Source organism: Astatotilapia calliptera, chromosome 13, assembly GCF_900246225.1.
Source record: "Astatotilapia calliptera chromosome 13, fAstCal1.2, whole genome shotgun sequence".
NCBI lineage: Eukaryota > Metazoa > Chordata > Actinopteri > Cichliformes > Cichlidae > Astatotilapia > Astatotilapia calliptera.
This window is the reverse complement of record NC_039314.1, coordinates 25250710-25322798: the sequence shown is the minus strand read 5'-3', so window position 1 is coordinate 25322798 and position 72089 is coordinate 25250710. Positions and strand designations below refer to the sequence as shown.

The following is a 72089-nucleotide window of genomic DNA, read 5'->3' as shown; positions in this document are numbered from 1 at the left end:
CTAAGAAAGCCAAAGTGAAATGTGTCAAGCATATTGCAGGCTTACTGCACCTGTGCTTCAAGTTTAGATTTGAGAGACAGACACTTTGGCTGCTCAGAGGCTTCTCAGATACTCTTGGTCATTCTCCTCTTTCAATCCCAGTATGTTTATACACCACGACTGTATTTAATCATTAGTGCCACTGTCACCCAGTACTTGCTCATAACGAGTCCTGTGATTTCTGGGGTTTCTTTCAAATATTGTAGTGATTGTTTGTGTGAATTGGTGCTATATACATAAAATGGAATTGGATTTAATAGTCTAGAAAATTTAAAGTTTTGTTGTAATTTTAACCACAGAGAAACAATTCAGGTTCACATCAATGATTCATACTTGCAACCATACATGTAGCTAATTCTGAATCACCCCTTAACCTAAAATGCTTGTCTTTGGTTAGGGACATTTCTTTTTCAAAACTGATGTGAATTCAGATCAAAGAAAAACACACTGCACAGTCACTAAAAACATATCAATTTGAAGATATTCTTTTTTCTTTTTCCTTTTTTGAAGGAATATCTAAGGAGAAAAACAAACTGTCCTTCTCTTGCATTATAAAATTATCAAATTTGATGGACAGATTTGAAATTTGAAAGTGTTTGACCTTGTTTTCCTTCCTGAGAGATAGTTTACAGATACTACTTATCCTACAAGACCACTATTATGCAGCCTCATTTTGCTTCTTGAAATCTTACATTCTTTATTAAGCAAATTTGGTATCTCGATGAAGTTGCCTTGATGTATTGATCTTCTGATGGTGTGGTCACTTTTTGTCTGGCTGATCGGGCAATAGATAGAACCAATCCAGTTTCCATAAAGTGTTTTAAAGTGCTTAGTAAGCAACAGTTGTACATGGACTGCATTTGAATTTCCTTGAACAATCCTCTAATGTGTCATCTTAGAGTTTATTCAATGGAACTTGATTGCTTACTGAAAAAAAGAGTCCAGAATTTAGAAAAGTTTGCAGAGTTGCTGTTTGCAGCCTATTAAGCATCCAAATATCACTACACTCATTTCCTTTGTTTGAGGCTGCTGTATTGTAGACAAAAAGGCTCCTGGCAGGAGTTTAGTAAGTGCAATGACACACTAAACTAAGCTAGCCATTAACATCAAGTGAGAAGTCACAGATGTTTCTGAATCAGTGTAAAAGAGGTGAAAGGATGCACGCTCCTCCTGTGCAGATCCAGTTGGGATAAAAGCATCCATTAAATGTTTTATGTTGAGACTTTGAGAGTGGAGAAGCTCAGTTAGTCAGTTTGAGGAAAAAAGAAACAAAAGATGTGGTTTCTTATAATTCTGATCTATCCTGGATAATGTTTACATGTGCGTGCAGATACTGAACTTTGTAAGCGTCTTATAACACCATTTCACTAATGTGGCCAGACTTACCTTTTATTGGTAAAACATAAAGCTACTTAATGACACAGCAGGAATTGGGTTTACTCTGCTCTAATAAAATCTAGGGAGTGCTGCAATACTAGCCTACAGTACATTTGACTTTAGATACACAGGCACTGACTCTTGTTGGCTCTTGTAATTCTCTCTTAACAGCCACTCAGGGAATGGGCAATGGCATTTTCATTCGTGCTTATCATGTAAAACTCTAATATTAAATCTAATATTCAGTTTCTTCCATACATTCTCGTCAGACATATCATGTTTGGATTACTGTCAATCTCTGTTCATGAAAAAAAAAAAAAAAAAACCTCCTTGGGACATCTGCAGAATGCTAAAAAATAAATATTTGCCTGTATTATTGCATATCCTTGTATTTTTTTATATGCTTCATAAGAATTATTGTCATTCCATTTTCTGAACTTCATCTAAGCACTCAACTCACTAAGTTTGATAAGCGGTTGTAAAAACAAACCTACATGAAAGGTCTCTCTCACTCTAAATTCCTTGAAATAAGGCCATGAAAGTGATTTGTTAAAATAGCTATAAACCAGTGAAGTAACATACAGAATTTTCCTTGAGGTCACTCTGACTGTTCTGCTGTGCAGTGCATCCCAGAAATTGCATGGAAAAACCATACAAACACACACACACACACTGGAAACAGTAAACACTGAAATCAATGTTCACAGCAGGGTCAGAATGGACTGCACTAACCCAACTAAAACTATTATCCTCTAATGGGGAAAACCAATATGGACTGGTGTAGCACTTCCATAGCTTGCTCAGAATGGGGCATTAACACACACAGTGAATACTGACTGTCAGCAGGCTAACTCTATTAGCAATGTGGATTCATGCTGGTTATGGAAATAGGATTGACTGCACGATCATAGGGAAAGACTTAGCATGCTAGCATGAGATTTTCAATAGAAGTCAATTGAAGACAAAATGTGCAAGTGTGAAACGCTGAATTGAAATACAGGCTTTTTGTATACTAATATTACTTGTGCTGTTGAGATATAAAGCTGTTGATGTAGTAATATTAGGATTACATTCCTTAGCCCTCAAACTATGAATCATTAAAGTTTAAAGCATGTTAAATCTTATGCAGTGAACTCTTATAATATCTGAAACCATATGAAACAGTTAGAAAAAAAAGAGAAGCTACAGGTCAGTCACAAGAAATACAATTAGATGACAAAATAAACGTGTTCACTGGGTTTCCTTCATTTTGCTGATTAGTCTAAATCGGTCCTCATCTCAGGGATCAAAAAATGAGCAGAGGATGCCTTTCCAGTGTTTTTTTTTTTAATGAAATATGTGTGAAAGTTCGTGATATTTAATGTACCAATTATAGCATTATGGAAAAAAAATATGTTCGCAGGAAGCCTGACCCATACCAAATTCTGATCACCTATCCTGAAGTCCAAGAGCAAGTTTGTGCCAAATGTAATGAAATTCCCTTGAGGCTTTACTGAGGTACCACTTTCACAAGAGTGAGCTGTATTTGAGGTCACATGTACTGACCTTCGACAAACAAAAGCTAATGTGTTTCTCCTTTAGGCACAGTGAAGGTTTGTGCCAAATCTGAAGAAATTCCCCTAAGGCGTTCAAGAGATATTGAGTTTATGAGATGATGATGGAATGACAGAAAGAAAAACATAAAAGTAAAAATTAATAAATACATAACTAAAGATGCATAAGAGAGAAAGAGAGACAATTAAACTTGTGAGGGTAGAAAACCTGAGATGTACTAATATTAGGATTACATTCCTTAGCCCTCAAACTATGAATCATTAAAGTTTAACTTACCATGCTGTCTTCACAAATTCTCACTGTGAAATCATTCAGAAATACTTGAAAAGTTTACAAAAATAGTGCACTATGCTCCTTACTTGCATTATTTTACACCTGCAACAGAAGGAGGGTGTCCATAGATGTGCACTGAATTGCCCTTCAAGCTCAGTTAAACAAAAGGGAATGATGAGCAGTGTCCTGATAGGAATATGTACCTGATCAAACAAGCCTCTAAGTACATCAGACATTTGGTGTACATTCAGAAGTTAACCTTAACATGTACTTTAATATTAAGAATGATAGCTGGACCTTACACTGTCACACTTCAATTTCGGATATTCACCTCCGACAGCAGCCAGTTCCTTTGAAAGTAAGGTGTTTTCAAACATGATCACAGCCTCTCAAATCTCGCCTTGACCTCTTAGATGATTTCAACGTAACTGCATAATACAAAATAGTAAATAATTTATCTCTGGCTTATGTCATTATTCATACATTTTATATTTTAAGACTTTTTTTTAAACTTTCCACTACTGCGTGACTATTGATTCTTTTTTATATTACAAAATGAATAAAACTCAAAACCTAAATGAAAAACATGGCATTGCAAACAAAAGTGTATGAAACATACACTAACCTTTTTATTTAAAAAGTGAATTCTTACTTAATTTATAAAGTAATTCATTAGATAACATGCTTTGCATTACTCAGCAATAGTCTGGGATACACGGTCACATAATTTTAAGTTAACAATACTTTTGGACTAAAATTCCACCCATTGGCTTCAATACTTATGTGCTTCCAACCATTCCTAAGAGCACCTTGAAAATGTTTGCTGTCGCAAAACAGTTATGGGTAGAAATGGAGGGTGCAGTCTTACAAGTGTGATTGCTCATCATTTTGTTACCTGATTTAAATCAACCCATTATTTTGGTGCCGGGTTCTTCATTACAAGATTTGTGCTAGCATCTTGTCTTTGTCAATGCTTGCAAGGAGGTGATGTCATCAGTTTTCATACTGAGAATGGATACTTTTGTGGGCAAAACAAAGTTAATGACATTCCGCCATCCTTAAATGCCACTGTCCTTATGATAATTCTGATTTTTGAGGCAGTCCTATCAACACCTTCAGTAATCATATACTTAGGCTCAAGACTGGGTAAAATTACATCCCTATCAGCCTTAAACCACTATTTAGCATGCCAACATGCTAAAGTGAGATAGAAAAGTTGGGAACATCATACCCACTCAGCTTATGCATATTCATACTCATACACAAGGCAGAGAGAACACACTACCAGTATTTAAAAAAATGCAGAAATGCGTCTAACAGTTTTAGCAGTATGCCAAATGAAATATATATTTTATTTATCTACTTTTTTCATCACTACACTGCTCGAGTAATGTTATTTAATGACTTTGACTGCATGCCTCACCTTCAAAGCCACAGCGAAGCTCACACAGAGGTCGTACATAGCTGACTGATAAAAATATAAATATTTATTTATTTGTAGTAATTTTAGTGTTTAAAAAACACTGGATATTGCAGCTTTAATTTACACTGACAAAAAGCAGTGTCATGACACTTGTCATTTTTTCCCCAATACTTTATATATTTGCCAAGTACATTTCTTAGTATACTGTTTTAGCTTCTTTCATTTGACAGATGCTGACAGACAGAGGGTCAGTGTCAGCAAACAAAGTGACAATGAAATGACAGCTGGGTAAGTTGTGAAAGATAACATGGCGTCCTTAGGGGAACTTCTAAGGGTGAAGGTCAAATGGGCGTTATTTCTGAGGCGTCAACTGTTCTAATGCATAAATACAGATGAGCAGAGGAACACTGTGTAACACTGGTGGTGCAATACTAGACCTGTTAGTGCTACTTCTTGCCTTCTTTGCATGTAGTGCGGGCAGTATAGTTACCTTTAACCACAGTACGCGGACAGAAGGGAAATATGGACCAGATCAGACAGGTTCTAGATTCGTAGGAGCCAAGGGTGTATGACAACAGAGGACTTGTACACAGTAGGTGTAGAAAACACAATTGCATTTATTAGCAATTATTAAAGTTGTGCACATTTAACAAAAGTAGAGCGCGCTTCTTGAAAACAAAATAAAATAAACCCCACAAATGGTCGACCTAAGGATATATTGTCTTTTGTGTCTTTTTTTTAAAAGTCAATTTCAGTCTTTCAATGTTCAGTAGTCACTCAGTGTGTTTGTAACCAGTCGGGTTACAATCTACCAGTTCATCCGGCTCTTTGGGCTGGGCTCGCCATCCAGTACTGGAAAAGGGATCCTCGATTCTTCTCAGGTCCTCAAAACCAATCCAATCCAAATAAGCAAAGGGAAAAACCTGACCTGGGGACCAGGCCAGAACACAGTAGTTCAACATTTAAGCTATCATGCCTGTAACTTATTATTACTACTGGTTGCTTGTAGTGTTTCTAAATTTCTTTCAAAATATTCTATGTTGTACAACAAATTATTCTCATTTCAAAGGGAAAAAGTGCATAGGAAACACACATTTAAAACAATACAAAATAGCTCAGCAGTGCATTAAAAATACACATTGGCTTGAGACTTATCAAGTTTCAGCTAAGTGCAGGTGAAGGCACTTAATTTCACGTTGCTAATACTTAATTGTGCAGAACTATAATTAGCACCATGAGAAAAGTGAACATGTGCTAACATAACGTCGCACAAAACCATACATTATACATCAATACCACAGTAATGTGACATAAACCTTTAAAGAACATCTCATATAAAGTGCAGCAGACTCCGTGCTAATTGCTTTAGCCTCAGAAAAGGCACTTTCATTGCAAAATGGCTAACGGAAGTTAGCATCAGAGCTAGCGGCAAGTAGCATGCTATGCTAGCGCACGTGTGCTGCCTGGGACTTACCATGCGAAGCAACAAATGCTACACGGGGCTTCACAGTGCTCACGTTGGCTCACGGCCTCTGGAATACAGTATCACTCTTATTATTCTTGCCGAAAAAAGGACTAGCTTCCAGCTAGCTTCTTCGCCGCACGGGTAAACTGATCTTTCACCGTCTGTGTCTCTGGCGTATCTTACTGGCACACGAAGGCACGCACAGGTGTCTCAGCAGCGCACAGACTGGGGGGAGGGTCAGACCGGCCAATGATTGGTCGCTCAGTGGATCTGACAAACACACTCTACAGGACTAAGTCCTGCCCCCACACCACTTATACATTACATATATATATGTACATATTAATTAAACTTCTGTTTACATGCTTTTTATCAGTATTTATTATAATTAACTTTGTTTTTATCAATATTTATTTATACTTTTAATCCCGTTTTTAACACTGGGTTACACTATCCCCCCTTAGAATCATGCAAGTCCCTTTGCATGGGATAGCTAAACGGTAATGACAGGGGAACCAGCCTTCATGGGGATGACCACAGAATCTTGTTCTGTCAAGGCACTGGTAAAAGCCAGGCTTAGACCTTGAAACAGGGACTGGGCAATGGAAACGAGAGGATTTCCCAACCGACTATATTGCAGTCGTTCTGGTTGGGCTCTTGTTCTCTCTGAGCGCCTTACAGTCGCTGTGACTTCACTCTCAGTATTTGACTGACTTGAGTTTGCTTGATTATCATTTGAGTTGTCTTCTTCCACTGGCCCATCACAGGTAGATCCATCGGGTAAGTTGGCATCACTCTCGCTTTCATTGTCAGTGGTTGAGTGTTCCACCATGGTTTCACTCTCCTCTAGGCTTCCATATCCAAGTGGATTTCCACATTCAGGTAAGTTGTCACATCCGGTTAAATTGTCATGTTCATGTAAGTTGTCTCCTCCAGGCAGGTTGTCATGTTCATGTAAGTTGTCTCCTCCAGGCAAATGAGTTTCAGTATGATCGTGATCATTAGGGTGTGTCTTTGGCTGGGGAATCTCATAGACTCGAGTGACCTTTATGGGCTCTCGAAGAGGTTCCTCTCTGAACCAACAGATATCCTCATCTTCCAGTTCTGAATGATCACATTCCTCATGTTGTTTAGGTGATTGCCTTGTTTTTGGTTTGCGTACATGAGTTGGTTGGACAGGTTTCTCTTCAACAGGGGCAAGAAAACCACAAGGGAGCAAGAGATCGCGGTGGACTGTGCGGACTGGGCCCTCTTTTGTTAGGGGTTTTATACTGTAGACGGGCAAGTCACCTGCTTGGTTCACCACAACGTGAATATCAGTCTCCCACTTGTCGGCTAGCTTGTGCTTGCCTCTGAGACGGACTGCACGCACCAAAACTCTGTCACCTGGCTCTAGTTTTGAGGGTTTCACTCGCATATCAAATCTTGTTTTGTTTCTTTCTGCCATTTTGTTAGCATGGTCTGTTGCTAGTTTGTAGGTCTCTTGTAGAGTTGCCTTTAGTTTTGTTATGTACTGAGAATGCGACTTGAAACTTTTGTTGTTAAAGGGCAGCCCAAATGCTAGATCGACTGGCAATCTTGGCTGACGGCCAAACATTAACTCATATGGGGCAAAACCGGTTGTATCATTTTTCGTACAATTGTACGCATGAACGAGTGGTTTGACATAGTTGTGCCACTGAGTTTTGTCCTTTTCCTCAAGAGTACCTAGCATACTTAGTAACGTTCTATTGAAACGTTCTACCGGGTTTCCTCTGGGGTGATAGGGTGTTGTCCGGATTTTACGAATGCCCATGATCTTGCAAAGCTCTTGGATAATGTGGGACTCGAAGTCGGGACCTTGATCGCTATGCAATCGTTCGGGTATCCCGTAGTGGACTATGAAGTTGTCCCAAAGGGCTTTTGCAACGGTCTGAGCTTTCTGATTGCTGGTAGGGATGGCTAATGAATATTTCGTGAAATGATCGGTTAATACAAGCACATCCTTTACATTACTTCGATCAGGCTCAATGGACAGGAAGTCCATGCAGACTAATTCGAGGGGTCTGGTGGATTTGATATTCACAAGTGGAGCTGCTTTTTCTGGAGGAGTTTTACGTCTTACACAGCGGTTGCATGTTTTGATCTTATGTTCTATATATGCTGCCATGCGAGGCCAATAGAACCTTGTTCGGGCAAGATCTAAGGTACGTTCAGTGCCTAAGTGGCCCATGTCACAGTGGAGGCTTTGGAAGACTGAGTCACGGCGCTGTTCAGGTAAGACAAGCTGGTAGGTAACATCTCCTCCATCTTGGCGAGTTCGATACAGGATGTTATTGTGCATCTCCAATCGATTGAGCTCTCGGAGTAGAAGGTTGATGTCAGGAAGTTCAGCTCGCACAGTTGGTGGGACCTTTTCTCCAGTTTCAATTTGTGCAATAACTTCCCTCAGACAAGGGTCTGCTCTTTGTTCGTTTGTGATCTGTTCAAGGGACATATGGGGTATAACAGGAAGACCACCACAGTCATTTTCATTGACAAAGTCACCTGGAATGGCAGCTGCAGAAATGGCTAGCGAGTGAACCAAAGGGATGGTGTCATTTTGAGAGCTGCATACAAGGTGTTTCTCACAAATGGCAGACACTACTTCAGGACTTAAACTGCTGTCAGGTAGGGACAGGTGAGTCTGTGTGAACTGCTGTATGCGGTCGAGCTCTTTTTGGGACACTGCGTCGTTAAGCAACTCGCCATGTGGCCGTCTAGAAAGGCCATCTGCATCTGAGTTAAGCTTGCCGGCTCTGTACTGGAGCTTAAAGCTAAACGTTGACAGGGCAGCTAGCCATCTGTAACTCATGGCATCCATCTTAGCAGTAGTTAATATGTACGTCAGAGGATTATTGTCTGTTACGACAGTAAACTGATTTCCATATAAGTAATCTGCAAACTTTTCCGTTACTGCCCACTTCAAAGCTAAGAACTCTAACTTATGGGCGGGATAACGAGATTCACTCCTAGACAACCCACGGCTTGCATAAGCTATCACCCTAGTCTGGCCATTCTGCTCTTGATAGAGCGCGGCGCCAAGCCCTGTAGTGCTGGCGTCCGTATGGAGCGTATATGGCAGTTTAGGGTCAGCAAAACCCAATACAGGCGCAGTACTGAGCTTTTCAATGATGGTTTTGAAAGCAAAATCACAAGAGGGAGTCCATCGCTCGCCGAAAGGTGTCTTGGGGTCATGGTACTGGACAGACTTAGCTTTAGGCTTTGTGCTTTTGCGCAAAGGAGGGTAGCCTGATGTTAAGTCAGTGAGGGGCTTAACGATACTCGAAAAGTTCTTAATGAACCGCCTGTAGTACCCTGAAAAGCCTAAGAATGAGCGGAGCTGTTTAAGATCACGTGGCACAGGCCAGGTACTTAAGGCTTCCACCTTTTCAGGGTCAGTCTCCACTCCCTTGCTGGACACAATATGCCCAAGATATCTGACAGAAGTTTGGAAAAATTTGCATTTTTCGGGTGAGAGTTTGAGCCCATATTCTTTCAGGCGATCAAGAACTTTCATTAAGCGAGCCTCATGTTCTTCAAGTGTCTTGGAGAATACAATGATGTCATCGAGAAACACGATCACTTCGCGCAGGTTCATGTCGCCCATACATTTCTCCATGAGCCGCTGGAATGTGCTGGGGGCGTTTGTAATGCCTTGGGGCATTCTATTAAATTCCCAAAAGCCGATGGGACATACGAACGCCGTCTTTGGTTTGTCCAGCTCCTCCATCTCAATTTGGTAGTACCCAGATTTTAAATCCAGGACAGAGAACCATTGCGACCCGATCAAGGTGGAAAACGTTTCCTCCAAATTGGGGAGAGCGTAAGCATCTTTTATAGTCTGCGCGTTAAGCTTTCTGTAGTCGATACAGAGGCGGACTTCACCATTTTTCTTCCGCACGACTACAATGGGTGAAGAGAAAGGGGAGGTAGATTCCCTGATCACGCCAGCTTCTTGCAGTTCTTTGAGGTGCTTACGGACTGCCTCCAGGTCGTTCGGATGTATGGGACGCGCTCTATGCTTGAACGGTGTTTCATCTGACAATCTGATTGTGTGTTTCACTTGATCCGTCTTTCCAAAGTCAAGATCATTCTGTGCAAACACTTCGGGCATTTGGCTTAGTTTTTCGGTTATGCGCTCCTTCCATTCAGCGCTAATAGGGGAAGAGTCAAAGTTATATGTTACATTTGACTTCTGCTCAGTTCGGGATCTTGGAGTTCTCACTGAGTGTTCGTGAGATAGAACTCTTTGATATGCACTGACTTCTCCGATGACACAATTTAGAGGGATTGTCACATCATGTTCGGATTCATTGGTGAGTATAACTGGTACAAGGTAAGGTGCTCGTTCAGGTAGGTCTATGAGACAAGGTTTCACAAGGATGTCACCAGGTAAGGCTGACATTCGTGGATACTCTAACAAGACAGACTTTTCACCGTTACCGGCTGACACAGCTACAGCACCATCTAGAACAACAGTTTGGCCTGCTGGAATCAACTGTGGCTCTTTGTTGTGCATCGTCACTAAACCAAGACTACTGTCTTTGGACTGTTTGTGTCGTGACTCAAGAACTTTTAGAACTGCCCTATAGCCATATGGCAGGTTCAGCTGCAGTTCATGGCATGTGTTAGAGTACAGCTCATAAAGTACATCTAATGTGTTTGTCCCAATTAGCACTAAGGACTGAGAAGCTGTGCGCACATCTGGGACAACTAAGGCAAGTGTCGGCACTTCAGCTTCAATGCCAAGGAAGTCCTTTGGGAAAGTGACATGCAGTTCAATGTAGCCTAAGTAAGGCACAGACTGACCGTTGGCACCCTCAACTTCTAAAAGTTCAAACAATGGCTTAATCTCATGAGAGGACAAATGCTGACGATAGTAGGACTCGGGGACTGTAGTCACCTGGGAACCAGTATCTAGCAAACAACTCACTGTGTGACCATTAACTTTCACTTGTGCAGTACTCTTCGTACCAATTAGACCTTTAGGAAAGTCGAAGGAATCTGATCTTGTGTGTGACTTTAGGCTGGCACGCTTTTTAGGTGAAGCTTTTTGTTTAACCTGGGTGGGACGGGTTAACAAAGCATCAGCCTCCATTTGTCCCGCAACGGAGGCAGAATTTAGTTTAAAGAAAGCTGGTCATTCTGCCTGTCCCATATCTGCCTTCTCACTCTTAATTCCTTTCGTTTTGCAACTACAAGGGCAGGATTGGGCTCTGACTCACAAGTGGCTACTATATGTCCATCTTCCCCACAGCGGAAGCAATACCAGGGCTTGGGCCTAGTACTGCGGCGGCTGGGTGGAGGTGAGTCTTCAGGTTTGGCATGGTCAGGTTTTTTATTTTCAGGTTTCCTTGTTCGAACTGTCTTCAGTGTTGCTTGTTTCTTTGGCTTCACAACGGCAGCTAATTGGCTTTTTAGATCGGCAACTTGTTTTTTCAGCTCTTCTAGACTATCTGACTGTGCTTGGCGAACATCTGCATTTGTTTCAGTGACCGTCTGTTCATGAGACACTGCTTTTGGTTTCGTGGCGCTAAAGTGTTTCTTCATTCGCGTGTTTTTAACTTCTTGTCGGTTTTCTGCAGTACGCAGGAGAAGCAATAGCTCTGCATAAGTGGGCGGCTCCTTATGCTTTAGCTCCAATTGCAACTCCGTTAGCAAGTTATCATCCCAGCAGCCTCTGTAAAACTGTTTAAGAAGCTGCTTATTTACTTCATGTGGTTCAAGCCCACCTCTGCGCACGGTGTGATTGACTGCCACCTGCAAACGAAGCAGATAAGCAGAGGGCTTTTCACCATGATCTTGGAGGGTGTTCATGAAGCGTACAAACAGTTCCTCACCATCTTCGACGGTGCCAAAAGCTGAATCCAGAAGTTTAAGATAGTCTGCAGGAGTGGCTTCTGGCCCAAGAGGGCGGATGACATCAGAAGCGGGAGCAAGGAGACTTTCAAGAATCTTACGAGTTTTTCCCAACTCGGACAAAGAAGCATCTTCCATCAACAAGTCAACATGAGAACGCCATGTTTCATAGTCAGCTTCGCTGTAAGGTCTGGGCATCTTGCCAGAGAAAGCTCTGAGTCTTAATGTAGAGTGAGCATGTGATGTCTTTTCAACACTCTTGACAACATGCTCGACTACTACTTTCTGAACCTCTGGTGGGTTGAGGTCAGTTGGACTCAACATTTGAGGTGTCAAGTTTGGTCTCATGAGGCGTTGGAATGTGCCCTGAATGGGTTCAGGAGGGTGAGGCAGTTCAGTTAAGACTGAAGGTGAGGCTCCAAGTTGTGTGGATCCTACCACAGGGCAAGTCTGATCAGCAGCATCATTTTCAGGGTTTCTCTCAGCTGTCTCAGCAGCTTCAATGGTGTTCCCTATTGTGGATAGGGCCTCCCGCAACACTTCTTCGAAATCCTTCCCACTTAACTTGGCTAAACCCTTCAGGTTGCTAATGTAAGCCTCAGTAACACTGCCCCCTACGGTCTTAGTATAGACGTCAGTTAAGGCTCGAATGCGGTAACTGACATCTGGATTGTCAGTGGACTGTAAGAGGTAAGGCAGCTTAGGTGCTAATATTTCAACGGCTGCACCAGACTCGAACTCTACAATCTGGCTTTTGTGGAATGCAGAAGAGTCATCATCGACAGCGAGTACTCTACGAATAGTACCATGTTGCTCCAGAAACTCAAATACCTCTTTGTCTTTCTCTCTATCTGTAACACCGCTAACAATAATGGCATTTGGTACTTTAACGGCATACTTCTCGACAAAATCCATTTTCACAGTATGTGAGCATTTGATCAAAGGTCAAAGAGGATTCCAATGTTGTCACACAACACTCTAGGCTCCTGGCTGGCTCGCCACTTTTACTTATGTAACACTGGTGGTGCAATACTAGACCTGTTAGTGCTACTTCTTGCCTTCTTTGCATGTAGTGCGGGCAGTATAGTTACCTTTAACCACAGTACGCGGACAGAAGGGAAATATGGACCAGATCAGACAGGTTCTAGATTCGTAGGAGCCAAGGGTGTATGACAACAGAGGACTTGTACACAGTAGGTGTAGAAAACACAATTGCATTTATTAGCAATTATTAAAGTTGTGCACATTTAACAAAAGTAGAGCGCGCTTCTTGAAAACAAAATAAAATAAACCCCACAAATGGTCGACCTAAGGATATATTGTCTTTTGTGTCTTTTTTTTAAAAGTCAATTTCAGTCTTTCAATGTTCAGTAGTCACTCAGTGTGTTTGTAACCAGTCGGGTTACAATCTACCAGTTCATCCGGCTCTTTGGGCTGGGCTCGCCATCCAGTACTGGAAAAGGGATCCTCGATTCTTCTCAGGTCCTCAAAACCAATCCAATCCAAATAAGCAAAGGGAAAAACCTGACCTGGGGACCAGGCCAGAACACAGTAGTTCAACATTTAAGCTATCATGCCTGTAACTTATTATTACTACTGGTTGCTTGTAGTGTTTCTAAATTTCTTTCAAAATATTCTATGTTGTACAACAAATTATTCTCATTTCAAAGGGAAAAAGTGCATAGGAAACACACATTTAAAACAATACAAAATAGCTCAGCAGTGCATTAAAAATACACATTGGCTTGAGACTTATCAAGTTTCAGCTAAGTGCAGGTGAAGGCACTTAATTTCACGTTGCTAATACTTAATTGTGCAGAACTATAATTAGCACCATGAGAAAAGTGAACATGTGCTAACATAACGTCGCACAAAACCATACATTATACATCAATACCACAGTAATGTGACATAAACCTTTAAAGAACATCTCATATAAAGTGCAGCAGACTCCGTGCTAATTGCTTTAGCCTCAGAAAAGGCACTTTCATTGCAAAATGGCTAACGGAAGTTAGCATCAGAGCTAGCGGCAAGTAGCATGCTATGCTAGCGCACGTGTGCTGCCTGGGACTTACCATGCGAAGCAACAAATGCTACACGGGGCTTCACAGTGCTCACGTTGGCTCACGGCCTCTGGAATACAGTATCACTCTTATTATTCTTGCCGAAAAAAGGACTAGCTTCCAGCTAGCTTCTTCGCCGCACGGGTAAACTGATCTTTCACCGTCTGTGTCTCTGGCGTATCTTACTGGCACACGAAGGCACGCACAGGTGTCTCAGCAGCGCACAGACTGGGGGGAGGGTCAGACCGGCCAATGATTGGTCGCTCAGTGGATCTGACAAACACACTCTACAGGACTAAGTCCTGCCCCCACACCACTTATACATTACATATATATATGTACATATTAATTAAACTTCTGTTTACATGCTTTTTATCAGTATTTATTATAATTAACTTTGTTTTTATCAATATTTATTTATACTTTTAATCCCGTTTTTAACACTGGGTTACAACTGCATAGCTTCTTTAATCACAAACTAAAATTACTCTGTGTAACAATGAGTACAATTGAAAATGAACACTTTTTGTTTATCTAAAACACCATAGCAGAGACAGGTTGGCAGACAAAGAGCACAGAACTGACAGTTGAACATGTTGTAGAAGACAGTGTGGGAGGTAGTGATGTTTTTGCCTGTCTCCCAGTGAGTCAACTCTAACCCCATATGACTCCAGTACAAACCGTGTGCCTTCAACAATCACAGAAATCTGTTTATCTACCTCTAGGCACCCTGGCTTCTCACCAGTCTCAGACACACACTCTACAAGTAATAGGTTGGAGCTCAGCTCGTGACCTTGCTTGTCATCCTCAGTCTCCTGTACAGTCTCAACTACAGTACAGTGCAAACAGAAATTCCCATATGATAGCCATGAGTAGGTTGGAAGCAAGGTGAGGAAATAGTGACACCCAATTCCCATTTACTTTCATTTTTCTCTGTTCTCTAGTTTCATATGGGGATAAGAGTAACGCTCTGATGGTAGCGACTTTAGTAATCTTGTGATCAAACAGGATGCTTTTTCCTGTTACTCAAGTTGTTATTGACACCGTACGCAAGAAGAACAGAAACAAGGTGGGTGCAAGGCTTATGACATCATTCTTTTATGTAACTAAAGAGTTTTGGGCCACTCGCCATCTATAAACATTACAAACAGGCTAAATGCAGGAACATTATCTCTACCCTTGACCAGTAAGAAAAATCTTTTCTACTGATATGATTGTAATGCCACTGACAGGTTACAGGTATGGGGGTGCTGGGTGTCAAATGCTGCTGTTTTGTGAAAGCCTCTAGCTTGTCTGAGAAATAATAGTGGCCTTGAACATTGCTGCCACTAGCCGCAACAAATGCCTCATAATGAGCTAAGAGTGCTGGAAGGTTGGTGAATCATGAGTTTTGCAGTTATATTAAGGGTTGGTGGTACATGTCAAAGTAACTTCCCCAGAAACACTAGGACCCAAGGTTTCTTTGCAGATCATTGTCCATGACGTTAGGTTAGCTCTGTGATGCAAAAGAAAACATGATTCATTGGACCAGGCCAGCTTTTTCTATTGCTGAATTCTCCAATTTTAACATTCAAGTGGCAAGCTGTGATGCACTTTTTGTTCGCACGCCATTTAATCAGAGCCAGTATAAAGGTTTTTTGGAAAGGTTTCTCCTCCAAGCTGGGATCACGGACGACAGGCTTTGTTCTCCCTGCACATTACTGAGACCATGGTCATGACACTATTGGTCCTTTGTTTGACCGTTTTTAGTTGACGATAATGATAACATACCAAGAAAACTGCGTCAGACTTGCTGCTGGGCAGACACTTTTAGAGTGAGTCCTCACAATTTAGAACAATTATCAACACAGTACCTAATACACTACTTGATGGCACCAATGAGCTGTTAACAAAAATATGTCCTATACTACCTTTAATTAGACTTGAACAAAATTAGTTATAAAAAATCATGTAAACACTGTGATCAATTTAATACTAAACAGAAAAAAACATCTGTGTAACAAGTTCAAAGTAAAATATTGTTCAGTAACATTAAGAAAAAAACAGATGGTTATACTTCAGCAAAGTATGCTTAGCAATATGGTTGACAAACAAGAAGGAACTAAAAGGAGCTAAAACTGCAAAGACAAACAAGGCTGACGGGTGATGCCAAATCAAAGCAAAACAAATCAAATCAGAAGATGCGTATGAGTGCTCCATCTTGCTAAGTAGAAAAAAAATAACAAGAACTAGTAAACGTCCTACCAAAATTAGAGAACAAAGTGAGGCACTCAAACTCCTAGTGCGTCTGACAAAAAACCTCCCCAGTGTGTATGTGTGTGTATGTGTGTCTGTTTGTGTAAGAGCCAATTCTGACTTAGTCATAAGGCAGTGAGACGAGAGCCTTAGAAAGTACAATTTAACAAAGCTAGAAGTAACCACTCATAACATACAGAATACATAAAAAACAACTACAACCACAAGTAAACAAACACAGGCATTCTCAAAGTAACAAGTGATCGTGCAACACACAAATGACAACATGTAACCACAGAATAACAGACCAAGTAATAACAAACTCTCATAAAACCAGAGTGTGCAGTAGTGATTACAACTATGAGAATCACAGGAACTGACTAACAGATTATGCTGTGTACAAATTTCATGTTTACATGTGTACACATTTCTGGACACAAGGAAGCAGCATTAACAAGGAACGAAGCACTGGCTCATTTTAATATTAGATAATAAAATATTTTATTTATCTTATGTATGGGAAAATCTTTTGCTGCATAATAATATTCATCATTATGTACAGGACAACAAGTAAAGCATTTCAAAATCAAAAAAGCAAAACAAAATGTTCAAATAAGAGAGCAGGTGATTTTCTGCAAGACAAGAGTTGTTATATTCATAACAATGAGTATGAACGTCAGTCCCAGCCAGAAGCCCACATACAGGGAGTGCAGAATTATTAGGCAAATGAGTATTTTGTCCACATCATCCTCTTCATGCATGTTGTCTTACTCCAAGCTGTATAGGCTCGAAAGCCTACTACCAATTAAGCATATTAGGTGATGTGCATCTCTGTAATGAGAAGGGGTGTGGTCTAATGACATCAACACCCTATATCAGGTGTGCATAATTATTAGGGAACGTCCTTTCCTTTGGCAAAATGGGTCAAAAGAAGGACTTGACAGGCTCAGAAAAGTCAAAAATAGTGAGATATCTTGCAGAGGGATGCAGCAGTCTCAAAATTGCAAAGCTTCTGAAGCGTGATCATCGAACAATCAAGCGTTTCATTCAAAATAGTCAACAGGGTCGCAAGAAGCGTGTGGAAAAACCAAGGCGCAAAATAACTGCCCATGAACTGAGAAAAGTCAAGCGTGCAGCTGCCAAGATGCCACTTGCCACCAGTTTGGCCATATTTCAGAGCTGCAACATCACTGGAGTGCCCAAAAGCACAAGGTGTGCAATACTCAGAGATATGGCCAAGGTAAGAAAGGCTGAAAGACGACCACCACTGAACAAGACACACAAGCTGAAACGTCAAGACTGGGCCAAGAAATATCTCAAGACTGATTTTTCTAAGGTTTTATGGACTGATGAAATGAGAGTGAGTCTTGATGGGCCAGATGGATGGGCCCGTGGCTGGATTGGTAAAGGGCAGAGAGCTCCAGTCCGACTCAGACGCCAGCAAGGTGGAGGTGGAGTACTGGTTTGGGCTGGTATCATCAAAGATGAGCTTGTGGGGCCTTTTCGGGTTGAGGATGGAGTCAAGCTCAACTCCCAGTCCTACTGCCAGTTTCTGGAAGACACCTTCTTCAAGCAGCGGTACAGGAAGAAGTCTGCATCCTTCAAGAAAAACATGATTTTCATGCAGGACAATGCTCCATCACACGCGTCCAAGTACTCCACAGCGTGGCTGGCAAGAAAGGGTATAAAAGAAGAAAAACTAATGACATGGCCTCCTTGTTCACCTGATCTGAACCCCATTGAGAACCTGTGGTCCATCATCAAATGTGAGATTTACAAGGAGGGAAAACAGTACACCTCTCTGAACAGTGTCTGGGAGGCTGTGGTTGCTGCTGCACGCAATGTTGATGGTGAACAGATCAAAACACTGACAGAATCCATGGATGGCAGGCTTTTGAGTGTCCTTGCAAAGAAAGGTGGCTATATTGGTCGCTGATTTGTTTTTGTTTTGTTTTTGAATGTCAGAAATGTATATTTGTGAATGTGGAGATGTTATATTGGTTTCACTGGTAAAAATAAATAATTGAAATGGGTATATATATGTTTTTTGTTAAGTTGCCTAATAATTATGCACAGTAATAGTCACCTGCACACACAGATATCCCCCTAAAATAGCTAAAACTAAAAACAAACTAAAAACGACTTCCAAAAACATTCAGCTTTGATATTAATGAGTTTTTTGGGTTCATTGAGAACATGGTTGTTGTTCAATAATAAAATTATTCCTCAAAAATACAACTTGCCTAATAATTCTGCACTCCCTGTATAATGATACTGTAACGTTCACAAGAACCAGACGGTTGGGGTCTCAGTTTGTCCGTTTATTCGGCACATAAGCCAGCGGGTTGTTAACTCAGGGGGAAGCGCTCTCGAACTACACCTCTCTTCAGCCTGGCACACACACAGAACAACCAGGTCCCCCCACCCCTTCCTGTACACCACCCTCACTACTTCCTGCAGCCCAATCAAACATGAATCTTAAAGGAACAACAACAGTGTGCAGAGAAAACCAACATGTCACTGTCCAGTAACACTTAACCATCGTTACACTGCCCCCCCAGCAATAAGTTCCTCGTCCCCGAGGGAACGACACAGTCTCTGAGGCGGGGCGGTAGCCTACGTTCCCTCCTTGACCTCCTGAGCCCCTGAGGAGGACGCGGAGCTTCGGGGCTTTGGGGTGAAGAGTCCGAGGGGGGGGGAACGCAGCCCCGGTCGGGGGCCCCTCTGAGCAGGGTCATGGACGCTCTGTACACGTCCCTCTGGAAAGGAGGGGAGGGACTGTCCTCTGTAGGGGGCCATCCGGTCTCTGTGCAGCGCTACTATCCTCCCCCTAGGAGGCAACTGCACCCTGTAAACAACCTCCCCCACTCGCTCTAGGACGCTGCAAGGCCTCACCCAGCTGCTATCCAGTTTAGGACACCGTCCCTTCTTCCTCTTTGGGCTGTAGACCACACCAGCTCCCCAGCACGGAAGTGCCTCCCTTTAGTGGTGATGTCGTAATTCCTCTTTTGGCGCAGGCCTGCCTTCGCCAGCTGCTCTCGGGCGTAGGAATGTGCAGAATCCAGCCGGTCCTGCAGCTTCCTTGCGTAGTCCCGGCCCGGTGGTGCCTCTGGCGCGTCCGGGGGTTTCCCAAAAGCCAACTCTGCAGGAGTTCTCAGCTCTCTCCCTAACATGAGCAGGGCAGGCGTACATTGGGTGGAGTCCTGCACTGCCGACCTGTAGGCCATGAGGGTAAGGGGAAGATGGTAATCCCAGTCCCGTTGGTGTTCTGAGGTAAGGATGGCTAGCTGCTGGGCCAGCGTCCTGTTAAACCTTTCCACCAGCCCATCGCTTTGGGGGTGAAGTGGGGTGGTGCGGGTTTTCTTAGTCCCAAGGCGTTCACACATGGCAGCAAATACCTTGGACTCAAAGTTACGCCCCTGGTCACTGTGGAGGGTCTCTGCTGTTCCAAAGCGGCTGAACATCCCCTCCACTAATACATCAGCGACCGTCTCAGCCTCCTGATCTGGGATGGCGTATGCTTCCGGCCACTTGGTAAAATAGTCCATGGCCACAAGAACATAGCGGTTTCCTCTGTCGGTGCGAGGAAATGGGCCCATGACGTCCACAGCTACTCGCTCCATTGGGGCTCCTGCTGGTTGCTGCTGAAGCTGAGCCCGGGACTGGTCTTGTGGCCCTTTGTGTGAGGAACATGCATCACAGCTGCGGCAAAAGTCCTCCACATCCCTCCGCTGTTGACCCCAGTAATAGCCCTGGCGGAGGCGGCGAAGAGTCTTGGAGACCCCAAAGTGGCCAGAGCCAGTGCTCCCATGGCAGGCTCCCAGCACAGCTGACCTCAGCGACCTTGGCACCACAACCTGCCACCTCTCCTCCCCCGTGGCAGGATCCTTCCAGGCACGCTCCAACACCCCCTCCTTCAGCCTGAGAGCTGCAAACTTGGCCCACAGCCCCCTGGTACAGATGGAAAACCCAGTGACCTCATCCCAAAGGGGTTGCTCCCCCTTCTCCAGCCACTGCAGGACCGGCAGCAGGTCTGTGTCTTGTTCCTGCCGTGCCCTCCACTCCGCTGCATCCACCACCAGAAGAACCCTGCAGGCGAGCTGTGCTGCTCCGTCTATTGTCGTGAGTTCCCGCTCTATTTCCTCTCGCTTCTCACAGTAACGGCAGCCAGCTGCAGCACATGGGCGGCGAGAGAGGGCGTCTGCGTTAGAATGGTGCGTCCCTGCTCTGTGCTCCACGGTGAAATTGAAGGCTTGGAGCTCCTCCAGCCAGCGAGCCACCTGTCCCTCTGGCTCCCTGAAAGACATCAGCCACTGAAGGGCAGCATGATCAGTTCTGACAACAAATGCTGTGCCGCACAGGTAGTATTTAAAGTGTCTCACCCCCGCCACCACAGCCAACAGCTCTCGTCGTGTGACACAGTAGCGCCGCTCGCTCCTGTTCAGGACCCGGCTGAAGTACGCCACCACCTTCTCCCCTTCCGGTCCAACCTGCGACAACACCGCTCCCAGCCCCACATTACTTGCGTCAGTGTCCAGGACAAAAGGCAGGGCGGGGTCAGGGGGGGCAAGGACTGGGGACTCTGTCAGCGATCTGCGGAGGGTGTCGAACGCCTGCTGACAGTCCTGGGTCCAGATGAAGTCACGGTCCTTCTGCAGCAGGTGGAAGAGTGGTGCGGCTATGGAGGAAAAGCCCTTCACAAACCTCCTGTAATAAGACGCCAGTCCTAGGAAGCTTTTGAGCTGTTTCTGGTCTGCTGGTGTGGGCCACTCGGTAATGGTGTGAATTTTTTCCTCCAAAGTGCTGATGCCCTCACGACCCAGCTTGTGGCCCAGAAACTCCACCTCCCTCCTCATGAAGTGGCACTTGTCGGGATGCAGCTTCAGGCCTGCAGCCGCCACCCTCTCCAACACTTGTCTCAGGGCATCCAGGGCAGCATCAAAGGAGCTCCCGTGCACTAGAAGATCATCCAGGTAAACCAGACACCGTTGCCGTGGGACGCCAGCCAGCACACTGTCCATGAGCCTCTCGAAGGTCGCAGGAGCGTTGCAAAGGCCAAAACTCAGGACTTTGAACTGCCATAGTCCCCTGTTAGTGCAGAAGGCTGTCTTCGGTCTGGATTCCGGGGACAGTGGCACCTGCCAGTAGCCACTCCGCAGGTCCAGGGTGGAAAACCAGGAGGACCCGGCTACTAAGTCGAGGGACTCATCAATCCTGGGAAGGGGGTAAGAGTCTTTCTTCGTCACTTTGTTGAGTGGTCTGTAGTCCACACAGAAACGCATCCTAGGACTTTTTTTCTTAGGCACCATCACCACCGCGGAGGCCCACGGGCTATCAGATGGTTCTATGATGCCCGCCTTCATCATTTCACTGCAGCCTCCTGATGAGCCAGGGGCAGGCGGCAGGGGCGCACTTTAATAGGCTGGGCATCCCCGGTCTCAATGACGTGCTCTACCAAGTGTGTCAAGCCAACATCACTTTCTTTCAGGGCAAAAATGTCACTAAACTCTTTTAGTACCTGCCATAGACTCTCTTGCTGCTGTGGAGTCAGCCCCTCACAGTTATTTGACCAGATACTCCTCACTGCTGAGAGCCTCTCCTCCTCCTCCTCCTCCGCTCGCTGTTCTGCTGGCGGGTCTGCAGGGGTCTCTGCGGTGGAGGTGGACGCCGCGGCAGATGCTGTGCAGACCGGGGGAGGAATAAGCGGCACCTTCTTCCCATCAGGGAGTACGAGGAGGCCTTTGCCTAAGTCCAGTACACCACCAATGGCTCATAAAAAATCCAGCCCAAGGATGCAGGCGTCCTGCACGTCAGCCACCCAGGCAGCATAAGACACACCGAGGTCCCCCACCTTGAACTGGAACACTCCCTTCCCTCTCATTGGGGCCAGATCACCGGTCACAGTCTTAAGTTGCACGTTAGTCGGTTGTACAGCAGCTCCGGTTGGGACAATATCGGGTCGGACCAGCGTTGCATTGGATCCCGTGTCCAGCAGGGCCGTACAGGACACCCCCGCAATCGTCACTGGAACATGGCAAAAGCCGCCAACCTGGGTCCAGCCCACAGTGATGGCCGCACCGGGTGGAGGTGGCGGTGGTGTGGGGATGTCGTTCTCCCAGGCCCGTGTACTCCCGCCTACACGGGCCCGTGGGCGTTTCCCTGAACCGCTGCAAGCTTGGGGCACTGCCTGATGAGGTGTCCGACTTGTCCACATCCCCAGCAGCTCTGAGGTCGGCGGTGTGGGCCAGCCCGAGGGGAAGGCGACTGCAGCGAAGCTGTCTGCACCAAACTGCACAGGCCTGCTGGCGTCTCCATCTGTTCCACAGGTGCTGACACAGCCCTCACCACGTGTGCGTCGTCAGCGCCCCCAGAGGATCCTGCAAGCATCTCCCTCTCCAACGCTAGCTCCAGGGCTGCACTGAGTGTGGCCGGCCGAGCAAGCTGAGTTTGCATGCGGAGCTCTTTAGGGCTCAGGGCCTGCAGGAACTGGTCCCGAGCTAACTGCACTGATGGTGGCATGCTGTCATACGCCCTCCGGCAAAGGCACTCGACTTCATGGGCCAAAATGCGGAGGGGCTCACCTGGCAATCTGCGTCTGTTGTGGAACTCCGACCTCAGCAGCACTGGTTGGTTATACTGCCCGAAGCGCCTCTGAAGTGCTCCGACCAGAGCATTATAATCTCCCCTCTGCTCCTCGGTCAGCAGCAGCAGGCATGCAGCTGCATCCTCACACAGGCACAAAGCCAATTGGAGAGCTTTATGTTCCTCAGACCAGCCAGCTGCAACAGCTAACAGCTCGAACTGTGCGATAAACACTTCCCATGGCGTCTTGCCGCTGAACTTAGGCGTTTTTATATTCGCTGCAGCTTGCTGGGCGCCGCCATGTTTGTTTACATCACGTGACGGCGCGCCAAGCGAGGTCGACTCCTTCCCGCCGGAATCGCGGCCGCTGTGCGAACAGTTCCCGAGCCTAGTCAAACCTGGAGAAAATCCAGCCTCGGCAGACAGCCGCAGCGCCGTTTCCCTCACTCCATGGGCGGGCGAGCGCGGACAAACCTCCCTCTCCTCCGTCTCCTTCTTAATCCTGCCCGGCAACATCCTCGTCTCGTAACGGCAAGCGTCGCCGGCAACAGGGTCTCGGGCGTTCTGGGGTTCTTTTTTCTTTCTTCACTTCTGACACCAATGTAACGTTCACAAGAACCAGACGGTTGGGGTCTCAGTTTGTCCGTTTATTCGGCACATAAGCCAGCGGGTTGTTAACTCAGGGGGAAGCGCTCTCGAACTACACCTCTCTTCAGCCTGGCACACACACAGAACAACCAGGTCCCCCCACCCCTTCCTGTACACCACCCTCACTACTTCCTGCAGCCCAACCAAACATGAATCTTAAAGGAACAACAACAGTGTGCAGAGAAAACCAACATGTCACTGTCCAGTAACACTTAACCATCGTTACAATACAATGGTTTCATACCAGAGATTCAAACATAAAAGAGGTGAGGTGCAAGGTCATAATCCACCTTAAAATCCACCACGAGTCTTGGGATTTTAAATGTATAATATATTTGTAGTGTAACAGTTGTAATGAGATACTCAGCAATATGAGTTATTGTACATTACCAGATATCCATACATAAACAAAACAAAAAGTTTTTTCTGTCATAGGCAGGTTCCTTTTAAGGCAGAAAAAAATGTTTTTATAAAAAAACCTTTTAAACACTGTTTGTAAAATTTTCCCTGAATGACAAAAGTATCAGGAGTCCCTGCCTTTCGCAAATCAAGTTTAGGCATACATAAAAAAACAAAAAAAACAACCACTTCACCAGTGTCCCTACAGCTCACCACAGAGAAATGCTTTTGCCATCTGAGAAACATGTCACCTAATATTCAGTGGCCAAAGCGTAATACTTCTAAATTTAATAGCAGTGATGAGAGCGATGGCATATGAATTTATCTCAGTCATTCATATGTAGAGCAGCATGCTGACTTTTGAATGTTTGAGGCAAAGCAGCCTTTCAATGTGTTGCTAGCACCTTTGATCTTCACTGCTTTGACCTTGTCTGCCCTTCTCAACTTTCCAAGCGAAAGTTGAGAAGGGCAACTTTTGTTGAGTTGAGTTGTTGTTCATTACTCCCATGCGGTCATCACTGTGACTAGGCATCTGTTACATCTGTTAAAGCATCAAACTCTCTGGTGAAAATATATGTGCCCTACGTTTAACAATCATTTAATGTAATGCACTTGCTATTCAACAAATAGTTTCAACAAACCAGAGTGCATCCAACAAAAACAATGAAATAAAAAAAATATCAGTTTGCAGAAAGTTCTACTTTTACATATGAAATCTAAATAAATCTAAATCCAGTGGTGGTGGCAGGGAGGTACACAAGTTCCTGTAAGAGTGAAGACTTGCAGTTTTACAGCTGCTGGTCATTTGTAGTGTAAGTACAGACTGTTCGGGTTATGCAGTGAAATCTTATAATATCTGAAACCATATGAAACAGTTAGAAAAAAAAGAGAAGCTACAGGTCAGTCACAAGAAATACAATTAGATGACAAAATAAACGTGTTCACTGGGTTTCCTTCATTTTGCTGATTAGTCTAAATCGGTCCTCATCTCAGGGATCAAAAAATGAGCAGAGAATGCCTTTCCAGTGTTTTTTTTTTTTAATGAAATATGTGTGAAAGTTCGTGATATTTAATGTACCAATTATAGCATTATGGAAAAAAAATATGTTCGCAGGAAGCCTGACCCATACCAAATTCTGATCACCTATCCTGAAATCCAAGAGCAAGTTTGTGCCAAATGTAATGAAATTCCCTTGAGGCTTTACTGAGGTATCACTTTCACAAGAGTGAGCTGTATTTGAGGTCACATGTACTGACCTTCGACAAACAAAAGCTAATGTGTTTCTCCTTTAGGCACAGTGAAGGTTTGTGCCAAATCTGAAGAAATTCCCTTAAGGCGTTCAAGAGATATTGAGTTTATGAGATGATGATGGAATGACAGAAAGAAAAACATAAAAGTAAAAATTAATAAATACATAATTAAAGATGCATAAGAGAGAAAGAGAGACAATTAAACTTGTGAGGGTAGAAAACCTAGGAGGGAGAGAAAATGTGGAAAAAAAATGAGGGTGGCAGAAATAGGGATCGGATTTAAAGAGGACGAAAAAAAATGAAAATACAGCAGAAAGGAAGATGAATGAGACATTTTAGAGCTCTCAGTTGTTTTTCAGTTATATGACAAACAGTGACGAATGATGGATGAAATTAAAAGAGAGATGAGTGAAAGAGAGACAACTTTGTCTCCAGGCTCCACATAAAGAGGTATTGTCTTTATTACTTTCCAATACCCAATGCCCTCTGCATTGAGTTAGTGCTGTATACATTTACAGTATGTATTTGTCTGTGTATCATGGTGCAGTATTGTTATGTTGCTATTGCAGTATAGCAACATTGTAGATGAAAACATTTTTGTCAGTATAACAGCAAACATTGCTAAATACAAATGAAAACTCATTTCATCTGATGGTATAGATGGTATAGTAAGCAGTATGCGTCTTTTGCATTTCTCAGTATATTTATGTGTGTGTCCTCTCTCTGCCTGTCCATGGGGCCTATTACTCAGGCAGGGTGTTAATTATTCTGCTAATGCTTAAAGTGCAACTCCCTTTGAAGACACGCTCATCATGAAAATACCACTTTAATCAACGGCGTGTCCCCACTCGTTTACAACTCTCCTAGTGGCTAATTAACCAAAATTTGAATAGCGACAGCTGGGACACACATATATGGGTCGTCACAGAGGAATTCATGGCATGGTGACAGCACACACTGACAATGCACAGTAAGAAGTGGACAGATCAAAGTGGCGTGCATCTGTCAGATGCTCTCGCAAATGTAAAGGGATTCATTCATGTTTTGTTTTTCAGTTTTTTTAGATAATCTATTTTTTTTTAAATGAAGCGCTAAACCTGATTTACCAACTCTGATTAAATGACTGTAAGAGAACTATTACATTTTTTTATGTGTTCAGTTTATTTTCATGGTGTCTGGGTAAAATGCTGTGCAGATTTCTTCTGTCAGGCAGTGGAAATTGCTATGTGCTGTTTTATCTGGAGGTATTTGAATTTATAAGAAGTTACATTGGTCACAATGGTGTTAAAATACAGCGCTGCTGCGTAGGGCACTCTAAAACAGCGAAAATGACTTAATAGTTAAAATGTGTGTTTAACTTGAGTTAAATTTCTATATAACAGTGAATTGGTTTATGTGTAAACACATTTTGACTTGATAAAAGTCACTGTAGTTGGATTTCAACACAAGGATCAAAGTTTTCCTACTTGTTACTGCACACTTTTCTCTGTTCTTTCCTATTTAAAATGCCTGGACTTAACAGCAAATAATAGATACATGAAAATGAGCTCCTCAATTAAGTCTTTGCTGTGTAAAAACTTCTTTCTCTTGATACAACAAAGTAGCCAGTTGCCCTACATCTGCACAACAACAGTAGTTATCTTGTGTTACAGGTGTTATAAATGCACTTTTCATGGTGTGTATTTGTTTCTACGTTTGGTAGGGAAATAATATTGTAATTTTAACACCCACACATCCACACCCTCTTGGAAACCTTCAGGGAATTAACTTGTTGTGGTAGTTTTACCACAATTAAATGCAGTGAACGTTGTACTTGTATAATTGTTATCGGGCTATTACAAGTTGTTTCTCAATTAGGTTAATAGCTTTTAAGATAATGAGCAGCTGTAGAATCTAAAGGCTACAGTTCTTCATTGTGTTTTGTATCTCCACACATCTAAATGAGATCATTAACTGGAACATAGGCTTCAAAGTTAGTTCAGTCAGCAACAAGATCTATTATAGTTGGTGGCGAGTGATTCTTGTGATTCTCTGGAACAAATCTGTGCAAGCATGACACTGACTGTCCTTGAGCTCACATGAGCCTGAGCGACACTGCGTTAAACAGACATTAACATTTATTGAAAACATTCAAAATTCATAAATGCAAAATGCTAGGAGGAGGGTGCGTAGGTGAGGCCATCTCTGATAGCAGGCAACAGCATATAGTACTAACTAGAAGAGTGTCAAGTGTTACAGGCTCTGCCTAATGATATGTTGTAGAGATACATAGTTGAGGAGAGTGCATCTGTAGACTGTGTTTTACAACTGTACTTCCTTGCTTGTCTGTTTCTCTATATCTATGATACAAATTTGTTCAACATACATGCGTTGCTTAGGTACTGCCAAATGTTAAGTATAATATAGACTTTTTATACTGTTTTACCAGTATTTTCACAGTAAAAAAAAAGCCCTTCCACTACTGCTGGCTTATAAAATTACATTATCCCAGTCAGATATCACTTGAGGAATTGATTTTTGTTTTCTGCAAATGTAGAATATATGTTTTATTTTCTTTTTTTCCCTCCTAGGCATTGACCTCATCACCTCAAGGAATGTCAAGGTCACCAGGGAGTAAGGCATGAAAAAACTTTTACTTTGGTGGCGACTGTGGAGCAAGAAAGTGGTGGTTATTTTTGGTTATCTGCTCTATATACCATTTTGAGATACGCTGGTTAAATGTATGTTACAGCTCGACTTGAATATGTTATTAGTTACTGATATTAAAACCAAACACACTGACCTTCTGTTCCGCCTACATAATTGTTGTGTCCATATTTACATTATAAAAAACTGTCTGTGGTGCTATGAAAAAGAACAAGCTTTTACAGTTGGAATTAGGTTTGAGGCAGAAGGTCCCCAAAAGAATAGTTATGTGTTTTAATAAGGCTAGTTCCCAGAATGCAAGTTAAATTTCCCATTTGGTTCTTTAAGATGAAGGGCAAAAACTCTGAATTAGATTTTGACAAATAGTTATGACTCACTCTCTTCAACTCCATAACTCTGTCTCCCCTTTAAAAAATTTGAACTTTGCAGTATCATATATTTGTATTGATTTATTGTGGTGGAGAACTTTTAAACCAACCTGCTTGTCCTTGACATCTTTCTCTCGCAGGTCTGGTGAGGAGGGAAAAAAGTGAATAGTAACCAAAAGCAGTTCTCAGTGCAACTTTGATGAATCTTTCAGGAGTTAGTTAGTTTTCAACGTCACATATACCTTATTTATCTTGTCAAAATTCCGATTTAGCTGATGAAAGTTTGACTTTTAATATATTTATATAAATAAGATATAAATATAAATGAGACTTCAGTGGCACACGTGTGATTCAAGCCTTGATTGTACTCTGTTGCGGACACAGCAGCTGGAGACACCACGGCCGAGTAGTCATTCCTGTTGTACTTCTTTGAAGTTCACTGCCTGGGGTGCTTGCACAGTTGGTGCATTGTAATGTAAAGTCTCTGCAGACAAGTCTGCATAGTCATAAAAACATTGGCAGGTGTGCAGATGTCTGCATTATACTCACTATGGTGCTGAAATGTATCCATGCCCTAGAACAGCGGTCCCCAACCCCCGGGCCTCGGACTGGTACCGGTCCGTGAGTCGTTTGGTACCGGGCTGCGAGAGTTGAGGCTCAGGCGTGAAATGTATGGTTTTCAGGGTTTTTATCAGTTTAGCGTTATTTTGTTATTGTTTTTATCGTTAACTCGGTTTTCCTGGGTCTTTTCACGTGTGTTATGAATAAATCTCCTTTTTTTCGGTACCGGTACTAGTTTTATTTTGTTGTATTTATCCGCGGCACCTTAAAGGCCGGTCCGTGAAAATATTGTCGGCATTAACCGGTCCGTGGCGCAAAAAAGGTTGGGGACCACTGCCCTAGAAGACTAACTCGAGGATTGAATCCATCTTCTTGCTCAGTTGAAATGTCTTTTATTTTATTTTTCAGTTGTGTAAATTAGTGTACAGTTTTTCAGTTGTTTGTGTGAATGTCTTGGCATTTTTGTATCATCTACATGTTTAGGCTTCACTATAGTATGTGAAACACTGACACACATGGTGAACTAAGGAGCTACAGGGGCTTGCAAAAGTATTCGGCCCCTTTGAACTTTCCCATATTTTGTCACATTACAGCCACAAACATGAATCAATTTTATTGGAATTCCATGTGAAGGACCAACACAAAGTGGTGGACACGTGAGAAGTGGAACGAAAATCATACATGATTCCAAACATTTTTTACAAATAAATAACTGCAAAGTAGGGTGTGCGTAATTATTCAGCCCCCTTTGGTCTGAGTGCAGTCAGTTGCCCATTGACATTGCCTGATGAGTGCTAATGACTAAATAGAGAGCACCTGTGTGTAATCTAATGTCAGTACAAATACAGCTGCTCTGTGACGGCCTCAGAGGTTGTCTAAGAGAATATTGCGAGCAACAACACCATGAAGTCCAAAGAACACACCAGACAGGTCAGGGAAACTCACAGGCTGAACAAGGAGAGCGCTGATCAGAAATGCAGCCAAGAGGCCCATGGTGACTCTGGACGAGCTGCAGAGATCTACAGCTCAGGTGGGGGAATCTGTCCATAGGACAACTATTGGTCGTGCACTGCACAAAGTTGGCCTTTATGGAAGAGTGGCAAGAAGAAAGCCATTGTTAACAGAAAACCATAAGAAGTCCCGTTTGCAGTTTGCCACAAGCCATGTGGGGGGACACAGTAAACATGTGGAAGAAGGTGCTCTGGTCAGATGAGACCAAAATGGAACTTTTGGAACAAAATGCAAAACGCTGTGTGGCGGAAAACTAACACTGCACATCACTCTGAACACACCATCCCCACTGTCAAATATGGTGGTGGCAGCATCATGCTCTGGGGGTGCTTCTCTTCAGCAGGGACAGGGAAGCTGGTCAGAGTTAATGGGAAGATGGATGGAGCCAAATACAGGGCAATCTTGGAAGAAAACCTCTTGGAGTCTGCAAAAGACTTGAGACTGGGGTGGAGGTTCACCTTCCAGCAGGAGAACGACCCTAAACATAAAGCCAGGGCAACAATGGAATGGTTTAAAAAAAACATATCCATGTGTTAGAATGGCCCAGTCAAAGTCCAGATCTAAGTCCAATCGAGAATCTGTGGCAAGATCTGAAAACTGCTGTTCACAAATGCTGTGCATCTAATCTGACTGAGCTGGAGCTGTTTTGCAAAGAAGAATGGGCAAAGATTTCAGTCTCTAGATGTGCAAAGCTGGTAGAGACATACACTAAAAGACTGGCAGCTGGAATTGCAGCAAAAGGTGGTTCTACAAAGTATTGACTCAGGGGGCTGAATAATTACGCACACCCTACTTTTCAGTTATTTATTTGTAAAAAAATGTTTGGAATCATTTATGATTTTCGTTCCACTTCTCACGTGTACACCACTTTGTATTGGTCTTTCACGTGGAATTCCAATAAATAATTGATTCATGTTTGTGGCTGTAATGTGACAAAATGTGGAAAAGTTCAAGGGGGGCGAATACTTTTGCAAACCACTGTAATTGTGCTACTTGAGCTACATATCCAAAGTGGGCAAAGTGCCTGTCTCATTATTAATAGACAGTTTCAAAGGGAGAGACTAAAATAAAATGACAAAATACAACAGAGCAGTGCAGATTACAATACAAACACTGGTAGTGATTGTTTTCCTCGGCTATACCATCATTTCTTTATGTCATTATATAAAATTTCATTCATTTTTTAGAATATTAAGACAATTATTGAACAATCCCTCTGTGTGATACTTTATTCTTTACGTCTTGTCTAATGCAAAATATTTGATTATTATAGTTGGTGTTACAGTGAACTCTATCACAGTGGTCCACCTGCTGTTTAACCCTTTGAAGCCAGTCGGAGCGGGCAGGCTCTGTTTTACGTAAATATTTTTAAATCCCGGTAGCACTGAAACCACGTAAGCTAGCGCAATAATTTTTTTTGCATATGAAACCGGAGGAGTTGTACTTACATCTTAACCCATTAGCTTGTCCTAGGTCACAGTTTCCTTCCACATATAGCTTTGCAAAGACTGCATAAAAAGCGCTTGCAGCAACAAAAACACAATATTCCAGAAACATGCTTTGCCAATATGATCAGCTGTTTGTAACACTTCCTACCTCCATCAGGTGAACTATCGCATGTCCTCCAGTTTATTTTGATGCATATGCTGTTTTTTTGCAAATTTGCATTATTATATTTATTTTCGTTTTTCCTGCAGGATATAAAAATTGGTGTATTTCAAAAATAAAACTATGAAGACACTCAAAATAAATTTCCTGTGGTGGGAAACTATTTTGTGCAACTTTTTTGTATTTACAGTTTTGAGGGATAAGCCTCTTAAATTTCTCTAACTAGAAATATGTTAAAAAAACAAAACTGATTTTTACATTTTTTTGTAGTTTATTGCACTTTTTTGCAATGTATGTAATTACTATGCACTTAATGCAGACATATTATTCAAATTTGGGCTATAATGGTTGTATTGATGTATATCAACTTGAAATGCTCCCAAAAATGGCACTACAGCATGTAAAAATATAATATAAGCTCTGGCGGACTTGGTTCTATGGTAGGTCTTAAAGGGTTAAGCAGTAACCACCAAACTCCAAGGTGTTTTCTTCTGATGAAACACAACCACAAAAGCTGAATTATAGAGCAGACTGAAGTTTTACTTTGATGTTTATTACAGTGATTTAAAATGGATGAATCTGACATATAAACAGATACACCCACACACATATTCATACACACACATTCAGAAACGTGTATTTGTGAAAGCAGGGGTATTTACCAACCGAGAACCTTGTGTGCATAGATGTTAGACTGTGTCAAATCATGAAATGAGCATGCTCTCAGTTTGATAACTCTCTCTCACTTTCTCTCGTTGCTGTGTGTGTACTTGTACTCGGCCTACATAATTAATTGTGCACAGTTCAAATGTTACATTTAAACACTGGATTTCCCAGAGTAGCTTGGTTGGATACGAACTGCAGCTATGTAGCCAAGTCCATGGATTTGAAGCAGTTTAGTTCCCCATAGTAAAATGTGTGAACTCAGTTTTACTGTAAGGACATTTGGATCAAGGAATATGTTAAGAAATTCAACACTTTAGCACATGCTTTCATGTTCATTGGCTGGTTATATGCTCTAATTGGTTAACCCTCTACATCCCAGTGGAATGTTTTTCAAAGCTTCCAGATTACTGTGAACTCTGAAAAAATGAGAAAATCTGATGAACATTATGAACATTCTTTTTTCTTTTGCAGTGAATTTGTTTTCTTAGGCTTGGCTTCAAACTAGCTTGAATACATGTAAAGACCTGGCAGTTTGTTACCACAGCATTAGAAAAGATTTGAATCAGATGACTTAGACATGACATACCAGTTCTTCATAAATCATCTTGAAGAATCATCTTGAAGAATAAAAGAAAGCTAAGCTATGTAGGCGGCAGGTGGCACATGATACAATGTCTAATTTCAAGCGTATCTTATATAGAACTTGTTGATTTCAAAGAAAGTCAGAATTATAAATGGCTTTAAGAATTTTAAAGAATTTAAAAAAAAATTCATCTACCTTGGAAAATATAAATGTTTTCACCTTTAAGCTTGTTTCTTTTCACTTTGAAAATCAATATCTTTACTTTTGATAAAGCTTCTCTTCATCAATTTGTGGCACATTTCAATTCTTTTCTGATTAAAGTATTTCTGCGTTGCACACAGTTCCCTCCATATTAACCAGTCTGTGTACTTCAGCAGACTCTCTTCACATGCTCTAGCACTTTATTATTTCAGGGTAGGGCGTAATAACTGTGTTTATATTATTGTTTGAGTTTTAGTGTGATTCCCTGTAAGCAGCACAAAGAACCCACTGAAAAAACATTTCTACTAACATGTCTTTGGTTTGAAATGCAGCATTTGTATTGTGACTGAAAATAACACAATTTCTTATGATGTACTGTTTTAAGATTTTCACAAAATGAATGACACATTTTAATAGAAATGGAAAATCGTAACTTAATTAACTCAAATAACCAAACAAACTACCCTTCTCTTGTTAGTTTTGTTTTTTGACTACTGTTGATATGAGTCCCCCAATCTAAACAAACACTGCAAAACAGGACCCAATTAACTATTCATATGTTAGAGTTTAAATTTACATCTTTATAGTTATGTTTACAGTTAAAAAAAAAAAGAGAGAGAGAGTTGACAGTGTTAAAAGATACTGTCAGTTTGAAACAGGATGCTGAAAGTCCTCTCAACACTAATTTATCATTTGTCTACGAAAATCTGCACCGATGGATACTTCCATAGAAACAGCCCAGACTCCCGAGTACTAGTAATTGGCCAGTTTTGAAATGGAAGGACAAAACTCTCTGTTTTAGAATCTTTTACGAGACCGTTCATGGTTTCAGCAGGCTGATTTGTTGAATACGAACAGGATGTACCTACAGTGCTCCTCCATTTTTGTTTTGTTGTATGACTTTTCTGTTTTCATGCTTTATTGCACTACATTGTGGCACACAGTCTTTTAGTTGCCTGTTTACAAATGGAAAACTTTAAATTTTACTGACAATATTGCTGCAGTAATTTCCAGATATGCAACTGTAATTACTAAAGCTTATGAGATGGGTTTTAATATCAAGTAATTACTGTCTATCTGTCTGCTGGGGCACAAAGACAGCTTTATATTGAAGCTACAGCACTTCAAAACCTGTTTACTGGTCAGACATGATAGGATGTATAATTATCAGACAATTTGCCCCATGGAGAGGAAACGTTTCACCAAACCAAATCAATAACGGATTATGTGCTACATGATGAAAAACAGTACTTAAATTGCACTGATTTTAGACATCGGAATTTGTTCTCTTATCAGGGGATTTACAAAATAGCATTTTCATCACTATTTCTATGGCTCTAGAGGGAACTGTGCAAATTACCTCCGTGTTGTCAGCCTTGTGTTATGAGATGCTGTGGGGAATGAGGCTTTAAGTTTGACAAGAAAAAACAAACAAAAGCTTCAGGGGCGTAGATGAGACAATGTAACGGCACATGTTGTAAAGAAACCTACAAAGATTTAAACTTATTCGTTTGTATTATTCTGAAATTGCTTGAACTACTTAAATTCAAGTGTAATGCAGATGTTCTCCCATCTGTATTGCAGGTACAGTGGCGAGTGAAATAATGTATTCAGCTTTTCTGGTACAACTTGATGTTACATGACATATTGTCAAATACAAATGGCATTATACTTTTGAATTTATATAGACAGATAGTAAAAATGAGATGGTAAAAATGTGCACAAATGTAGCTGAGTGAATACATTTGCTTTTTAATGAAATTGCAATATTCATGCATTTTACAAAGTACTTATAAAACATCCTCAAGCCCAAACACCAACAAAAAAACCCATCTTGCTCAGGCTGTGGAATACATCCATTCATATTCTAGAGTGAAGATCAGTTTTTCCGTGAAACAATGATGAAGCCACATTTCTAACAACAGCTTTACTGCTGTTGTGTCTTCAGCATCTGGCTGCTATGAAAGGCTTTTCAGTTCATTTGGATGAGCTATTTGCTTTCTATTTCCTCTTTCACAAAAAAGCAAAGTGCTTAAATACAGTGTGACAGTGTGTGTGTGAGTGTGAGTGTGTGTGCGCAAAGCAAAAGGCAGTGATGTAGAAATATGATTCTGTTCATGCTTTGTAGATAAAAGGACATTACATGTATGTGTATGTGCTAACATGATATTGAACTATAGACTGTAATGAGATGTGAACAGATGTGTTGTATGTTTAAGAATGAAAAGCATGAGCTTGTTTACAGACAAGCTCATTTCTGAATATGAATATGGTTCTACATACCTGCTTGCTAATATTTCTGTGTATTTAAGAAGTGCCGAAACTGACTATTAATGTGTGTGTATCTCCAAGTAATGTAGTGGTAGGTGTTGACACATGGATCTAGCAAACAGCTTTTTATTTGAGGTTAAAGAAAAGAAAACTGAAAGAAGTGACTCAGAGAGAACTAATAAACCTTCACAGCAGAAAGAAGGAATGGAGGAAGGAAACGGGAGCTAGATACAAAATGGGAAAGAGATAGAAAAGTAAGCTGGAAGGATATTAGCAGAGGTGTTTGTTGCTAGTTGAGGCTATTTATCTGACTGCAGCTAAATGTAATCTGCGCTTCCCCGCCCCTTCCCCTTGTCTCTGTTATCAGTGTTTGATGCAATTAATTCTACCGCAGGGCCAGCTCGCCAACATGAGCTAATCTGGTGAGCAAACACCCAGGGAAATATACCATGACCCTGAAAGACAGATAGAGAGACAAAGAAAGAGCGAGAACAATCAAAAGCTAAAAATGTAAAGACATGTGCCAAGAAAAACAAAAAGATAAGAAGTGATGGAAAGCAAGAAGAGAAGTGAATGAATGGGGAGAAACGTGAATAGGGAGACACAAAGCAGAGAAGAGAACACAAAGAAGGAGGAGAAGAAGAGACAACGAAGAGATTTCAAGATGTGATAGATGATTTTACATTTCATCCGTGAGTAACAGACCGTTGTAAACACTATGAGCAGACAGCCTGGAGGGACTAGAGCTGTTCGTTTATCTGTGTTTTTTTTTTTGTCATCTTTGTGCTTTTGTTTCTCTCATTCATCATTCAGAAACACTGTATTATACAGCATTTAAACTTTAAACTTCACTGATAAATTTAACCCCTCTATCATGTAATGCCCTTCATTTGAATTTCTATCTGCATGAATTGATTTGCTGTCACATGGGGGCAGTGAAACTCCACAACATGTTACCAGACAAATAGTCCTGTATTATTGCAAATTGTAATGCTTTATATGTTGATTAAAAAAAAGTATAGTTGCATTTCTACATTGCATGTCCTCCTGATGAATACAGCAAAACTGTTGTAAGCATAGTGTCTCTAGAAAATTCAGTTTACACTGTCAAATCGAAGCAAAGGAAACATGTTGAAATGTTAACCATACATTTCTATTTTATTATTTCATTTTCAAGTTGTAAAAAAAATAAAATAATTCTTGTCAGAATGACTTGTCCTTGTCAGGAACCCATTTCCTTGATAATATTGTTAAATCGCAGAGTTAAAAGTTTGGGCTTGGAAATTATTAATCTTTCATGTACAGTACAACATTAGGAGTAGAGAGTCAAAGGCAGTCACCTATATTTTTATGTTGCTCATAGAAGAAGAGATGGAAAGGACTTGCTCCAGATTTCTTGAGTTCCAGATGATAGCTAAGAGCCCTGTTTATTGATACCAGTAAACTCATTTGACTTATGACTTAATTTATCTCATGATACCAGACTGTTTAGTTAGTGCTTCTTTCTTCATCAAACCATCACCTATCTATTCTGTAAACACCTGTGATCTTTAACTGAGAGTATATTCATTATAAGCTTTGTTCTTTAATATAGCTGCTTACTGCTAGTAACAACGGACAGACTGAAACAAAAATCAATAAAAACCTTAGACCTGCTCAGTTTAAACGTGAATGTTAAATGTTTATTGAAACATATTGATTACTGCTACTTCCTAAATCATTTCATTATTCTTTTTTTAAACAAACACACAAACACAAAATAAATAAATAATATAACTTAAATGAACAAAATACATTTTCTCCATGTATAAATAATAAACCACTGGGGTGTAAAGATGATTTTATTTACAATTATTAATATGTCAAGCCTGTGTCTCATGTACATAGAGATGGAGAAATTTTGGTTATTTCTTTGAGGTTCATTTTCATTATAAGTAAAGGAATAGAATAAGAAACACATCTGATGTTGTCACACATCTACTTTGAAAGGGAAGAGCATCACTCGACACATCAAATGAATGAACAATGGATCTTGGATCACAATGGTTATATTTCTTTTGCATATAAAGACGGGGAACACAAATGTCACCATTTACGCTTGCTAGTTTTCAAGGCTTTAAAATTTTCTGGTCATTTTATTTGAGTATTGGCAGGTATGTGAATTTTTTTTCTGCGCACCCTGCAAGGTTTTGTGGTTTCCTGCATGCAAATGATTACATATTGATGTAGAATCCCTTAATAATAAACAGCTCCGGGTATTGTGGGTGATAGACACAACAATTATCTAACTGGTCCATTAAACTCCCTCAAGGCAAAACTTTTACAACACACACACTTCCTTTAAGATATAGAGCAGCTGTGTGAACCCAACGGTTCACAAAATTAGTGATAGCCACATGCACTGTATGATGTTTTACGCAACCCTTTGGTGGTCATACGCTAATCAGTATTCCTGAACATGAGCAATACTTGCCCAAAGCTAGACACCAGAGAACCAAGAATCTAATCTATTATGTTTGTCTGAACTCTCACATTGCTCTGAGCTCAATATTAAAGTAGTGCTATCACTTCTGAAAGAAAACATGCTCAACATGCCCTAGGAAATCAGTCTGGGCTCCTTTTTGCAGTTTTATGATATAGGTTATATGACCTAAATGGTCTAATCCCAAACAGGCTGGTGCTGACGCAGTGACTTTAGGGAAATCAAAAAACATGAAGATGACAACGCTGCAAAACTTATGCATAGTCCCCACAGTTGACTGTCTATTTTACTGTATTGTACTATTGAAACCATCCAGGGATTGTGATGTCGTTTAATTATATTCTGACCAACTTTTGTGTTCCTTCAAGTTTAAGTGAGGCAAATATTCAAAGTGTGTTCAAAGCTCATATCTGGGCAACAGCTGTCGTTGTGTCCATGGTACCATGGGTATGGATAATGTAGCTGTGTTGTGGCTGCTGCAGTAAAACCCAAGTAATCATCATTAGACCTACAAAGATCTGAGTGTACAGCATCTATATCAGAATGTGGTACAAGCAGCTGCTTCACCACAATGCTGAGCTACCACAACCTTGTTAGTGCACTTCACATGTACAGTCCTGGACTGTAGGCTATGTTAAAAAATGATTTAATCTTTTATCAATTTTATCAATGTGCATCCATGGCTACAGCCATATTCAGCAACGGGATGAGCAAAAGATGAGCCTCTTGAATATATTCACAGCTGCAGTTTGTTAAATCAGATACAACAGCAGAGAGCTATAAAGTGGAGACAAGAGGATAAAGAATGTAAATTATAGATCAGTTTAAAAGCTAGTTTTCAATGTAACTGCAATGATAAATTGGACGAGGCTTAAACTTTTGTTTGTTATTATGCCCACAATTTCTTTAGGGGTTCATAAATGATTGTGAACATGATTAAGTCTCAGTAGATTATTTCATTACTGTACATGTTTGTCAGCAATGTCAAGGCTTTGGTCTGTTTATCTGTATGTTTTGCGTGCTCGCTCTCCCACCAGTGCTTTTGTCAGCACGCGTGCACCAAAACCTGCCTGTGAGTGCCTCCCCCACAAATGTGTGTCTTCGTGTTTGTTTGAAAGTGTGTATGCTAGAAGAGTATGCTAACCTTTTCAGAGCTACATTGTCTCGGTGGGTTTTTAATTGTCCCTCATCTTTATAAAGCGCTTGACCTTCGCTGCTCTCGCTTAATGATTTCCTGCTACTGCAATGGCCTGCTCATTAGACGCATCAGCTCTGAAGGCGGATGAGGAGAGGAGGGAAAACGTTAGAAAGAGTAAGACACTGATTTAGTGCTGCTCAAACAGGCAGTTAATTTAGTCAAAGAAGTGGGAAGGAGACATCAAACCTGTGGCAATTCAAGCAAATATGTTTACAAAACTGTACACGACCAGGAATGTGATCATGTATCTTGTAGTACCTCTAAGCTTTTTGGAATGGATATTCCACCCACTCATTGTTCTCTTGACAGAGATCTTCAGAAAACACATTAACTCGGGGAAGTTGTTTCATATGGTTGTACATGACTTTCAGGGAGTCAAGTATGTGCTTGAGGGCATGATGGATTCCGATATTAAGCAGCCTCTTTTCTGTCAGAGTTGTGATGAAATGTTCTTTGGTTGATTTGCTGTTGGAGGCTGTGAGGAAAGTGTCTTGGACCATTATTAGTTCTGCTTAGTATGAGAGTATAGCAAATCTGTGTTGTCATATAAGATGATCCATCAGACAGCCAACCTGTTGTAATATAGCTAGATTTAATCCTGCAAGTGAAACTATGGGAGCTGTCAAAAATAAAAATAGGGATTTCCATTTTACAACAGTAGATCCTACAAATAGCTCTGCAGGGTACACGCCTCTGTCCAACATATACACTCACTGGCCACTCTGTTAGGTATACTTGTTTGACTGCTCATAAGTGTAAATACCTAATCAGCTGGTTATTTAACTCAATGCAGTTAGGCATGCGGACATAGCGCATATAACCCGCTGAAGTTCAACCATAGAAGAACCTGAAATTCAAACCTACCTAACACAGGTATTTTCAGTGATGCAGAACATGTCGTATTGTTTGATGCCAAATGATCTGAGAATTTCAGAAACTCAACTAGTTGGATTTTCCTACATAGCCGTCTCTAGGATTTCCAGATAAACTGTCTAAAAAGAGAAAATGTGCCGTGAGCAGCAGTTCTCTAGGTAAAAATACCTTGTTGATGCTGCGATTGACCTCACACTTTTGAGCTGACAGGAAGGAAACAGTAATTTAATTAACTACCTGTTACAACTAAGGTTTCAGAAGAGTATCTCCAAACTAAAAACTAGCAGATGGGTTACAACAGCAGAAGACGGCACTACTTGCTTCTCCTGTCAACTAAGAACAGGGAACTGAGGTTTCAGTTTGTACGAGAAAATTGGACAATGAAGACAGAAAAAAAAACTTGCCTTGTCTGATGAGTTTCAATTTCAACATTTGGTTGGTACAGTGAGAATTTGGTGTAACCAACATGAAAACATGACTCCATCCTGTTTTGTATCACTGGTTCAGACACCATAGTGGTGTAATGGTTTTGGGGCTATTGTCCTGACACATTTTGGGCCTTTTAGTACCAGTTGAACTTTATGCAAATGACACAGCCTACCAGAGTGTTATTGCTGATCATGTATTCCCTTTATGACCACAATGTATCCATCTTCTGATGGCTTCCAGTGGGAAAACACACCATGTCACAAAGCTCAAAAACTGGTTTCTTGAGTATGATAATGAGTTCACTATACTCACATCTACAGGAACAACATAATTCTATCATGCCAATGTGGATCAACATCTCTGTGGAAGGATTCCAGCACATTGTTGAATTTAGGAAGAATTAAGGCAGATCTAAAGCCAAAAGCAGACTCCAAGTAGGTACTGAGCCCAGTCACCCTTTAACTTCCACTGAAAGGTGGCTGGGCTCAGCCTTAGAGGTAAAGTGAAGAGCTTAGACCATTTCAGTGGGACTTGTAGAGTCGCTGCTCCTCCACATCTAACAAGCCATTTTAGGTGGTTCAGGTATCTGATCAGAATACCTCCTCGGTGGAGGAGGCACCGGAGCAAACCCACGATACTCTGGAGAGATTATTTCTCTTGGCTGGCTTGGGAATGCATTGGTGTAACCCAGGAAGTGGTGGAGGACTGTTTGGAGCAATTCAGATTAAGATAGAGTTGTAACTAAGACCTTGTAACTAATATTTTACACTGTAATCAAAGCCTGGTAAACTTCAACCCGGCAAGTGTTTTAGATAAAAATGTATCTACCTTGAAAAAAAAGATGAAAAAGATGAAAAACAAAAATAAATAGGAAGCATTCTTAATCTGCTTTCAGTGGCTGCATATGTTTGATAACTGCTACTATCTGCCTTGGTTTATTTATTATTCAGCCCCTCACTAACTAAACAGACTTTAAGGACATATTAAATCAAAAACTGAATTTTAATCAAGACTGTGTTTTGATCCAAGAGCCTTGAGTGTGTTTTTGTGTCGATAACATTTGGGGATTGAACCTTTAACCCTACTAATTCTTCTATGGCAGGTCTGCAACTTAGGTGATGTTACAGCTAGCTCTCGTTGTGAAACATTCAGATTTTCAAATTGAAACCACCCACAAAATTACAATTAAAAACACTGATAAATTAAAATAATGAAGCTTTTACGCTAAAATACAGAGGGGAGAAGGCTGAGAAATATTCTGCATATTCAATCAAAGCTCGCAGGTATTGGTATGCCAATTGAAATTCAGCCTTTGACACAAGGAACAGACATGTATGACCCGATGAAGAATCTCAGCATCTGATGAATATAAAATGAGTAATAATTTGTAAAATTTGATGGATGCTCTGATCCAAAGTGCCCTTTAATGTAAGTGATAAATGCCCTGTAATAGTCTTAAAGGTTTCACAATCCAAGGACAGGCCTGACTTCAACCCCCATCATTAGGCTGAGTCAACATCTAAAAGTGAGGGCAAAGCTGATGAAAAGGAGGAAGACTGTCAGCTGTACTAGTGATACTTACGCTAGTTTTAGGTATAGGAGAACATACAGATATACATTATGGAAGGCATTTGGCTCGACAGATTGTGTGTGTGTGTGTGTGTGTGTGTGTGTGTGTGTGTGTGTGTGTGTGTGTGTGTGTGTGTGTGTGTGTGTGTGTGTGTGTATACAAAAAAAAATATTGTGGCTACAAGCGAATTAAAGGTGTGCCTACACAGTTACCTGGCCTTTGAAGGGACTATTTAGCAGTTATTATCCTAAAATAATGACTTGCATACATCTAAGTAAAGCAATCTCACATAACTGCTTTTTTATCAACAGCTCTACACACCTGGCTAGTGGCCACCAGTCATTTGAATTATCATAGCATAATCTATCATTTGCTGTTAGATTTTCCTGTTTGAAAATGTCTACTTATTGTATAATTATAATTATATAATACTTCTCTCAGCAATAGGCGATTTATGAAATCTGCAGTGAATTAAATTGTCGCTTTTCCACAGAAGAGTAACACTACAGTAACACTACAATAAAAGCTTAAGATGGCCACATGTGATGAGCAGGGACATCACTCACTTATATTTTCTTTTTCTATCTGGAGCAGTCTTAGTCAACGCAGCAGTGAGTGAGCAGACACAGCTGGATATTTGGCAGCAACCTTGTTTGATCAGAAAAGCAGGTAATAGTTCACGGCCAACACATCACATCAATTAATTAACAGACTGAGTATTCTGTCCAAGAATATTTGCTTTCTAACCATCCAAAACTGAGCTAGTGCTGAGAAAGTGTCTGCTAAGAAAGATGTGAAATGTCTTTGGATTAATCATGTGCCAAAATCTAATTTATCGTAGCCAGTAACTTTCATTTTTTGGCATCAATTAGTTTATTTTATTATATTTTATTTGGTTGATACAGTCACTGTAAATACCTGCAGGACCCTTTTGGCAAGAATGTCCCATATCTTAATTTACATAAATGTCTCACTGAATAAATCAGAAGCCCAGAGGTGGGAGCTTGTGCATCTGAAAAGCAAATGAACACTTTGCAGTTAAGTCTGACTGAATCCAAGTCTGCTGAGATTTCCTGTTAACCAGACAATAAGCTAATGTCGTTTCTAAACTCAAGCCAGCCACTCGTCCACTCAACAGTCTGTCAAGTGGCCACTTAGATTTTGTGCTCGCAAGTGGGCACTCAACTGCTTTTGTGTTTTGGTTGAAATTAGAAATTAACACAGTGGACACTCAGATTTGCAAATACAATTCAGAAGCCCTTAAAAAATTGACACACTGTTTTCATTAAACAGCAGTGTTCGAACAAAAGTGCACGTGGAGTTGCTAGGATACAGTGGTGTGATGTTTGGACAACCCGAAAGTGACACCTTTACACGGACACATGCAGCAATTGCATGCATGCACACACACACACACACACACACACACACACATTTATATATATATACAATCTATGGATCTAACTTAACCCCCTCCCCTCCTCCCAAACATCTCCCAGTGTCACAGTGGATCAGGTCAGGAGGCAACTGAGGAAGCTTCACCCCAGAAAGGCAGCAGGCCCAGACAAGGTGTGTCCTAGGATGCTTAAGGCGTGTGCTGCTGAACTTGGGGAGCCGCTACAACGAGTCTTCAACCTCAGTCTGCGACTGGGGAGAGTGCCCGCCCTATGGAAGACATCCTGCATCGTCCCGGTCCCCAAAAGGAACCGGCCCAATGAGCTGAATGACTTTCGACCGGTGGCACTGACGTCACATCTTATGAAGACTCTAGAGCGGCTCTTCCTCAACCTCCTCCGACCACAGGTACAACATGCCCAGGACCCACTACAGTTTGCATACAAGGCGGGTGTCGGAGTGGAGGATGCCATCCTGTACCTCCTACACAGAGCCCACTCACACCTGGATGGGGGAAAAGGCACGGTCAGGATACTGTTTCTTGACTTTTCCAGTGCCTTTAATACCATCCGGCCCTGTATGCTTCAGGAAAAACTGAACAGGATGGAGGTGGACCCCTGCCTGGTGGCTTGGATCTCCGACTACCTCACCGACAGCCCACAGTACGTCAGGCTGAAGGACATCACGTCTGACACTGTGGTCAGCAGCACAGGAGCACCACAGGGAACTGTGCTGTCCCCTCTTCTCTTCACCCTGTACACCTCTGACTTCTGCTACAACTCTGAATTATGCCATATTCAGAAGTTTGCAGATGACACGGCCATCATGGGGTGTATCTGGGATGATCAGGAAGAGGAGTACAGAAGTCTGGTGAGGAACTTTGTCGCATGGAGTCACACAAACCACCTGCAACTCAACACCTCAAAGACTAAGGAACTGGTTGTGGACTTCGGGAGGTCCAGAGAAGGTCCACTGCCGGTTCAGATAGAGGGGGAGGAGGTGGAGGTGGTCAACAAGTACAAGTACCTCGGGCTGTGGGTGGACAATAAACTGGACTGGTCATGCAACACAGAGCACCTGTATAAAAAAGCCCAAAGCCGACTGTACTTCCTCAGGAGGCTGAGGTCTTTTAACATCTGCAGGAAGCGCCTGAGGATGTTTTACCAGTCGGTGGTTGCTGGAGTACTTTTCTATGCTGTGGTGTGCTGGGGGAGCAGCACAGCAAAGAGGGACTCATCCAGGCTGGAGAAACTGATCAGGAGGGCTAGCTCTGTGGTCGGCATGAAGCTGGACACTCTGGTGACAGTGGCAGAGAAAAGGACACTAAAGAAACTGCTGGACATTATGAACAATGCTGGGCATCCTCTGCACACGGCCATTAACAACCAGAAGAGTCTGTTCAATGACAGGTTGCTTCTCCCCAAGACAAGAACTAACAGACTTAAAAACTCCTTTGTCCCACACGCCATCAAACTGTTTAACTCCTCTCTGGAGGGGAGAGGGAGGGGAAACAGGAGGACAAAGGAGGGGGGAACAACTAAGCTGTAGTGCCTCTTCACCTCACTGTACAATACCTTGTGCAATACTTTTTGTAAATAGTCAACAGTGCAATAGACTCAATACTTGAAATGTGCAATTCACTTGTATTTTTATTTTTTATTCCTATTTATTCTATTTATCCCCTTCGTATATTTTATTTATATTTGTTTCTGTATTTATATATGTGTGTGTGTGTGTGTGTGTGTGTGTGTGTGTGTGTGTGTGTGTGTGTGTGTGTGTATATATATTAGTGCTGTCAAAATTATCGCGTTAATTGTTAAGATCAACGCGAAATGTTTAATGCATTAAAAAAATTTAACGCTGATTTTGTTTTTTTATTAATTTCCTGTAATCTAAGACCTTTAAATTCATGAGCACCTCTGGAGGAGGGGGCAACAGTGTGCTATGCTGGCGTTTGGCCTGACAGAAATGATTAGAAGAAGAAGAAGAAGTGACACCATGCTACTATCTAGCTAACACTAGCTAACACACGCAAGCATGGACGAGGGCGGACTTTTGGGTGGAAAGTTTCTCTTTAAGAAGTTGCCTGATGGCTTGTTGGACAAAACGAGAGTAAGATGCACAATTTGCAACGCTGAATTCAAGTACCACAGAAGCAGTTCATCACTGGCGTATCACCTGAGAGCAAAACACCCAACTGAATCCACCTCTACGGGACCTCGCCAGTCTACGCTTCAGGAGTATGGTGCTTGTGGACGAATAACAAAAAATGTGAGAGAAAAGGTAACCAATTCCTTGGTTGTTTGGATAGCTAAAAACTGCCGACCAGTTAGCATAGTAGAAGATGATGGACTGAGAGAAGTCATTCGTGCTGCATCAGGAGATGAGTGTTACAATCTGCCCTCGAGAGGAACCATTGTGTCGAGACTGCACACTTTGTATGGGGACCAGAGGGCTCAGCAGTCCAGCAAGCTTGTGCAAGTAAGGAATGTCGCTCACACCGGAGACCACTGGACTTCGGTGAACAACGATAATTACTTAAAATATAAAGAATAAAAAAATGTAATTGGAGCCAGGCTATTAATAAAGTAATTGAGATTAATCGCAATTAATAACAGAAAATTGTGAGATTAGTTAGTTAATTTTTTTTAATCTATTGACAGCACTAATATATATATATAACAATTCTGTAACTGTAACTTCGGTCGTTGCTGTGCTTTTTTTGGAAATCGAATTTCCCAGAGGAACCCACCCGAGGGATTAATAAAGTTCTATCTTATCTTATCTTATCTCTTAACTTTAAAAGCCTGCCTCGTCCTGTGTCTTAGTCAGTTCATCCCTACCACTTTTTCCTGTCTTCTCACCTAACTGAATATCTGGCTTCCTTTTCAGTTTATTTTGTTGCTGTCTTCTGTTGGATGATCTTTTGGTTGACTACTCTTAGATCTGTTAGCTTGATTTGAGGTTAGCATTTCTTTTATTTCAGCTTCAAGTGTCCTTGTATTTGTTGCATTTGGGTCCTCTTCAAACCTTAAACCCATAAGACACTTAACAGCTTGGAGTTGGTGAGATCCTTTTTCATGAATTAAGCTGCAGGTCAGAGCAGTTTGTTCTCTCTTGTTACTATGGGGAATATTTTCAAAGGCATAATCAATAAAAATGTACTTTTAGAAAGTTGCACTTGTTTTTGCTTACTGAAATCTTTGAACAACTTTTAAATGCTGTGCAAGCCACAAATATCAACCAAACACAAACACGTAAACCTGTATTTGTGGTGTGTGAATATGAATTCTTTTCCGCATTATATATCATGCTGCAATGTATAAATAGTGGTGTACGTGCATGTTTATACGTGTTTCATCTTTCTTGGATTGAGTCACTTAGATATTCAAGCTTTTATTGTGTTCAGGTGCATTGTTACCTTTACTACAGTGTGCTTCAGTCCTCCTGCTTAAAGCAAGCCCTGTAATAGGAAAATCAACAATAAAAATGAGTAAGTTTGGGGATATAATAGGATGTAATATTAATGTATCGTGCTTAGCTGTGATGGTTGTCTTCTTGTGAAGAATTTGGCTACATCACTATACATTATTGCTTTATGTGACAGTGGGTCACTATGACAGAATTTAATGGTTAATTGGTTTCTGTAGTGCTAATCGCCTCCATCAAAATTAGGTGCTGTTTCCTTTAAGATCGTTCTAACAGCTGTCACAAAAGTTATACAACTTCAATCCATTCACCTAGACATCTGGAGTATTTTACTACCATCCAATGTGCAAATTAATTTGTGAAGTAAAGTATGTTATAACTCTAAGTTGTACGCTGTTTCTTAACAGCAGGCAGCTGTGGAAAGAGTGGAAGACTTGTTGGCAGCAAAAAGTTTTGAAATACATGACCTACAACAATATTCTTGTAAAATGAAGGCACCTTTTCTCTAACCAGATGATCTTTGCAGCAGCAACTCTGTCATTCTGCTGTCATTGCTATAGAAATAAGTGGTCAGAAAACGATGACAAACAGGTGAGGAGGAAGCTGGACTGATATACTGGTACCCTCTAGTTCAACCTAAGGGACCATTAGCAGCCAAAGAAAGAGCAGGCTCACCAGCTAATGGGCTGTTTTCACTCTCATATTAAGAAATAATAGGTGTAGTTTGGGAATGATGTCAACAGTAATTTTGCTGGAAGTGATTTTCAGGAATTTTACAAGGCCCACCAAGACTAAAACCATGTATAAATTAGATTTGGCATAATATTTTTGAGAACCCAGTGGTATCAAATCAGATGGGAAATCATTAAGAGTAATATCCTTTTCATCGAAACGTCAAATTCCACACTGTCTTATAGTGTCTTCTTTACAGTACTTGTTTTATTGAATGACTAATTATTGATTGTTCAAGTTTACATCCTTTTTAGCAGTTACTGATGATGACTGAGACTCAATAAAAATTCAGACTGTTTCCAGCTATCGATTTAAATAAAGGACTATAGGAAGGTGAACAGCCATATTCTATAACACCCGTCATCACTGAGAGAACTTGAATTCTACAGGGTGGGCCATTTATATGGATACACCGTAATAAAATGGGAATGGTTGGTGATATTAAAGTCCTGTTTGTGGCACGTTAGTATATGTGAGGGGGCAAACTCCTCAAGATGGGTGGTGACCATGGTGGCCACAGAATTTGCAGAATGGGCAAAACAAAAATTTGAACAGGACCCTCAGTTCACGCAGAAGATTCTGTTCAGTGATGAGGCAAACTTGTATGTGAATGGTAAAGTTAACAAACAAAACCACCGCTATTGGTCTGATGCTAACCCACATTGGATGGATCCCTCCAAGACTGTTGGAACAACAAAAGTGATGGTTTGGTGTGGTATATGGGGTACAACGACAGTGGGTCCATTCTTCATCCACTGGGCCACTGGATATTTGAAATTGCTACATGATGATGTGTTTTCCTCTTTATGCACTGAAGCTGGCACGTTCCTTGAGTTTTTCCAGCAAGACGGTGCACCACCACATTATGGGTGCCAGGTCTGAGCATTCCTAGATGAACAGTTTCCTGGAAAGTGGATTGGTCATCGTGGGCCAGTTTAATGGCCACCAAGGTCTCCCGATCTGACCCCCTTAGACTTCTATCTTTGAAGGCAATTGTCTATGGTCTTTCATGTTTGTTTTAGAGTTAGGTTAGTCGTCTCATGTCTGTGGACCTTTTTATTTTATGCTTTTTAGAAACCATATTTATGATGTGTGGACAAGCAACCTACATGGTACTGTTGGAAAACTCGTTGACTTAAATGGTGAGGTCATTTGAAACATAGAAACAAAACTTCACAATGGACATTTACAGAATGGAGAAAATGACAGCCGATGTGAACTACAAGAGGGACCTGTTTGTATCACGATGGAAGAAATGGATGGACTACATTAAAAAACGTAGGCCAGTTTTTGCTTTTGCTTTAGATTTTGACTTTGTTAACTACTAGAAGACTAGAGGAAATATTAGTTATATTAATGGAAGCAAAAACACACTCCCTACATTTTTTTCTTTCCTTTTCCTTTTCCTAATGTATCTTTTATTTATTTATTTATTGTTTCCTGTTTTGCTTCTTTTCTTTCTTCTTCTTCTTTCATTCTTTTCGTATGGATATTTTAGTTGTTTAAATATAGAAAAAAAAGAAAAAAAGAAACATAGAAACAAAACTTTCGAAACATTTAACTGAAGAACAAATTGTACAATATCTTCTTCACATGGACAGAAGTATGCAAATTCATTAAGGACATGCCAGCTGCAGAATCTGACAGGCTGAGATGTCACCAGCACTATACATTTGTTTTAACCTGACACTATGAGACACATGGACATGATATGGTCAGTAAATAGGATCCAGGCTTTAATGCCTTAAGCTGTTTGTTTTATTTTCAGTGTAGAAACACGGCAAAATCTTACAAACATCCATTTGTTTCCTGTGAGGCTGCAGTCCAATCCATGGACAGTCAATAAAAAACTGTCTGCCAACAAAAGTTGGCATTGTCAATTAGCAGTCAGATTTCTACATTTTTTTTTCTGTTTATTCAATGAGTAGCAGAAACTGCCAAACACACAATTTGATTACTGTTTTCTGTTTATATTCTATTACTGCTACCCAAGTAGACCTAGCAATTATACTCATTAAAATTGTTTGATTATGATAAAACATTAAACTTGGAAAAAATACAGAATAGATGCCTAAAAAACCATTAAGCAGATGGAAATGAATGCTGCATACATTTGGCTGGAATGGCTCAAGCCATCAACCAAATTTTCAGAGTGCCAAAGCAGTTAGAACAAAAATTATTACTGCCAGGTCCTGCGCTGCATGTGCTATCCATATCTGTCTCTATTAGTAGCCCTCAGAATATTTTTTTCATACTCTATTCCCTTCCCAGTGGGATTCTCTCAATACTGAGGTGATCCTATTTTTAATCCTTTGATTTTCTTTGAAATCTTCCCAATTTTCACCTCTTTTTGCTTCTTCATTTTCCACCACTCCTTCCACCAAGTTTACGTCTCGTTTTTTTTGCTCTGCCTTTCTGCCTCACCCACCTTGTCCTCTCGTGTTTCTTTTTTCTTTTCCTCTGCTCTTATCGCCTCTCAGACTGCCTTCTCATGCCTCTCTTTCTGTTTCTCTACTCATCTTCTCGGCCCCTCCTTCTTACCCTGTGTAGCTGCCCAGCTCGCTTCTTTGCTGTGTACCCATGCATCACCGTGACCACCCTGCCTGCACGTGCTGTTAAACTATTCCTAGGAGAGCTCACCTGTGAATGCAGGCTTCTGTTAAGAAGAAAGGACACAGGAGCAATGGAAGTAATGGAAAAACAAGTCAGTTTCCCATGAACAACTGGAAGTAATGAGATACTGATTAGTGAAAATGTAGTGTACAGAAGTTATATTAGGTCTAAAACCATACATGTAGTTTTTGGATAATAATTGGGTTGCTCTATGATGTATTCATTTTTTCTTACAGTTTATTTTACAATAGAATAAAGAAAATGATGTGAGTTTTGTGAAAAGCAAATATGTATTTCATAATGTACAGCCCTGTTACTACTGAGTTGCTATGCACATGGAGTCATAGAGAGTAGGCAGTGTTATAGAGGCAGAGGCATTGTCAGTGCTTTTAGCATGTGGTGATGTTTGAACAATCCTGTGATTTGTTGTGATCTAGTTGAGCTGAATACAGTGAATTAGACGTATTCTGTTACCTCACAACTTCAAAATATAATGTATGTAAAAGACGCACACACACTGATAATTGACATTGCATACATGCCTTTAAAGTAGTACCGTAACATGTGAAATATGTCCAGCTTCATAGGTTTTAAAAAATTAAAGACGAAAAAATGATTATTTTAAATTTATGATGCTTTTAAAACATATGCATTTCATTACAAGTGTTAATACACAATGCTGAATCGGCTGTTAATACGTAATGCTGAGAAGAAAATATAACAAGTGTAATATAACAAATTATCAAAATTAATACTATAACTAGAATAATGACACAGGGGTGCTTACTAACAGCTGAGTAGTTATCTCCTAGCAACTATTACTAATACTGACTTGATTTTCTGTGTTTAGTATTGTTCAAAAAGAAATGCATCATAGAAAACATATTTTGTGTGTGTGTGTGTGTGTTAACATGCTCCTACTACAGATTCAGTATGTAAAGTATGTACGCTGGTGCAGTGTTAGTACAGTTTCAGTGTATATTTAAATTTCTGATTCTGTAATGAAACAGCTGTGTTTAAAAGTTGACAACATAATGCATACTTCATCAAAACCTGACGTCTCCTGTCCACCTTCCATTTAGTGTGTGACAACATTACACTTGCCTTCCTGTCCCATGGTCTGTGGTCTTATGTTAAGTTAACTTTGAGTAAAAACGAATTGGGTTTGCTGTATTTTAAAATGAAATGCTGTCGCTTCACTTAAAGTGACTGGTTTTGGAATACAAGGAGTGCAGAATTATTAGGCAAGTTGTATTTTTGAGGAATAATGTTATTATTGAACAACAACCATGTTCTCAATGAACCCAAAAAACTCATTAATATCAAAGCTGAATGTTTTTGGAAGTCGTTTTTAGTTTGTTTTTAGTTTTAGCTATTTTAGGGGGATATCTGTGTGTGCAGGTGACTATTACTGTGCATAATTATTAGGCAACTTAACAAAAAACAAATATATACCCATTTCAATTATTTATTTTTACCAGTGAAACCAATATAACATCTCCACATTCACAAATATACATTTCTGACATTCAAAAACAAAACAAAAACAAATCAGCGACCAATTTATCCACAGCTGTGGATCTGTCGCTCAATTCGCTCATTGCGGATCTCTTTGAAGCTGACTGGTTGCTCGCAGATATTCTAGGTTCTGGTTACTTAGGTAACCCTCTAAAGTATTTACTACCAGGTCATATGACAATCAACAGTATGGTGTTGTCATTTGTAGTCACCTAATTTGCTCAGTTCGAAATTGCGAAAAGTTTATCTGTCCCCATCCGCTTTGTGTTGCCAGCATTTTTCCACCTGGAGTTGCTTGATGTTGCCAAATATCATTCATTTTCTGTCCTTTCTGGATGTCACATTGCTGAGATATCACTGACTGTCAATGCGCATTCTCATTGATCTTTACATGACTAGTCCCTTTGATTAACATTAGCCAATATATCGTCATGTGCATTTTTTAATTTTAGTGTTAAACAGCAATTACTAAATACATTGTTAAACAGTTCAAGGTTACATGAGCTCCAACTGTGACTAAATGCAGCTGCATCCAATTTTTCTAGACTGTAGGAAAATACACTTCTACGTATATACACACTGTGTAAACAAAATGAGATGTTTCTCTTAAAATATTCTCTAAACACACTTATATGTGTATGTGTGGATTGCACATACATATTGAACAACAATATTTCCTCCAAGAACAGCAGATAGGTACCACTGTGTTATAATGCACCTGCTGGGTGATAGATAGCAAGGTTTCTTCAACACTTCAAGCAGAAGACCTTTGCTGGGTAAAGGTAGTCTCAGCATAATAAAGTGCACAAAAGTTGTCCAATTGAAAAGTGGACCAGTCAGGTCAAGTCATGTCAATGAAAAAAATGCCTTCTAGCCAGTGGAAAAATACTAGGAACTTACTGGATCAAAACGAAAGAGGAGACAAAAGAGAAAATGTAAAAGCAAGGAAAGGAAATAAGTCACAGAAAACAAGAACCACAAACTGGTTGGTGAATAAAGTAAGCGTGTATGTGTGTGCGGGGTGGGGCAGAAAAGAAACGGAACAAGATAAGGATAGAAGACAGGAAAATGGAGGAGAGGAAAGGCTGATTTCATACATGGGAAGAGGAGTTGGGCGAGACTTCAAAGAGGCAGCTGATTCAAAAGTGGACCACCTTTTCATGGAGACTGCCTACTGAGAGACAGATTGGGAGAATGCTGAGAAATGGAGAAAGAGGAGCAGGTGGGTATGACGAAGGATTGATGAACGCGTTGAGGGAGGTAGAGAGAAACATGGATGGGGGGCAGCAGATGTAGTCTGGATCTGCTGGTGGTATGTATTTCCATAAGAATGCTAACACTTTGAGTCAGTTTTGTCCTTTGGTGCTTTGACCCTGGAATATCTCATGCATGCAGCTGCACATCATTTCACATTTGTTTCTCTGATGCTGACAGAATATTTTACTATGGACAGCCGACAAAGTCCCCATATCTTTTATTATTTTATCAAAAGAAGACTTTATTCATAGTTTTTCTGCATGGGCAGGAACATAATGCATTTTACCTCAAAAATACAACTGTCAATTCAATTGTTTTTTTTTTTCTTTTTTCTATGCTAATGCTTGTAAAGTGCAAGAAATCTAGTTTATATTTTTGTGATTATGCTGAACACAAAGCAAACTTTAAAGACAGCTCAACTGTAAATCCAAAGAAAATGAAAGTGGATACAAACGTATTCAAACGTGATTTAGGAAACATTTAAGGCAGTTGAGAATGTTTTAGTTAGAGTAGTTAAACATAGTTTTTAAGACCGAAAATTTTCAAAATTCAGTCAATTATGTTTGAATGGGTTTCCAATTCTCTTCATTTAAACTTTGTTTACATGTGAAAGAAAGTGAAATGTGTGAGTGTGAGTGTTAGGAGTGCAAATGACAAATTTCGGCAGTAGCAGTTTGACAGGTTGTTTTGATGCTGGTTGACACTGTCTGCCTTGTAGACACCGAGTGAACGTCTTCAAAGGGCTCTTATCCACCTTCACTGTCCAGCAGCTCAGATAACTTCAGGTGTTTGTGAATGTGCGTGCTTGTTTTTTCCTTATAAGTACTGCTCTATACATAAAAGTAATGCTTTAAAAGTCCCTCACCTGTAGCTGTCAGTTTGTGTTGTTCAAGTATGCGTAATAAGGTACAAATGCATGTGTGTTACAACCAAAGAAATGAAAGGAGCTGAGCTAAGTGTGTTTTGTGTGTGCCCCAAGTACTTTAATTGTCCAGTTCCCTGGGTACTTGTAATACAGCTACAGTTCATTTACTGTCTCTATCTGTGACTATTAGAGAACAGTAGAAAAGGATTTAGTCATCACCTCTTATGATCACTACATAACCAGTGATGCAGAAGTAATAGTATTGCTATCTCTTTTTCACATGTTGCTGCGTTCACCTTTATTAATCCAGTGAAATATTAAAATGAATGAATGAATAAATAAATAAACACATACATGCATACATACATAAGAATAAAAAATAGTATCCAGCTGCATTCAGAATGATTTATTTCTGAAAGGTTTATTGATGATTTTCTCAAGTTTTTTTTACAAGGACCAAGAGATTTTTAACATAACATTTCTAAACATAGTAGTTTTGTTTAAAAAGCATAAATTATTTCTATTTGCACAGTAACAGAATTATTTCAGAAGTTATCTTAGTTATCAGTTATCTTATAATTTAAACACATTATAAAAGCTTCAGCAAGGTTTTGGGCTGTCACTTGAGGACTCATCATGCCAAAAGAAAAGAAATCACCATAGACTTGAAAAAAAAATTGTTGATGCTCACAAAGCAGGAGATGGATATACACATCATCAAGATAATTAAAGAGCACCACACAGTACAGAACAAGCCTCAGTCTCAAAGAAGACAATCACTCAGCCCTACACAGGAATGGACTGCAAGGTTGCAGACCAAGAAAAACCCAATTTATGTGCTAGTGACCGGTTCAAGCCAGACTAAACTCTGCAAAGGAGAACCTGCAAAATGGTTATTCATTCTGGACGCACATCCTTTGGTCAGATTAGATGGAAGTGGAGCTCTTGGAGAAAGAAGGCAGAGGCGTACAACACAAAGAACACTGTCCCCACAGTGAAAAACGGTGGTGGGAGTATTATGTTTTGGAGATGCTTCAGTGCATCTGGAACTGTAAATCTCATCAAGGCATAAGTAAACGAAGAAAGAAGAATAATTAGAAGATTTTGAATGAAAACTGCAAGAAGTCAGCAGCAAAACTGGGTCTGTGTCATTGCTTTGTCTTCCAACACGACAACCCAAAATATATGTTGCTCCTGGTGAAGAACTACCTCCAGAAGAATAAAACGAACAATTCTGACTGACTGCACAAAGCCCTGACTTGATTCTTGTTGGGTAAACTGAAGACCAGGGTCCATGCCACAAGACCATCAAATCTGAAGACACTTGAGTGAATCGCCAAAAAAAAATGGGCATGGATTACTCAGAAGACTTGTTAAAAACGACAACATATACAGGTGACTATTAACATCGAGGAGGAGGGGTAATTTTGACCCTGGAAGGTTTTGGTTGTAATGATACTTTTTTAGTTCAGTAACACAAAGTACTGACACCCTGGACAGAAAGTTTTGTGTATTGGAGTGTGTATTTGAACTAGAGTCATTTTTAACACATTTTTTCCATTTGGGAAGAAATCTAGAAATTTCAACAAGACAAACATTTAGCTGTTACCACAATGCCACATGCTTCTGAAAGCTACATTTCGGGCCAGTCTGATCAGAGCGGAGAAAATCTTGGAAAACAAATTTTAGATAACTGCCTGTCCTCTGTTAAGCTGCTGCCCTTGTTTTTTTTGTAGGAGTGTGTGTGTCCAAAGTGCCTTTCACACCCACAGGAATTGTACAGAACCATCAAACAACAAGCTTTAAAAACCCTGAACACCCCCTAAACCCTACTTAAAGCTGCTTGTAAACCTCACAAGTCCTGTCTCTTAAAACTCTCATTCACACTACTGGTCCTCCTTTCTCTTCTCATCACTACTGCATGCTGCCCCTATTCCTCAATCTTTAATTTCACACTCTCTTAAGCTTTCTGTCTTATTATCATTGTTAGTTATCTTCTCATCAAACCTTTCTCTACCCCTATTTCTCACATTTGTTCCTTCTCTCTGTTTCCGTGACCCTGAAAGTTGGGCTTAATGAGTCCTCTATTAGTGTGCATGCGTGTGTTCACGTACATTTAAGATTACATCGGTTTCATAGGGTGTTGTGAAGTGGAAGCTAATCATAGGGTAATTAGTACACAGCACTAGTAGTAGTCTTTAAGTCTAGTAGTTGTAGTTTCATTGTTCATATATCATTAAGAATAAAAATAATCTTATTCAGAGTAATGTGAACTTGATCCTGAAAATGCAAGATAAGTTTTGGTAATTTGTTAGCAGTCATTTTGTTAAGAAAGTTTCATTTTTCCAGTATTATATAATGAAAACAACATAATCTCTTCTGTCTTCAGTAGTCATGCAATATGAACACATACCATCAGTGCTTAATTTGTTGTTATGATTTAGAGCTTTGATTCCAGAAGTGTTGGCAGGGCCATGAAGGTACTGCAGGTAATTTCACCTGCAGAAATTCAGTTTGAAAGAAATTTAATTTGAAAATAATCAATTACAATTACATGTTCATATAAATTAAATTATTTATATAAAGTAATTATATATTTATATAGAAGTGAATAAAAATTAATAATAGTTACTTAGTTTGTGAGTTCTCATTACTGTGACGTAAATTTACTGCTCTTGTATTGAAATTGAGGAGACTTAACACTTTGCATATAGCATTAGAAATTAATAGCCAATAGCCTTTTCAATACAATTTTTAAGGAAATACTTAGGAAAAACTTTCTCTTATATGTTGCTTACAGTGAAGATTTAAGATTGTGTGGCCAACATGGTGTTTTCTAGTTTTTAAGTGGGCACTCTTGACTTTGTGAATGGCTAATCTGGAGTATATGAAATATGGGACGAACCAGAGCAACAAAAATAGGGTTGTTTTTAAATACTTGTTGGATCTTTTATTTGAATAAGATAAAAATGTAAAAAAAAAAAAAAAGAGCTTGAATTCCCAGATCTACCTTGCCTCGGAAAGCAGGATGAATTTTCTGCCTTGTGAAAGCATCAAGCCAGTCACCTGGAAATATACAGGGTCAAACATATATAGTTAAAGAGTGAACGCGTACTTACCCGACTCTGACAGCTCTGACCTCAATCTGATTTGAAACCAGGATTGACTTTAATATTTCTGGGTTTTTTTTATTGCCATTAGACTTTTTTTGTCTTATTTAAATATGTTAACTTGTTTTGGCAGAATCCATTATGCTGTTATCATCAGTAGACTCTATTTAGTTCCTTCCCAACCTACAGAGATGTTTTCTCAAGTAGTGGGTTATCTTTTTTTAACACTGTTAAATTATTTTATAAGTTCTCTTTTTTTCTTTGAGAGAATAATTGCAGTGCGGTTTGAGTTTGACTGACACAGTTGGAAAAGATATCTATGTGTTTTAAACGTAAAAAGTAAAATGACCTACTTTAAAAAAGTGTTCATATCATAAACTTGGCATTTTAGATTTTAGTAACCAAGCTACATTAAAAGATGAAATATGAAACCAGATTTTTACTTCTGTTGGAGAAGACAGAAAGAAGATGAGGTCAGTAAGATTTTCTTCCTCTTGTCTTCCACCTGACCTGTCTGATGGGAGTTGACGGAAGATCACAGCTTACAACTACAAAAAGAAGGAAAGCTGAGAGGAGGGTGCTGCTAGGCTACAGAGGTAGAAAGTAGCTGTTGGAAGAAAGGTTTTCTCAGAAAGAGGAAACTGTTCAATCCCTTCTGGGCCAACAGATTACAGAAAATTGGAATCCAGGTGGAAGCATGGGTAGGGGTGCTGAATATGAGGCGACAAACCAGCTACCACTGTATATCTGCCTGGTTTATTCTGACTGTGTAAAGACAGAAGGGTAGATAAAGATAAAAAGGTATGGTGGAGTCTTAATGCCCAGCTCGTTTTGAATAGGGAGGATTTTATTTTCTGTCTGGGTGGAATTTTTGACGGAGAAAGACAGACTTTAAAAGTTTTTATCATCTGAAGTAACTCTGTTCCTCAGAGTCTTGGAGCTGGAGGCAATTTGAGCAATCAGAGGACAGAGTTTCCCCTTCTTTGGCACAAATGATCAAATAAATTTGTTTTTCAAAGTTTAAATTATGTGTGAGCGTGTGCAGGTTTTAAGGTTTAATGCCGATGAGGACGTCCCTAAACAAGAGAGAGGCTAAAGAAGCAATTTTCAATTTTGTCACAGAAGTGCAGTACGGCTAAGGTATTAATGTGGTTCAAGAAAGCTTCAGCAAGTGTGAAGCTATGGTAGGTTTTAATGGCAGTCATTTAAATCCAATAAACTGTACAATGATAGGTAATTAGTTTATATGAACAATTCAGGCTGAATAGCCTTTCTGAGGACCCACAGACTTTTGAATATGTAAAGTTCTGTAAAGTTCAACAGACGCTTTTCTTTATAGCTGTTATTAACAGTGACAGGTGAACATCCAGTGAATGGGATACTGTTCACAATGTGCATACTTAGCAAGCTATATTGGAAAGCACATTGTAGTTATGTATGAGGAATGAGGACATCTGGAAAGAGGCTGAACCATAGTTCCTTCATGTTTAAGAAAAAAAAATCCAGCTAAACGGTCACATATCTGATCAGGATCTTCTTCCTGGAGAGATTCCAGACCGGGAGGAGATCCTGGTTAAGGTCCAGAAAGTACTGAATGGATAATGCATTCCATCTGGCCTGGGATACCTCAGAACTGATCCAATGAAAGGAAAGAAGACGATGTCTTGGCTATTTTGCTTACACTAAATTTAATTTATATCATTAAAGACACTTAAGAATTGGAGGAGCTTCTTTTTGTTTTACCTTTGTTCACTTTATTTGCTTATTCAAACCCACAATTTTTGATTCCTTGCATTGTTTATAATAAAAAAGCTGAAATGTGACACAGAGCTCAGCAGTACTGTTGGGAGGTCAGACGCAATCCTCACGTTTGTATCTGACCTCCACTGTATCTTGTTAGCATAGCTTCACCTGCCACTCACTCTCTCCTCAACCCAGCATATATTCACAATGTATAATACATACGATATGATCCGGCTCCAGCACAAGCTAACTTCATTACACATGACTAAATGAAGACCATATGACATCCCGCTCGCGGTATACATGTCTGTGGTGTTTGCAAGGGTTAAGGAAGTTCACTGGGAAATCTAAACCATTTAAAAACATTACAGGCATATTATGTCTGGCTACTCAATACCTGTGACTTTTCTGTGCCTTTTATTCAGTCTGAGGTCAAGACCTCTGAACCGTCACCATCTGTTGCATCCTATACATACACATATATTATATATTCATACTGATATATGAATATCTATACTTGTATTTATGGGTAAGGAAATACAGTACTGAATTTTATGTTAACCATCATCACTCTTTTAATGATTTTTTTAAACCATTAAATATCTTTGCATTGGTGGCAGATCCAAGTACTAATTCATTCTGGATCATTATTATAATTTACTTTTTTTGTTGTTGTCAAATCATTTATTGCTCTCCCGTGGTTTTATTTCTGTCTAAATCAAGATTAGCGTTCTCTTCTAATCTCTTCATGCTCTATTCAGTCAAACAAAAAACAATATGAAAGTAAATCATATGCATGTCAACTGTAAAATTGACCTTTGATGATTCATCTACTCTTCCTTCTTTTTTTCTTTTGATTCCAAATCCACCAAGTTTTCCTTAATATCCATGAGATTTAAGAAAAAAAATTGTGATGAAAACACATAAATAGACATTCTTGTATTTTAGTTTATTTAATGGTGTGCTTTTGCTAGACCCAAGTAAAGAGTGTTGATGCCAGATTTTTAAAAAGACAATAGGAAAATCTAATTCATTTTCTGGTATCAACATCTTGAACTGTAAACCCTGAGTGATCAATATCGAGGGTACCGAAAAGCAGAAACATACTTGTTCTTAAATAGTTCTAAGTAAATACTGTTTTTTTAAGACTTTGAACCAGCAATAGCAGTGTGTGCATGTGTGACTAGGAGTTAATAATCACTGATGTCAGAGATGTCAAGCTAGTGCTGACAGGAGTTGAGAATGTCAGAAAGGCTCCAGATGCTCCATCAACACACACACTCACACACACATACTGATTGTCACATATAGCAGCTGTGCTAGCTGGACTTAAACACAACCTTTAAGTGTCATGTAAGACCCACCTAGTCAATCACGATCCCTCTCACTCTCACCCTTCCTGAGTCCATCTGTCTGTCTCTTTCCCAGTAGGTGTGCCGGCTCACCCCTGGTCAGTACACAGGCCGGCCAGTGAATCCGTTTAATCTCTATTAACTGTCAAACAGACACGCACACACACACAGACACACAAACATAGTGGTGCTGTCGTCTCTTGTCCCAGTATGCCAGTGAGTCATTTTCAACCCAATTAGCATACAGAGGATTTCAATTTCTCTGTTTCTCTCCCTTCCCCTCTAACACACACACATACATACATGTCATGAGCCCCCCCCCCCCCCCACCCCAGCGTTGATGTGCCAATGAATCAACCCAGTTTCCATTGAGAGCACCCCACGAACACACACACACACACACACACACACACACACACACACACACACACACACACACAAATACACATGTAACTAATTAAACACCTGGTGCTTCTTGGCCTGGCTAATCGGAGATTAATTGTTTCCTTGTTGAAAAGGACCAGTGTGTGTGTGTGTGTGTGTGTGTGTGTGTGTGTGTGTGTGTGTGTGTGTGTGTGTGTGTGTGTGTGTGCTATTTCAGTTTAAACTCTATGAAGACATATAACAAAGTATAGATGCATAACTGAGTGAGTATTTACTCAGTATGAAGCTCGTAGCCAAAAGCCCAATACATTTTCAACCCAATAAATTACACCCTTTTAGCCTCCTCTGGAGCTAAGTTGTTCTTAAATACAGTTAAGGTGCAGTCAATCACACTTTAACAAAAACATCAATACTAACCCAATACATTTCTCGTATTAAAATATATCAATTTGTTTACATAAACATTTGCTTAAAAAACCCATACCAAAGTACAAACAGTTTATTGGTTAAATTATGGTTAAAAGATCAGCAAAATGATCTAAAACGCACAAGTATCATGATATACGAATTAAAAACAAAGACAATAACTGGGATGATGTAATAAAAAAGAATATATGCAAAGAGGAGGAAATGGAAAAAGGTAAAGGAAATAAATGTTAAGTTAAATATGAGTGCTAAAAACTGCACACACTCACACACATTCCCCACATACACCCCATCAAGGTTAATGCATTCCTAACAGAACATAATTTGTTCCATGTACGACAGGTAACAGACTTTAATGCTTTAATAAAGCAGTGCTGAACACTGAGTCTTTCACTTTAGCTGCTGCTGTGACTGAATAATCATTTTTATGGGTGAAACTTAATCTACCTATAAATTGCTTTGTTACAGCCCTCAGTGCATTTACAGTGAAAGACTCTCATAACCCATGGAGTGCAGCTCTAAAGGTGCTTCTGTCTGGATGTCTCCTGCTAGATTTACATAAATTTTAGTCCTTAACCTTAACCATTTAACTGATGTCAGCCTAATGAATGATTTCAAAGGTATACACACATCTTTTACCATTAAATCTGTTTCTGTCAAAAGTCAAAAAATAAATAAAAAATACCATCCTAGATAGCCTCTTTAAATTGGTACTTTTGTCCATTTTGAGACTGAAACGACAGTAATCCAGAACAGAGGAAAGTGGATAGTTTTTCCTTTTAAAAAACAGAGTAAAACAGTGTTTTTCACATCACATTATGTGTCTGTGGGCTTTGAAACTTTGTGGATTTCCTATAAAGAATCATCAAGGAAAATTTGGAACAAATAATCAAACTTACTGCTATAGTATTTTATGCCAGAACTCTGTACTGAGCTTTAATGTCTGTTGGATTTGCCTTATGTCTACTTATTATTGTATATGTCTTTTTGTCATATATCACTAGACTTGTTTGTATTCAGTGATTTTAAAAATTAGAGCTTGTTTTGAGCAACCCAGTTTTTCTCTTACTTTAATATTACGCTGCAGATCTCCATGGAGAAGATTTAATAAAGACACACTGATTTGTTGTTGTTTTGTTTATTGTTACCTGCTTTATTAAGTTTTTTTTTTCTTCTTGAATATTACATGAAACCAGAGTGTAATTCAGACAAATTGGGCCAATTATAGGGTAAGAATCTGGCATGTTTTATCTGGTGAGACGCAAATCTGAACATTTAGTTTATTTTTGAAGAAATGAAATCCTGCACTGAGAGAAAAAAAATGTTTATGTTCTGGTAAATTTCTCTTCCAGTTTTGATTTTATCATGTTTGGTTTTATTTCGGTTTTATACTCGATTACCTTTGCCCTATTTTCATCTTTGTTATCTGTCATCTGAGGTTAATTAATCCCCCAGTTTCTGTACTACTCCTCTCAGGTCTATTTTTTTCTACATTTCGCCTCATACCATCTATTCTGCATACTGTTTTCTTTATTTCCATTCATCCCACCCTTCCTGATATTTTTCAAAATCATTTCCCATCACCTCCCAGCTCTCTGAGATCCCCAAGTCTGTTTTCTTTGGACTTTTCTTAGTCCATTTCCAGTCTCGCCTTTCCTTTTTTCATCAATCTGCGGCATTTTCTTTGGACAGTATCCATGTTTGATAACATATTTTTTTCTTTTTCCCCCTTCATGTCAATCTGCTTCACTCTAAGGCTCTCACCTTTTTACATTTATTAATGCTATTTTATTTTATTTTATTTATTTTTTTATTTTTCTATCACATATCTTTGTCTCTGGCTCCTGACTTTGCTACTTTATATTCCTAATCCCTTCTTGAACCCTTTCTGGCTTCTCTTTTTCAGTGCTCATCTTTCCTTTGTTAACTCTTTCGTGTCTCCTTACTATTATAAAAAAACAACAACTCTTTCCTGATCATGAAACAGAATTGTCTCCTTTGTTGTTACTATCATAAAAATTGAACAAATAAAGTAGTTTTCTAGCACAAATGTCCAAAAGGTTCAAAGGTCACAGCTGTTAACATTCAGTCAGGATTTAATGAGGTCGCACATAACCTTTGAATCCAGCTCCAACAAGCTGGTCCACTTGGTTAAATAACCAGAGAAGATCTGGGTTCAATGTTTAGTATAAAGTCTGTAAATGCTGCCAGCGACATGCGTCCATGGATATGGTGAACAACTGTTTTTCTGCAGTTGCCAAAAAAAAAGAGAATGAAATTGAAAGATTAGGGTTAGCTGTAGGAAAATACACTTGGCGATGCAAGTGACTAAAACCAAGCTCAAATGCATGAAATACATTTAATGAGACGAGAAGATTGTTTTCCCAAGACTGTTGACTAAAAATGCTTATTCTTCTGTGTGATGCATCAACAATCCCCCAATAACCACTCCACTAAGCCCCGTGAAAACCTGGGCTTTGTTGTGAATAATCGAGCAAATGGAGCAGCTGTCCCATTTAAAGTATACAAGCTTGGCAAAGAGGTCTCTTTACATCATCCAATGCGTGGATTTTGTGTATAGAGCAGGTAATGTAAGAAAGCTGATACACTTAAAGTGCAAGTAATGGAAGTCTCAAAGTTGTCTTTCACACTTGATAGGCACGAGCCACTGTTCTCTTTTGGAAAAATTCCCACAGAAAAAAATCGTTCACTGGTAGCGTTACAGTGGCAACCAACCAAATGTAACAGCAAGCATTAAGCCATGCCGATAAGGAGATTTCAAGTAAGTAAGTAAATAAATTAATTAATAAATGGACACAATGTGAAAGTGCCAACATATGCAGTGTGTCACTTGCTTTAGATTCAAAATATGGGACACAACTGTAGAAATAGTCTAAATTAAGGTTTTTTGCCTTAAGTCAGCTGTTAAGAACATCCTGATACTGCCTTCTCCCTGTTCACAGTCTTCACTACAAACTATTTTGCTTCAAAATCTTTGAGATGGATGCATTAAATAAATTACATAACATCCTTTCTTTCTCTAAATATTGAAATTCTACTGTGAGCATATGTTGGAGTCTGGGCAATTGAGGGAAAGATTCTAATCTGCTGCTAGCTTCTAAACAGCAGAAGATATTATAGGGTGGTTACAATGAGTGCATTACTTAACATCAAAACAAAAAGTCTCTGTAGCCATCTGGCACCATCTCAACTTGCTGCAGCAATATGTGCCAGAGCAATCATCCAGTAACTCAATAATCTACTCCTTTAGTGATGGACCATGTACTCAGAACAGTGAGAAGGGTAATTTTCCCGCATTGTTCAGTGAGTTGAGTAATAGAAGCTTTCAGGTACATGGAATTTCTTAAGGCCAGTCATGGTGGAGCAGTACCTGATTGCATAGGTTGGTCATTACAAAGATGGACTGATTAGTTGGTGGGTCAGTACCATGACCTACCACATGAATGGACTCTTTATCAAGCCCACCTGAAGATGAACGCTGTACTGAAGCAGCTTCTTTGACAATACACATAGACAGAGCTGGCAAACTTCCCAGCCACTATGCAATCTGTTCTGTAGTAATGAGGATTCATCAGGTGGGAGCAATGGGGAGGAGCAAAGTCATCAGGAAAGATGTTAGATGTCTAATTGCCACCTTGCTACCCAGGCCTCTGAGGAACATGGTAAGTAAACATTCACAGTATGCAGAACTTTACTATGTTTTCTCTCAGGCACCCGGGGACCTCTCGACCTAACTGAGACTGTATCTTTACCAAGCTGCTCTTGGTAAAGATACAAAGGTATTTTGAGAGACAGTGAATGCAATGGCAACTAACTGAAACTGTCATGAATTTGACAGAATACTACTTCAGAGTCTTTGACAGAGTAAGGTTTTAGTTACTAATGTTATTCCAGTCTTTGCCTTTGTGTCAATTTCTGCCCCTGACATAATTTTCCAGGTTAATAGTAGGGCTCCTCACAATGTGCTGCTGGCATGCAGGTCCAAATGAGCTCATACTTAAAAAACAAAAAAAGGCTCACAGAAAACTGACAAAGGAAGGCAACGTCAAATGCCCTTTGAATGACCCACATCATTATTCTCCCCTTTTACTTTCACCCCTCCCAATTCTTCATAAGTCCACTGTGTTTTTGTTGGACTGTCCTTGCCATAATTTCTTCCTTTGCTGTTCTCCTACTTCTGTTTTTCCATCCCTGCTTAGATCTCTCTGTCGTGTTGTTTTCACTGGACTGCTTCGTGATGGGACAACATTCTGACAGGGAAAAAAAAGAAAAACACAGCTGACTTCCATTAAGGAAAACTGGAAACCAAGACAATCCCTTATTGTCAGGTAGAATTTCAGGCCTTCGTCTGAAGGAGAGGTTCAACTTACAGCATGTTGACTGACCCTGCCAGAAAGCCACCATGAGAAAAACACTTGAGCAGTGCGTCAAGACTCTTACAGATTTATTTTTTAACACTAAATCTCTATATTTTATATAAAACTCAGATATTTCTAAGATGTTTCTTAAAAATAGCGAACAATTTTTAAACTATAACAATACTTCAATGGCAAAATAATTGTAAAAAGTATTTTGACAGTAAGTACAATTGCTGTGAATCCCACAATGTTCAGAGCCAAACATTTAGATGCGAACTAAATCCCATTGTTTAGTTTACTGCAGATAGCTGTCACTTTTTAAAAGTAATGTTGTTTGGCAACTGCCTGAAAATTAACCTTTGGCACAGCTGTTCTGAAAATACTTGGCAACATGAGTGAGTAAAGATAGTAATTATCACATGCAGTCAAATTTTGACACTGATATAATGTGATAAAGTAGCTTGTAAAAGTCAGAAAGAAACAAAACATCGTCTTAAACCAAACTTGTTTCTCCTTTTACAAAACTCTAACTCTGTATAACAATCCATATCCATAGAATAAAATATATGTGGATTTTTCTCTGAAATGGATGGAGTTTTCTCCCACAGTTTAGACTTTTAACTTAAAACACAATGTTTTTGTTTTATTCAACATTTTAGATAAAACAACAATATTTTGTATTTCTAATAAACCACAAATGACAAAAAGCTATATAGACATTTGTGCACTTTTCCAAAACTTACATGGTTCCTTAGGGTGCTCCATTTTTCTAAAGACATAATTGTTAGATTAATTGTGTTTCTAAATAGGTGTTAATATATTTGAGTGTTTGGTGTCTCTCTCTCTGTGTTAGCCTTGTGATGGGTTGGTGATGAATCGGGTGTCCAACTCCAAGCCTCAATAGACAATAGTGTCCTGCAGGTTTTAGATGTGTCCTTGATCCAACTAAATTACCTCCTCAACGTGTCTTGAAGTTCTCCAGACACCTGGTAATGAACTAATCATTTGATTCAGGTGTGCTGACCCAGTGTGAGATCTAAAGCCTGCAGGACACAGTACTTGAGGCCTGGAGTTGGACACCCCTGGTCCAGGGTGTACCCTACCATCCCCTTTAAAGCCTCTTTTCCATTAGCAATTACTCGGATTGACTTGCCGCAAATCGCCACGACTTGACTCTAATCGACTAGTTTTCCATTACAAGCCAGTACTGCTACTTGTGTGCATGCTTGTCATCATAGTGACACATTTGCGCATCCTGCGACATAATTAACATGCAACATGAACGCTACAACAAAAGTGGACGTCGAGGTGATGATATAGCTGCTGCTCGGTCTGTGGCTTTTCGTCAGACTCAGAGAAAAAGGCATTGTCTTTTGTAGCCATTTCCCTCGTTGCGGAGTTTTAAAAGTGGCGGTTTTGAGTTTCGTGAACGAAACGCTCTCATGACTCATCAAGCGATGCTACTGACCAGCTAATCGGTGGCATGCAACCTGTCAACGTCACATTTTAGTACCTGCTCGGATTGCATGGATCCCCGGGCGAGCAGGTACTTAGAAAGTACCTGGTACCAGGTGCTATGACTTAATGGAAATCCTGAACCATGGTGAACCATGCCGAGTCGATCCGAGTAAGTAATAATGGAAAGGGGCTTCAGTAAGCTGGGGTAAGCTCCAGCTCCACCTGCAACCCTACCAATACATACAATACAATATTACGTGGTGTGGATCTCTGAAAAATTATCCACACGGAATAAAAGGTGGATGCTTGTTAGTATGCATTGTAATAATAATGGATTGGATTTATATAGCGCTTTTCAAGGCACCCAAAGCGCTTTACAATGCCAATTCATTCACTCTAGCATTCATACACTGGTGGAGGCAAGCTACGGTTGTAGCCACAGCTGCCCTGGGGCAGACTGACAGAAGCGAGGGTGCCATTTCGCGCCATCGGCCCCTCTGGCCAACACCAGTAGGCGGTAGGGTAAAGTGTCTTGCCCAAGGACACAACGACCAGGACAGAGAGCCCAGGGATCGAACCGGCGACCTTCCAGTTACAGATACGCTTCCCAACCCCCTGAGCCACGGTCGCCCCGTAAGTCATGTTCAAAATGACAGTGATTAAACCAAAAACACTTGGTACCAATGCTGAGGTTCAAAGTTTCATTTGTAGAAAAAAAAATAAAAGATTCAAGTTTGTAAGGAAAACTATCCAACATATCTTAAATTCCTTCTGATTCAAGGTTCTTATGGGCCAGTTGATTAAGATGGAACAGATTCCCTACGCCGAGTGACCGTAGCCGTCAAGTTCTCACTTTCTCGCTGCTGCTGCTGTGTGTTACTTCTGAGTGTGTTGAAGCAAGGGTTTCACTTTACAACAGGGTTCAGGAAGTTGAGAAAGCAGGGGGAGACTGTCTGAGACTGTCAAGCCTGGCTTATAAAAAGACCCCAAGAGGGATGGAGGGAGTGATTGAGAAAGGGAGGGAAAGAGAAAAAGAGGAAGGGAGGACAGAGGGAAGGGGAGAAGGAGGTGAAGGGAGCAAGAGGAGGAAGACAATGAGCCTTTTGATGAGGCCTTTCTGGGGAGCATATGTGGGTCATGGCATGAATAAACAGACTTTCACTACCCTGAATTGATGATTTACACACACATCCAGACACACACACAGAGCCACATTGTGTTGTTTATGTTCCCTTTCTTGCCATTTACACACTGGTTTACACATATCACTCTTATACAGGCAGAGGCACACACAGACGCACACACATAGCCACGTTGTCTTGTATTCATTGTTTATGCCTCTCCATTTCACTCATTTATGGCTGTGGCCCCATTGCGCCCTCTCTTTAAATCGGTTGGGTTACTCATACACATAAAATTTGGCCATGTGTCTCTCTCTTTTACTAACACACCATCGTTCCTACACACATGCTCATTGTCTTGCCCTCTGGCTCACTTTCATATTCCCTGGCAGAGCTACATAGGAGCTGCAATATTTTAAGCAGATCTGGAGATTCAGATGTGTTTTAATGAGATGGGAAGATGCATAACAGAAGGGCACGGCTCTTATGTTATAGCCAACAGGGAGACAACACTTCAGTCTTGTTACAATACTGAAGAATCCTTGAGCAAAATACTCTATTCTCACCAGGTCAGCTACTGCTTCTCTGAACGGCTAACCTGCACCAGGCATGCAGGCAGAAGCATTTGAGCTGCTTTATTTTTTTATTCTTGAAACCTCAATCTAAATGCTAAAATTCATTCCATATCATAATGACTCACAGACCATAGTGTAATTGTCAAGAGATCAGTCATTTTACAGTCAGATTATTAGAAGATAAATATTGTAAGGGGTCCTGAGGCAATTACCATTTCTATTCAGTGGCAGTTACTCTCCATCATTCCATCATTCACAATCATGTTCGCTCTACTGGGGTTATATTGCTTATGGCTTTCATTATACTTGCAGGTTGTTTTTCTCCTGTTCTTCGCATTGTTAACTCTTGATGTTGTGGGTCAAATTCATATGTGTTTGCCATCTCGCTTTTTTTTAGCCTTTTCTTCACTACTTGAAATTAAACAAATGTATTCAGTCCCATTGATCGTCACATTACACTGTTCACTACATTGTAGAACATACAGAGTCTAATAGTTATTTTCACAGTGTGAGCAAAACACTCAACAAGTCAGTGAAGTTTTATTCTTTCCAATGAATCTGAGCTACCAGGGAAACCTTCTCAGTGTCTAGATGCTGAACAAGCCAAGGTTAATGCCAGCCAAGAAAAACTGGCAACTGCTGAAATTTTTATAGCCATCTTTTCTCATTTTTTTCCCCTGAGAGATTTAGCGGTATGAACAGCTCTTGCTGCACAAAGGAGAAGAGTTTTCCAGTCAATCACAGCTTTGTAGTTCTTTGTGAAACTTTTATTATAAAGACAAAAATTAGTTGTAGCTAAAAAAACTGACAATTTGAATCCTGTCTTGAAATCGTTGAAGTGATATCCTGTAAATAGTAATGTTTTTAATTTATAGCAGTTTTCAGTCATGCGTATAATACAGGTGAGATGCATGTTTGTCCTGGAAAAAGACATTAAGAAAATAGCAAAATCTCAATAAATACTATTTCGCAATTTGACAAGTGGGTAAGCTACCCTACAGCCAGCCTGGAATAGCACATGAAATGATTGTGCTGTGTACTGTTACAGCTACCTGAATGGTAGCCCCTTCCAAAAAACGTGTTTATAGGGAATTTGTCTTTTCTAGTCATAAAATACCAAACGATACTGATTATTTATTTTAATCCTTCTCTATCAAAGTCTTTAGGCCTTGCCTCCATTTTTTTACTGACCTCTATAATTTCCAATAACACCATTCAGAGCTCCATTTCTAGTTCAGTTTATTTTAAAAATGTATTAAATCTGGAGTCATGTGAAAGAGGCTTATTTGAGTTATTTGAGGACTGCTCTTTTAACCGGCCCCTCTGTTGGTCTTTTGTAGTTAAATCCTCGCATCAAATCCAAGACAAGCTTCGGGAGGACAGAGAAGTGTTTTTACGAAGCACTCGCTGAATGTCTGACAACATTTTAAAGACATGACAGAGCTGATGTTTTCGTTACATTTGTGGTTCTTTCGGGTTTTTTTAAAAATCTTTTTTGTCAGTCTCGCTCTTTCTCACACTCTCTCATGCACAAAAGTCAGTGTAAATATTGATCAGTTCTATCAATCTCCATGAAGCAATTTAACTTATTTTCGCGTGTTATTATTCAGAGGGTATTGAGAATTTTGGAATGGTTTACTAGCTGAAATATAACGCATATTATGCCTAAAAATTATGGTTCTTAAATGGTTCTTCAGATGTCTTCATGGTTCTTTAAAGAACCATCATACGTCAAAGAACCTTTTTATTTTGTGGATGGTTCTTCAGCTATTACAAATGGTTCTTTAAAGAACAAAAGGTTCTTCATCCTTAGCAATCTAAGTTTGATGGTGTAAATGGCATAAATATTTATTCACTATAATGAGGCTGTGAATTATACTGTGTGTTTTCTTTGTGTGCATGTGTGTGCGACGGGGGAGGGCGGGATACCTGGCAATTACCCTTTAAGAGAAGATGGTAGGAAGCTGAATATTCAAATAAAAGTTAGAAATATTTGCAAACAGTAGACACAATACACACATTCAAATACTGTACTTTAGTTTTAAATTTTAATAAAGCATTACTATTTTCTACTCCAAGGCATTGCTTTTGAGATTATTATATATTTTTGAAAATATAGCATAATGATAATACTAGTTATTGTAAACTTTACAAACCACCCAGCAGTATGTAAAGTCAAATTATAAAATACAAGTAAATAACAATTGCAGAACAGAATGTCAGTGTAATGAACACACACTTCGTTTTGACAAAGCGCACTGCTTAGGTAAATGATCTGAGTAGTTGTTCATCACTGAGCAATTTGTTAATATGTGTTTCGAGCCAAATAAATGACAGGGAGAGAGAGAGTGACGTCAGAATACGTCATACTATAACCTCCCGGGAGCGGACGGAGGGGTCCGTCGTTGGGATGCGCATGCGCAGACAGAGTGTGCGAGCGGCGGGCCTTGACCTTTCGGGAAAAAAAACCTCACGGACGGTGACAGCGAAACGGATAACAGTCTTCAGTACCTGCTGGACTTTGAAGCTGTGGATTCTGGGACTGTTGGAAAAGGTAAAACATTTTCATTAAAACCTTATTACTGTTTTGTTTTTGTTACTCGTCATTGTAGCTTGCTGTTAATGTTGTGCTAACAGTAGCGATTAGCTAGATACGTTAGCCGTTGATGTCAGCGCAATTTAGTATCCAACTGTTTTCCTAACAAAACCACTGTTATAATTAAGTGAAGCTGCTCCCAGCTAATTTGAACCTTTGGCTTCTAAAATATGTGGTTCAATTGCGTGCTGCGTACATAACCTAATGTCAGCTAGACCGAAATTAAAATTTAATATATTGTTAAAGTCACTAAAATGGCGCCTGAAGCCTGTTGTGACGTGAGCTCTGTGTCTGCTCTAGAAACTCTGAAATTCTGTAGATCTGAGCCGTACATTAAATACTCACATGAACCTGTACTTTGAATTCTGTATGAGCTGTATAAAATGCAGCTATGCATAAGAGTTTTGAATGAATAATTCGATTAGATAACTCTTTATTGTCTAATCAAATTATATAGAAATGAATAGAAATGTGACATGAGAAGGTGTCTTTGACTGTTCCTGCATAACTTAGTTTCGGACTAGTTGACAAGTTATCCTCCGGTCATTTGATGTTTCCAAGATAGATGTTCTTTTGTAATATAGTTAATTTGTTTTTATATTTCATTTATCCACCATCACACATACAAGCTAAGAAGAGGTCGTTATACTAACAAGAGGTATCAACGCTGGGCCAAAGTTCAGCACATGGTTAAAGTTTGTAATCCAGCCAGGGAGTAAATATCACTCAGCAGCCAGAGCTGAAGCAGGTAGCATCAACACATAAATCTACTCTACCCGGCTTAAATCACAAGAGCACCTCTGACCAAAAAGCTGTAGATTTTTCTTGTTTGCACAAATTAATCCAGATTCACATTAATTGTGTTCACAGCTCCAACAAAATGAGGAAGAGGAGGGGGAGAAACACAATTAGGTTGAATTACAATTGGATGGAAGGCGAGGACAAGGAGAAGGAAGCTTAGGATGAGGAGGAAGAGAAGCAGCAGGAGCATCTTTAGGGCTCCCTATGATGAGGTTTGTTTCATTAATATGGTCCTCTCACAAAGAAAGATGACTTGTTTTAGTTCACCTACTTCCTGTATTAAATAGTGATGTGCAAAATGTTGTGAAAAACCATGGAGCAGGTATGTATAGTGCATCTGCAGGTAAATGAACATCAAATCTCTAAGACAGACTGAAATCTGTATATTTATCACCCTTATGATAAAACCCACGTCAGCCATTGGTTTATGGACTTTGTATTTTGAAGCCTCAACATTTGCTTTATTGCTGTTGCTATGTTGGGACCATATTAGGATGAGGGATCAGAATCTGGAGTCATGCACACTATTGTTTCATTTAGTGTGTATTCATAAGATTCGTACAGCAGATCCAAGTTGTGCCTTGAAAACAGGAAAGTCGTCTGCATAGAGGAGAACTGTAATAGCAGGCTTTTACAAAGTGAGGCTTTGTGCACTCGTTTTACTTCTGTCACCCTGTTT

The 72089-nt window shown here is 40.2% G+C and overlaps 1 long non-coding RNA gene across 1 annotated transcript in view; it reads left to right on the top strand.

The window, feature by feature from the left end:
* The first annotated feature begins 70405 nt into the window (after positions 1-70405).
* The window catches only part of LOC113035084 (uncharacterized), a 2468-nt gene continuing 784 nt past the window's right edge, over positions 70406-72089 (top strand). Inside the window, exons 1-2 of the long non-coding RNA XR_003274279.1 lie at positions 70406-70567; positions 71480-71622. This is a non-coding gene — a long non-coding RNA (uncharacterized LOC113035084). The remainder of the gene's footprint in view (positions 70568-71479; positions 71623-72089) is intronic.